General features: G+C 33.1%; 1 protein-coding gene across 1 annotated transcript; it reads right to left on the bottom strand.

Annotated features, from left to right (window-relative positions):
• Window positions 1-2,912: 2,912 nt before the first annotated feature.
• On the bottom strand, window positions 2,913-43,530 carry LOC149545609 (disease resistance protein L6-like). Its single transcript, XM_089793810.1, is given in 6 exon segments — window positions 2,913-3,388; window positions 3,579-3,791; window positions 4,473-6,812; window positions 40,717-40,998; window positions 41,111-42,230; window positions 42,337-43,530. Coding segments are annotated over 6 exon segments (4,956 nt in total). The 5' UTR covers window positions 42,870-43,530; the 3' UTR covers window positions 2,913-2,920.
• Between the last annotated feature and the right edge of the window lie 28,559 nt (window positions 43,531-72,089).

Raw genomic sequence — 72,089 nt, forward strand, 5'->3', positions numbered from 1 at the left:
CTTGAAATATATTTTGAAAGTTTTAAATATTATGACATGTATGTTGAGAGGCTCCCTTCACACACTAACTTGAGACCAAATTTGATTTGTAGTTTTGTATTATTATTTTGAGGGGGATTCCAAATCCTAAGTTATGCTACTTCACCTCTTGAGAATTGAATAGAGTTGGAAATGTACAAATAAATAGAAACCTCACTTATTCTAGTCACGAATAAATTGAGCCAAGGAAATGGAATCAATCCCATAATAATCTAGGTAATCAAACATAAAGATCCAAGAAATCAACCATCTAAGGAGTAATCAAGTAAAATCCAACATCAAAATGGAAGATAAAGTAAGGTCTAGATCTTCGCATATGTAAAGGCATTCATGGTCTTCCTAGATCTTATATCAAATATCAAAAAAATATTTAAAGATAAATTGCATGCATCTTCATGGGTGATTCATCTATTGTGATGATATAAATTTATCAAGCTTCTAATACTTATATCATGCTTCTTTCATATATGCATTTTCATTTCAATTTCAAGGTTGATTTTTATGTAGGATTTTGACCAAGATAAACTGCTTTCTTCCAACATTTTCCTATTTTTACATGTGAAGGTTACAAGTAAAAAAGCTTCATTCACAAATTCATGAAGGCATGATAGTATATTCTAGATCTAGGCTTCTATGTCAACTTTTGATAGAGGAAGGTTGACTCCCACAAGCATAGGTCACTTCATTCACTCATTATTAACTATGTTGCCTTTAACAAGAATAATTGGTTGAAAGATTTTCTATAGGTTCGCGACCTTTTCTAGTTCTCAAATCTATATTTTAAAAAATTGTGTCAACCTATTTGTTGTCTATATGTATAGATTATGCCCATTGCATCCTATTTAATCCTACTCATTATCATTTACTTTATTTTGATTTCAAACTATCTATCTATCTATTATTTAGAAAATGGTTAAAACCTTACACTCATTCAACCCTTGAGTTTCATTTGAGTCTAGTGGGTACTTTACCTTTCCTAATGAGATGGAAGAAAAATAGAAATTGGTATATGATATTTCCTACCTTGTTTGATCATTCTAGTGAACAATTACTTTATTGAAATATAAACCTTATGAATCCTTTTCAAGGTTGATACCCCAAAGTATCAGAGTTCCTATTAATTCCAATGCCCCAATAAGGTATTGGAGGTCCTTTATCTTGATGATCCAATCTGTTTAGTCTCTTTTACCTCTGTTACCTTGACAAGTTATTATAGGTAATCCTATTTTTATACCTTTTGAAACCTTCATAGAGCCTTCCAACTACTCAGAAATATGCATTGATGCCTCTCAAATATAAAAGAAGGCACAGTTCATTTTTCTCCTCTTAATGTGTCATTCTTACACATGTAAGAAGACTTGGTTCCTCCCAATGGATCTATAAATCTATAGATGACACTTAAATGTTTTACTTCAAACCATATTTTTTGATCTATTTATATCCCTCAATCTTGAATCTAATCTCAACTATTTAATTTTCTTCTAAAAGAACTATAAATTAAAGTCCATGTATAGTCCAATTATTATATTTGAAAAGGTATTATAGGTAGTTCTATTTTTCTACCTTGTAAAATATTCATAGAGCCTTCCAACTACTCAAAACATGCATTGATATCTCTCAAATAAATTAGAAGTTACATTTCATTTTTCTCCTCCTAATGTGTCATTCTTACACATGTAAGAAGACTTCGTTTCTCCTATTGGATTTATAAATCTATAGATGACACTTGAATTTTTACCTCAAACCATATCTTTTCATCTATTTATATCCTTTAATCTTTGAATCTAATTTCAAATATTTAATTTTCTTCTAAAAAAACTATAAATCAAAGTCCATGTCTACCAATTTAGACAGTCATGAAATTTTATCAAGCAATCATTTTTTAACTAACCTAAATACTCACATTCATTTGAATTCATCCATAAATTATCTTCTATATTGAAATATCATATCATGAAGATTGAAAGAAGCAACTCTCAATACATCAAAGGTACAATTACTCTTTCACTCAATTAGAACTTGAGCATTCAGAAAGAAAAGATTAAATATTATAGATCTCTATTTAATCATTATTTCACTAGCTTTAATTTTTTAGTTTTTTTGGAAATACCAAGAGAAAGTAAAGGAAAATAATTTGAAAGGATGAAAAGGAGAGCACAATTCAATTTTGTTTAGAGACATACATTATATATAATAAAAGAAAATGAATGAGTGAAACATAAAAGAAAATGATTGCTTGTAAAGTGTAGGCTTGTTTGAAAAGAAATGAGTAATGTTAATATTTTTTATTAGAGAAAAATGAGTAATATTAAAAGATTTTTAAAATATTTGTTGTTATTGACATAACAAGAACTACCAAATGATTATTATTATAACCATCATTTGAAATTGTCATTTGTCTATTTGTCTATTAATTAAAAAGAATTATAAATTAATTAAAAAGTTAAAAAAACTTCTCCTTAGATAAAAGAATTTCAAAGCCTAGACTACAAAATAAAAATGAATATGATAAAAGAAAATATTAAACTTTTATATCTTTTATTATTATAAAATAAAATTTATTTTAAAAATAAATAAACTATACTCAAAAATATTAGAAGACAACTCAAACTCTATAAAGAAAAAAGGATAGGCTAATTTCTACCAGAAATGCACTAAAGACAAAACAAAAAGAGTGATTTTTTTTCAAATTTTTTGTTGTTTTCTACTAGAAACAACACAAATCATAAAGATCAAATGCTGAAATTTTCAGAAAAATCCATGCTGTTTTCGAAGATAGCCACCTCCAAAGAAAATGACCACCTAAAATAAAACAAGATAAAGAAGAGTCAATTTATAAATGATATAACTTACCCGCTTTTCTACCCTTCGTCTTTTATGCTTATATCTCAATCCCCTTATGTAATTTATCAGCAATTGTCTGATACACACCCATAACTTTCCGTTCTTTACCGTTCACCTTTATGTAAACCCTCTTCTTGATTATCCCATACTTCCTTAAAACAGCTTCAAAAGAATTCTCTAAATAAAAGTATGCTGAAGCAAGAGATGAAACCATCGTAATTATCCATTCTCCTTGACGCACCTTAATGCTATAAAAGTTAGGAGACGGTGGAAGTAAGTTTTTGTTTATATCCTCCGCTAAAGTAGAGCTGTCAACAATAACCAAGTAGCATACAACTACTGCGTTAGTATTAGGAAAAAATATGGCAGAAGTTCCATAATCACCAATTTCAATGACTTCATCGACACCAATATAATTAGCTTCACAAAACAGATCTTTGTTTAAACATGACTCCGCTCCATCCGCTGCTCTTCCAATCATCATCATTCCCCATGACGGCACACTCTGAAATGGAGAAGAAAACGTTCTCAGTTCATGCCGGGTATTTCTTCCCAATTACAGATTGATAATTAAAAAATCGAAAATATGATTATATTATAAAAACAAATTCAGAAATAAAGGTGAAGATCAGAAACCAAGTAAAAGAACGCTTATCGTACATATATGATTGTCTTAAAAGTATTGATATCATTACCTTCAAATTATGAATGCAATTACGTATTAATGCATTGCTGCAATGGCCAAGTCGCATCCATCGTAATGCAGACAGCTCTTCAATTCCTGATATTTTCTTCAGCTTTTCACTAAAATCAATCCCAATGCTGCACTGTCTCAATAGACATGGTAATTCCACAAGCTTTTCACAATATTCTATCTCAATTTTGTAAGGAAACTTGGCAATAAAGAGTATAACCGTTTCCACATAACCCATAATAGATCTGAAATAAACACGGAATTAAAATCCACATGCAAGAGAATAGACAACATACCCACAAAATTGTGACATAAGATATACCCTGGGAAACCCTCATTGAGAGAAAAACCCAGCCTCCAAAAGCATCCATCACCATGTATTATTCAGCAAAAATACCATTGCCATACAACCATGGAAACCTTCATGGCCATAGCCACAACCGAGCAAACTATGTGAATAAGCATGAATCCACACATCCCATGCCATGCTTTCAACCTTCACAAATGCTCCCTTGGCTAACCTGTCAAGCCTTGTCCCGCTCGACTCTTGCCTTTCTCTTCTCTTTGTCACTCTCACTCTCTCTACAACAACTACCCTTGTGGCTGCTTATATAGTAGCAAGTCCCACAAAACCACCAAGTGGTATTACATAAATCATGTGCTAAAACCATGTGTTACCTAACCCACTGACTCCACATTTAATATTGGGCACTTAATTCTTTTCCCCAATATTAAATAATTACATAAAATATTTTCACAATGTTACAATACAAATCATCAAGAATATTCCATAAGAATCTTTACATGTTGCACGTCCATCTAGGTACAACATTACATTATAAAAATAATAATAAAATAACAATATTATGCAATGTGTGCAACACCCATTATCTCAACAAATTTTCTCCATGCAGCTTAGTCTGGAGAGACTTGGCAGCTCCTCAAGCTTAGGACACTCACTGATAATTAGCTCTCTAAGTTCAACAAGATCACCATTTGCAGATACTTTTTGCAAATCCATGCACCATGTTATAGACAGACTGATGAGTGTTGCTGGCAGATGTATGGTCTTTAGCTTATCACAACATCCAATCTCAATTTTTTCCATGCAGCATAGTCTGGAGAGACTTGGCAGCTCCTCAAGCTTAGGACACTCACTGATAATTAGCTCTCTAAGTTTAACAAGATCACCAATTCCAGATACTAATTGCAAATCCATGCACCATGTTATAGACAGACTGATGAGTGTTGCTGGCAGATGTATGGTCTTTAGCTTATCACAACATTCAATCTCAATTTTTTCCATGCAGCTTAATCTGGGGAGACTTGACAGCTCCTCAAGCTTAGGACACTCACTGATAATTAGCTCTCTAAGTTTAACAAGATGACCAATTCCAGATACTACTGGAAAATCCGTGCACCATGTTATAGACAGACTGATGAGTGTTGCTGGCAGATGTATGTTCTTTAGCTTATCACAACATCCAATCTCAATTTTCTCCATGCAGCTTAGTCTGGAGAGACTTGGCAGCTCCTCAAGCTTAGGACACTCACTGATAATTAGCTCTCTAAGTTTAACAAGATCACCATTTCCAGATACTTTTTGCAAATCCATGCACCATGTTATAGACAGACTGATGAGTGTTGCTGGCAGATGTATGGTCTTTAGCTTATCACAACATCCAATCTTAATTTTTTCCATGCAGCTTAGTCTGGAGAGACTTGGCAGCTCCTCAAGCTTAGGACACTCACTGATAATTAGCTCTCTAAATTTAACAAGATCACCATTTCCAGATACTCTTTGCAAATCTCTACAACTTGTTATAGACAGACTGGTGAGTGCTGTTGGCAAAGTTATGGTCTTTAGATTTTCACAATATTCAATCTCAATTTCCTCCATGCAATTTACTCTGGAGAGACTTGGCAGCTCCTCAAGCTCAGAACACCCCCTGATAATTAGCTCTGTAAGTTTAACAAGATGACCAATTCCAGATACTCTTTGCAAATCCATGCACCATGTTATAGACAGACTGATGAGTGTTGCTGGCAGATGTATGGTCTTTAGCTTATCACAACATCCAATCTTAATTTTTTCCATGCAGCTTAGTCTGGAGAGACTTGGCAGCTCCTCAAGGTTAGGACACTCACTGATAATTAGCTCTCTAAATTTAACAAGATCACCATTTCCAGATACTCTTTGCAAATCTCTGCAACTTGTTATAGACAGACTGGTCAGTGCTGTTGGCAAAGTTATGGTCTTTAGATTTTCACAATATTCAATCTCAATTTCCTCCATGCAATTTACTCTGGAGAGACTTGGCAGCTCCTCAAGCTCAGAACACCCCCTGATAATTAGCTCTGTAAGTTTAACAAGATGACCAATTCCAGATACTCTTTGCAAATCCATGCACCATGTTATAGACAGACTGATGAGTGTTGCTGGCAGATGTATGGTCTTTAGCTTATCACAATATCCAATCTTAATTTTTTCCATGCAGCTTAGTCTGGAGAGACTTGGCAGCTCCTCAAGCTTAGGACACTCACTGATAATTAGCTCTCTAAATTTAACAAGATCACCATTTCCAGATACTCTTTGCAAATCTCTGCAACTTGTTATAGACAGACTGGTGAGTGCTGTTAGCAAAGTTATGGTCTTTAGATTTTCACAATATTCAATCTCAATTTCCTCCATGCAATTTACTCTGGAGAGACTTGGCAGCTCCTCAAGCTTAGAACACCCCCTGATAATTAGCTCTGTAAGTTTAACAAGATGACCAATTCCAGATACTTTTTGCAAATCCATGCACCATGTTATAGACAGACTGATGAGTGTTGCTGGCAGATGTATGGTCTTTAGCTTATTACAACATCCAATCTTAATTTTTTCCATGCAGCATAGTCTGGAGAGACTTGGCAGCTCCTCAAGCTTAGGACACTCACTGATAATTAGCTCTCTAAGTTTAACAAGATCGCCATTTCCAGATACTAATTGCAAATCCTTGCAACATGTTATAGACAGACTGATGAGTGTTGCTGGCAGATGTATGGTCTTTAGCTTATCACAACATTCAATCTCAATTTTTTCCATGCAGCTTAATCTGGAGAGACTTGGCAGCTCCTCAAGCTGAAGACAGTCACTGATAATTAACTCTCTAAGTTGAATAGGATCGCCACTAACTGATATTTTCTGTAAACCTCTGCAACTTGTAGATAATTGATGCTGATGAGGAAAGATCTGCATGGAAAGATTTAAAACTTCATTTCTAGGATTACTTTCAGTTCTATTCTTTTTTAAGATCCATGAATGATATCTTTTGACAACGTTTAGATTGTGTTATTCCACAAATAAAGCTGCATGTAAAGCGAAACTTTTCTAGATTTCTCTTACGTTTTCAAAGGCTCGGGAACACATTACAAAGGCATTCCCTGCTGTTTTGTATGAACAAAAAAGACACAGAATACTTAGTGTATCTTTATGCAGTATGCTGTCAAGAGTTTTAGAGAATGTATTGTGATTAGTTTACGACAGTCGGTCAATGTGGGATTGAGTCTTGACGATGATATATGTTATTAGTAATTAATTTTTTCTTCTTATCTTAAAATCTATGCTTATATTCTTGTTAAGTTCGCACCCATAAGATTTTTTTTGGCGTCGATTTCGATAGCTTTAAAGGCTGGAATAGCGAATTACAATAGTGAAAATCTTTGACAGAAAACTTTTATGATTAATTTCCAACTTCTCGAGGCCACTCAATACCACCTTAATACTACTAGATATTACTCCAATATTCCAATTTACTTTCCCATTCAGAGCCCTCTATTTAAGTTGAAGCTCAGAAACAAGCTACAAAGATTCATTTTGAGAATGGAGATATATCAAAGATAAAACTTGGATTAGCAATCTTGGTCACTTATGTTTTCAGTTGCTCTGCAACCTATTAATTTAAAGAATAAAAAAACTAAAATTATATTGTTAAAATGTTTTATTTTTTAAATATTTATTTACTCTAAATTTCTAATTTTTCATCGGCTGTTATGTTTTATTTTTTAATATATATTTATTTCTACCCTGCCCTGATGTGCGCGCGCTGCAGAGAGTACACTGTTCTTTTTGGACTTCAACTATAGTTTTTTTACTTCTATTTTAATTTTAAATGCATAAAATAATTCACCCACTTACTAATACTTTTTGGTTTTTAATATTTAAAAGTTAAAAATAATTTTAAAAGTAAATTCTAGTATGTATTTATAATTCATCCACTTACTAATACTTTTTCATTTTTAACATTTAAAAGTTAAAAATAATTTTAAAAGTAAATTCTAGTATGTATTAAGTTTTTAAAAGTAAATTCAAGATTTTATAAAATGTTTCTTAATGTTATTTTTTAATATTAATTTAAGTGGCAACATTATTTTTCAATATTTAAATTGATCAATGAATAAGTTTTTAAATTTTATGAAAAAATATTATAATTCCTTTGAATAATAAATGGATAAAATTTGACATAATTTTAAATGTTATTTTTTTTTGCTAATATAATAGTTATTTTAAATATTTTATAATATAAATATTACAAGATTCTTTTATAAAAACCTATTGAACTTTTTTTTTTAAATTCCTTCTATGTTCTTCATTTTTTACTCAAAAAATATATGCAAATATAGAAAAAATGAGGTGAAATTATTTTTACTATTTAAATCTAGATAAATTGGAATAAAATAAAATAAAAATTCAATTTAGTAATATTTAATTTTTTTTAAAACTTTATTTCAAAAAGTTTGAAGTTAGTCTGTATAAATAATTTTCAAATAGATTAATTTTTTATCATTTAAATATTTTAATATTAATAATAATGTGATAATAAATTATCGTAATCTTCAACTCTAGAATATGTTTAAACTCTTTTAAGAATATTTTTGTAATATTTTTTTTTCACTTTAAATTCGTAAAATAATATAAGTTATTATGTACCTTCTTAACTTATCCAATTATTTTTAGAGTTTCAACCACTCAAATTAGATTAAAGAATATCATTGATTTTCACTTATTTGGATTGAATATTAATTTTAATTAAATTGATTCTTTTATAATTATTAATTCTTTCATAATTATTAACCATTAAATTTAATATATTGTTCTAAACTATTATAGCTTATGACAAATACAAGTCATGATGTTTTACATCATATTTTTGTTACTTTCTTAAAAAAGTGTTTATAAAATTTGTTCAATTTTTTCTATTAATATGTTGTCTCTATTTGCAAATATTTTTGGAGGAAAAAAAGAAAGAACATGAGAAGAAATGAGCTTAAATAATAGTTCAATAGATTTTTATAAAAGAATCTTGTAATATTTATATTATAAAATATTTTAAATAACTATTATATTAGAAAAAAAAATTAACATTTAAAATAAAGTCAAATTTTATCTACTTATTATACAATTGTAATTTCTAAAAAAGAATTATATTATTTTTTAATAAAATACAAACTTATTCAATCACCAGTTTAAATATTGAAAAATAATGTTGCCTCTTAGATTAATATTAAAAGACAACATTAAGAAACATTTTTAAAATATAATTTTTTTTAGTTCAATCTAATATAAAATCTTGAATTTACTAAAAAGAAAATCTTAATACTTACTAGAATTTACTTTTAAAATTATATTTAAGTTTTAAATGTTAAAAATGAAATATCATTAGTAGCTTGGAAAATTATTTTTAAAACTAATATTTACGGTCCAAAAAGGTCGAAAAAGGACAATGTACTCTCTGCAGCTCACACATATCCTGGCAGGGTAGAAATGGGCATGACTTTCCATGGTGAAAGTAAGTTGCACCATAGCCGATGTCGTTATTAATTTAGTCAAAGATAAAAATATATTTTAAACAAGAAAAAATGGTTAGACTATTGGCCGGTTAGCCTTGAGTTGAGTGCAAGCCTTATGTGTGCGTGCAGAACAAGTTCAACACTATCGATGGCTCTTAGTTTGGGTCCCACTTATGTTGTGCTTCAATAAACATAAATAAATATTTGGAATGTTGATTTTCACCTTTTAAAAATAGTTATTAGAAAAAATATTTCTTTTACCAACTTAATTCATTATGGTGATTATTCTATTTTGGTGTATATAATAAACTTTGTGATATTTTTTTTATATTTATATTTTTTTTATAAATTAAGAAATATAAGTAGAAAAAATTATTTTATCTCTTCTAAAGATTGTAATAATTATTTTAAAAAATAAACAATTTTATTAATTTGAAGAAAATAAATTTAAGATATTGCTTACAACATGACGTAGGAGTATTCTAGGTTTCCTTGCTATCTTACTCTTTTGGTTCATTATGCCAGTAACTACCGAGTTTCAGTGTTGATTGAGTTGTCCACTATTGGTTGAAATATCCAGTATTGGTCAGGTTGTCCAATGTTCACCGAGTGAGCCTGATATTTGTTGATGCTAGATTCCTTCTTTGACCAAGTCTGTTTGTGATTGGTTCTTAGTATGAGTCGACTTATGTATTTAATTTGGATCATGAATTTAATGATAGGATCTTCTCTTAGGATGTGTGCAGATCATTTTAAGGTTAGTCTTTCTATTATCTATGATCTAGAATCTTCTGTAAGCCATTTTTGGCAAGTACAAATAAGGGTGTTTAGGTTTAGGTTGGGTATCACTTAGAGAGTTTAGAGTAGCTATTTTTGGAATAGTGAATTTGAAGCTGGATCACGGATTTGAAGTAGTAATTTTTATATTTGGTCGTAACCCAAAAGGCCTTATAGTTGCGCATGTATGTTGATGATTGGATGAATCAATAAAGTTTTTCCTTTCTCCCTCTCCTTGGTGTTGTTCTCTATGTTGTTTGCTTCTATTGTGTTACTCAGCAAGGTGATTGGATAGTTAGGTGTACCTCTGGCCATAGCTATTCAAATCTCTCCTTGTGTCACAATATATGCAATTTTAAAATACACCAGTGGTAAAGCGAAGAGCAGAGACATGTAAGAGTGAGTAGAGAAAAGAGGTGCATAAAACAACACTGTATGAGGTAGAAAATGGACAGAATGAAGGAAGACGGGAAGTCAAAGACTCTAGCACTGGCTCTTGGACTCGTGAAGTCAAGGAAACATTCCCACATGAGACAATCCACACTTAGGTAGTGAAGAAAAGTGCAATTCATGCAACTAAGATTGTTTCAGACCCTACTTCTCATCCTTGATGAGATCATGTGGCTCAATGGGTGTTCAAAGGTAGAAATGGGTGGATAAATGCCTGGCATCTCCCTTGGATAGAGCATCTTCTAGGCATCCCCTTGGTTCATCAAAATCTTATGGGCCATAGTTGATCTCTAATCATCATTTTTTGGGAAGGAAACCTAAGAGGTAGAGTCATCATTCACATAATCCCAAGATCCCTCTATGGTCAAATGTAGAACATATTGATATTGATGTCACCAAGGAGGTTGAAGAGGAGATTGAAATCCTTAGCAATCTCAATTTCATTTGTTGCTTCACTAATATAAGGCCTTCCAAATTAGTGGTAAATGAGTGGTGGATCACTCAAAATTGGAAGACTGAAGTCATTATGAAATTCATGTCAAACCAATTATTTATGGTGGTCTTCGCCAATGATGAGATCGAGAAACAAATCACCTCCAAAGATATTTGGTTCTTTGAAAATAAACCTCTATGCATGATGCCCTAGAAACACAACTTTGATCCCATGAAGTTTCATCCTAATGAGACTCCTATTTGGTGAGGTTCCTAAATTTACCATTGAAGTATTGGTCTGAACTGTGTTTGGAGAAGACTTTGGGCACACTAATTGACATTGATCTTTGAACAATCTATTACATTCTAATTTTTTGCGAACTTAAAAATATTCATATGAAGTCAGTTGATAGTTAAAATTAGTTGAGTCATTACTATGTGAAATGGTAAGGTGATTAATCATTATAATTTCATATGAAGATGAACATTTTAGTTAATCACTATGATGTTATTATAAGATTATCTTAAAATCTTGGAAAGTTGGTTATTCATCATAAATTTATAGGAAGTGAAATTGTGGTTAGTCATTATGATAATTACTTGTTATAGTAATTTTGATTATATGGAGGAATATGATACTATCATGGAGAACTCATTCTTGTACTAATGTGGTGAAGGGGTGAAGCATTTTTGGAGAAGGATTTGGGCATGGGGGACAACCTATCATTAGTCATGAAATAGGTATGAGTCCTAAACCACCATGGCTAAGAGTAAACAGCTAGGAAAGCAAGAGTATACCTTGGATGACCACGAGCTAACCAGTTAAATTAAAACATTTTAATTCACTTTAAAAAAAAGTTATCTTCATAATGTGTATGATCTTGGGATTTCATGATGGCCTCTAGGGAAGTTATTACTTCATTCACATCCTGGGAAGTGCATAATGGGGAAAGTCTCAACTTTTGGTTTGATTCTTGGAATGGATCCCCCTCCCCCCCCCCCTTCATTTGTTGACTCTTTCAAGGACTTTTCAAATATAGTGATGCAAGCTTAGGGAACATCTTTCTCTAATTTTGTCTTAGCTATACATAGATTTATAGGATTGGTTATTTGGAAAGATCCATCAACTCTCCCTATATCTCATAATTAGGTTGCTTCTTTGAAACAAATATTAGTTAAAATGAAACTATTTATGTCTAATCAAATAGATTGCCTCTTTTGGGATCCAACCAAAGATGGTAAATACTCTATTAACAAAGGATACTTAGCCCTTCAACAAAATCAGCATAACTAAACCACATATTGAACTTTTAAATTATGTTGCAACAATTCAGTTATGCCAAAAGAAGGATGTTTTGCATTGCTTGAATTAAAGCATCAGATCATAACAAGTGATCATCTTCATGGACTGAACATCTCTTATCCCTTTAATTGTGTACTTTTTCTGCAAGATGTAGAAACAACAAATCACCTCCACTTAAATTGCCATTTTTCCTAGGATTGCTGGCATTTTGTTCTTAGTAAGCTTAATTTTTATATGCCACTACCTAATTCCCTATGGGATCTCTTTTAGGCATGACCAATTCTACACACTGAATAAATATTTTCACATCTTTGGAAGTGTATCCCGCCTCTGTAGTCTAGGCCATTTGGTGGGAGAGAAATAAGAGAATGTTTAGACACATTTCATCTTCAATCTCCCAAGTTCTGAAAGGATTAGAAAGATCAATTATTAAGCTTGTTAATGCTTCAGTACCTAAGTACAAGGGTAATCATGATTTTTATTCCTAAGACAACAATGGTATTCATCTACCAATGCCATTATGCCCATCGAAGGTACCTTTGGTCCAAGCACAAACTAAGTGGATCACCCCAAGTAAGGATTATTTTAAACTCAATTTTGATGGGGCTTCTAGGGGGAATCCAAGTAAATCTAGCTATGGTATATTCATTAGAGATTTTAAAGGTCAAGTGATTGCAGCTAAATCTCCTCCTTTCCCTCTAGGTACTGATAACATAGCTAAAGCCTTAGCCTTTCTCTTTGGTTTGGAACTGATGCAAAAGCATCGAGCTTGGATTTTGGTGGAGTTATGCTTTTCATGGTTATGAATGTGTTGGAGACACATTGGAGAACCTTTCCTCATGATTGCATAGAGATTGGATGGATTGAGTTGAAGTTTGAGTCGTTTTACCTTACTTCTAGAGATATGTTTTCTAGTTCCTATTGCAGGTCATGTGTGCAATTTTCCACAATGAGTTAGAGGATGCAAATTGCAAGAATTGAAGAGGGACTAGATTAATATCTACAATTTAAAGCACAAGTTCTAATTCAATTCAAGCTAGGAGATATCATGATTTTTCTCGACTATCAATTTTTGGGTATTTAATTGTTGTTCAAAGCTGACATTTGGCATTTAATTTATGTATGGGTATTTAATTTGTGTTTTAGGCTGACTTTTGGCTTAGATCGGTATAACTAGGGGTTGTGGTGGAGTCTTTTAGTCATTCATTCATGGAGTGATTCACTCAAAGGAGGAGGAGTGAGTGTGGAGAGTAGTTGAAGAGAGGGTTTTCTTGAGTTTGTGGACAGAGTGCCACATGTAAGGTAGTTTATAGTAGGATTGTGATGGAATTGTGAATGTGTGGACATAGTGCCAAATGTGAGGTAGTTTACACTTGAATCTTGGATCGAGTTTGAGAAGAGATAGTAGTTGGGGCTTGCAAAACAAGGAGATTGTTTTGTGGGCTTGCGAGCATAAGTTGAGATCTTCCTTGGAGGTTTCTACTAGTGTGGATCTAGACTAGCTAGGGTTTGGACTAGATCTTGAGGAATCTTGTAAAACTCTTACATGCTTTGTATTTGGCTATAATCGGGAAGGCCTTATAGCCCGCCACATTGCATGTAATTAGTTATATCTATGAATAAACTATTGTTACTTAGCTTCAATTCTTGCATTGTTATTTATGTTTCCACTGTGTGGTTATTGTTGGGTGCTAGGACATCTCCTTTGGGGATTCTCCTACCTTGTACTGCATTAGATGGTATCAGACCCTAGTTTGCTCCTGAGTGTGTAGATCGAGTGCCGAAGTTGAGGCAGTTTGCACCAAGACCTTGGGAGGACATGCAAATGGATCGATGGTTGTGAAGATGGAAGGTTGATCTTGTTCAGGAAGATTGATCACTTGGTGACTTGTTGAAAAGGGTTTACGAAGATGTTTGGAGATGGCTCCAAGAGGATTGGACCCTGAGATGATTGCAATCTTTGTGATGTGCTAGAAAGGAGGTTTTTTGAGATGTTTGCTTGGTTTGAAGCTAGTTTGGATGATCAAGCTAAGGAGGCGGTTGCTTGGTTTGAAACTAATTTGACTGATCAAGATAAGGACAAGATGAGGAAGGAATTCTATAGATGTTTGTGGAGTTGGAGTTTACTAATTTGAAAGAGAGTTGTTTGGCCAATTAAGAGATTTTTTTGTGAGAGAAGATGGCATCACAAGGTCAAGGTGGAAGAGTTTGTTTTTTTTTATCAGTTTGAGAAGTCTGATGCAGAAATTGTAGAGCAACTGGAGGTTGTTGGTAAGGATATTCCTAACCTTGTTGATGCTAGGATGGACATTAGTTTTCATGATCAATCAGTTGGGTTTGACATGGAAATTGTAGAGTACTTGGTCGTGGATGATTTAGCTGACGTTGGTGGTGACTTGTATTTTGTAGAGCATCTTGTTTGAGCAATGAGTGTTGGTGTTGAGAGTTTGGCATTTGTTGATGGAGATTTTACATATTTTTGTTGATGTGGAGTTTGTTGCTGCTTATATGGAGTTTATTGTTGTTGATGTGGATACCGATTTGTTGATGAAGCATTATGTTCAGTTTATTCGTGGGAGTGAGCATGTTGATTGGATGGTTGAGATTTTGGTGTTTGATAGAGTGATGCAGATGTGGATGATGAGAAAATTGGTTTCCTTGTCCCTATTGGAGTGGAAGCCTTTGGTGAAGATGAAGATGGTTGTTACTCTTTCTTTGGGCATCAAAGTGTGGGACACACTTTTCTATTTACCTGGGGAGTCTGATGCAAGAGCATCGAGCTTGGATTTTGGTGGAGTTATGTTTTTCATGGTTAGGGATGTGTTGGAGACACATTGGAGAACCTTTCCTCATGATTGCATAGAGATTGGGTGGATTGAGTTGAATTTTGAGTTGTTTTACCTTGCTTCTGGAGATATGTTTTATGGTGCCTGTTGTAGGTTGTGTAAATAATTTTCCACAATGAGTTAGAGGATAAAAATTTCAAGGATTGAAGAGGCTCTAGAGTACTACCTATGGTTCAAAGAATGAGTTCTAATTCAATTGGATCTAGGAGATATTACATTTTTTGTTGGGTATTGATTTTGGGGTATTTAATTGTTATTGGAGGCCAATTTTTGGCATTTAATTTATGTATGGGTATTTAATTTGTGTTCTAGGCTAACTTGTGGCTTAGATGGGTATAAGTAGGGGTTGTGGTGGAGTCTTTTAGTTATTCATTCATGGAGTGATTCATTTAGAGGAGGAGTGAGTGTGGCAAGTAGCTGAAGAGTGATTTTTCCTGAGTCTATGGGTAGAGCGCCGAATGTGAGGCAGTTTATAGAAGGATTGTGATGGAGTTTTGAATGTGTGGACAGAACGCCAAATGTGAGGTAGTTTACACTTGGATCTTGGATTGAGTTTGAGAAGGGCTAGTAGCTATGGCTTGGAAAACAAGGAGATTGCTTGGTGGGCTTGCGAGCACAAGTTGAGATCTTCCTTGGAGGTTTCTACTAATGTGGATCTAGACTAGCTAGGTTGTGGATTGGATTTTGAGGGATCTTTCAAAACTCTTACTTGCTTTGTATTTAGCCATAATTGAGAAGGCCTTACAACCCGCTACATTGCATGTAATTAGTTATATCTATGAATAAACTATTGTGACTTGGCTTCAATTCTTGCATTGTTGTTTGTATTTTCATTATGTGGTTATTGTTGGGGGCTAGGACATCTCCTTTGGTGATTCTCCTACCTTGTACTACATCAAGAACTTGCAAAATCATTGCCTATATCTAGGTTATATGTGGAAGGGGACTCAGCTATTATTGTTAATGCATGTATTGAATGTAATGCATATAATTGGTACATTCAGTATATAATGCCTCAAGTCTAGTGAATTCTTGATTCAATCTTTGACTGTTACATTATACACACTTATAGAGAATGCAATCATTTAGTTGATTGTCTACTAGCCAATCTGGGCACTAATGGGGTTATTATTAATTCCTTACTTTCTTCGCTTAATCCTCTTTTCTTCCCTAATCTAATTAATACTATAACAAAAGAAAATCTTTAGAACCTTTCTAGCTTGTGTCTTCATTTTTGCTCCTTGTTATGCTTATTATGGTGACTGATAGCATCAAAGAATTTCACAGCAAAATTATTTGGATTTCTCTTTGGTTACATATGTTTATTATTTTATGGATCTCATCTATTCTTTTGAGATTCCATATAAAATTCAAGGATGTAGTGGGCTTGTATCTACATTGGATGACCTTCTTTCTATCATCATAATCTCATTGTTTTATTGTAGATGAAGAACACTAATAGTAATTTTTGGGCTCTACTTTGTGGCATTTACTCTTGCACTAGTTAATGTTTGGTTTTAATTTTGTCTTCATATGAGCTATGGGCTTTTGAGAAATCATAATGTAATTAACATGTACTCTTTTTAATGTTGTCATTGTTCTATGAGTTAGGTTTTAGGCATGGTTTTGGGATCCTTTTTATCAGCTCTCTCCTCTTGGTGAATTGATGTAAGGGTTTTTGGGATTTAGATTTAGGGCTCATAGTGTCTAATGCTCTCTCAGTATAGTATTTTTTCTTCTGCATTCCTTTTTTGTATCAAGCAACGACTAGAGTATTTCTTCACTAGTTATTTTCTCTGGGAGCCCTTTTGAACTAGTTTCTATTATTAATATATAATGTTTTCCTGGAAAAAAGAATTTATGTCTATTATATATATATATATATATATATATATATATATATATATATATATATATATATATATATATATCTTCACTAGTTCTTTTCTCTAGGAACCCTTTTTGAACTAGTTTCTATTATTAATATATAATGTTTTCTAGGGAAAAAAAATTATGTCATATATATATATATATATATATATATATATATATATATATATATATATATATATATATATATATATATATATATATATAGAGAGAGAGAGAGAGAGAGAGAGAGAGAGATTTCCATACCCAAATTTAATCTAAGTTATATGCCATTAATCATAACAAAATGACAATTCAACAGTTAACAACTAGTTCATATGAAAGAGAAAAGAAAACTAATTGAATTACTTCATTTCACATTCAAGAGTATAATACCAAATTAATGATCTACTTATGAAATAATTTAGTTACAACTTCCATAATTACTATTCTCATTTTAATTACAATCTTTATTGAACAACTTAAGGAAATATAAAAACTAAGTACCAAGATCATATAATCATAATGTTGATGATAAAATAGGGTAATAGAATTATTGTACAGAATGCAAAAGATGATCACTATATTGAGAAAGCCTCGACATTGATGGAGAGGAGAAGCATTGACATGGGCATAACCTCTCAACCACGGACCTTAACTTATCCCACACAATCTCAATTGAGAAAGATCGTCCCTACCTTAGGATAGCATGGGACACCATGGTTCAACCACCCAAGTAGTCTAATGTTAGAGGGTCAATTGAGTAGAAAACAAGGTTATGGACATCCTCCATCAACCTCCCCTCTATCAGCTAGCACTCTAACCACCAATTATTGTTGTGAAAAGCATGCTACTAACCTACCTTGGCCAAGGATTTTCAGTGGACTAATATTGTGCCCAATCACTCACGGCTCAACTTGACAACAAGAAATATAATTTGGACAACCATGAGCTGACTTAGTATATATAGCTTTATCATTTAGTTACTTTCTATTCTGACATCTATGTGTTCCTGGAAGGATACTTCTCCTCCTTATCCATTAATGCTTGACCTTTCCAATCTTGGGTGTATCCTAGGAGATTTTGAGTCATGTACAATGCAAGTATCAAATTTAGTAGTTCAATTTTATTTTCATTCGAGTTAATCTTATCACAGTGATATATTGATCAACACCTCTATATAAGTCAGATTGATGCTTCATGTAATGCAATATATCAGTGCTTGCTTTAGATATTCATGCACAAGGTATGCAATTAAAAAATGTGATCGTTGAGCCATGTGTAGTGATGACAAATTATTTCATTATAATTGGTTAAAAGATATTCACTTGTGTCATAGGTGCTAGATTTTTTGGTTAGCAACTATTGGGGAGTGAACATAATAGATTTTAGGCAAGTGTTTTAAAATGGCACTTTTTCATCACTTTGCACCCCACAACCTCTACAAAGAGATCCAATGCCCAAATACTAAAACCTTAGCTTTAAGCTCTTGAATCACCTACTAAGGTACACCAAAAAAATTGGCATGATTTGACCTATGGTTTAGTAGACCTAAGTCTTAATTCTATCATTTTTTAATGTTTCATTTCATTCAAATGTAATTATATTATTATCTATAGATTAAAAAAATCAATTCTATGATTTTATCGTTACTTATTTTCAAATATAATGTTATTGTAACAAAATTATTAAGCTAGTAATAAATGGATACTAATTATGAGTGACATTGTATACTTCCCTATGTCAAGCTTGTATATGTATATGTAGGCCATTATCCACAAATAAAAATATAACAATTATTATTTTCATAGATTTGAGTAATGGTGGACGTCTCTTTGATTCGGTGGAACAAAACATTCAAATTTGAATCTAGGTAGTTTGGATGGTGGTGGAACTGGTGTAGACTCTACATGTAGCAAAGGCACTAGTCAAATAGTTGAATATTTGCACCCCTATAGTAGTGCCACAAACATGTCCATGGATCTATACACTATCCTTTCACCTATGCTTTTTCGACATGACATAAACTGTTAGAGAGGAACTCTTCTATAGTGGAATGATCTTATCAAAAAAATTTGTTTTTCAATGAAAATAATTTGATTATATTTTCATTTTTCATTTTTAGGTTTGGGAGTTTAACATCAAAAAAATATGACGTGTCTATTTAAAGATTAAACTTTGAAATGTGAATTTTTTATTTTAAATTTATTTGCTTAGTTTATAAATTTATTATATAAATTAATCTTAATATTTATGTAACCTAGAATATTAGGTGAGTACTTTTTAAAAAAATTATTAATATCACTTGGTTCAATTGTATGGCATTTAAGACTTCATTCAATTAAGTCTATCTAATTGAAATAAACATCTTTGTTAGGATATGTTTGTTAATTTAAAAATATATAATGTATGCACTTCACAGAATTTTTTATATCAAATTTTGTGATTAATTTTTGCATAATTTATAATTTTTCTTTATAGTCTATATAATGTAAAATATAAAATATATTTAAATGGAAGAAAATGTTTCTTAGAGGAATAAAAAAAATGTTAGAGAAATTGTTTAATTTTTCATTAAACATGAATTATGATTAATGTTAGAAAAAATACAAATTTAAATTACTTTATAGTGTTTTTTTAAAATTTGAATAAACTATATATATATATATATATATATATAGCATCTACATCTTAACTAGATGTTGACTTAAATTTAATATTTATTTACAAAAAATATAATATAAGTCTAAAATTATAAAAAGTAATAACAACTTTAATGATATTATTTATTTTATAATAATATAATAAACTTTTCAATTAAATAACTTACTTGGATAAAGTTGAAATGCCATACAATTGATCCAAAAAATATTAATATTTTTTTGAAAAAAAATACTAGCCTAATATTCTATGTTACATAAATATTAAAATTAATTTATAATCAATTTATAAAATAAAAATAAAAAATTCAAGAAACACATCATATTCTTTTATCATTAAAACTCCCAAACCTAAAAATGAGATAATCAATTTATTTTATTAGAAAAACCAAATTCGTTGATAAAATTATTTCACTGTGGAGTAGTATGTCTTTAATGTTCATGTTTAGCAAGTTTAGTTGAAGGGACGATCATATAGATCTATGGACATGTTCACGACATTAGCATAAAGATGCAAATATTTGACTATTTAGCTAGTGTCGATAGTAAAAGCCTTGTTGTCAGCAAAGGGCAAGGTGGTGTTATTCTTGTTGGCATCTTTTAAGGGGACCGACACCTCTATTCTCAAGGTTTGTACTGCATGTGATGAGACTAAATTGTAGTCCTAAAGGCTTTTCTCATACCTGTACACTAAGAAAGTGGCACACTCTAAACCCTTCTATCCAAGTGATTCCATGAGTTCAGAATGCTTGGATACCAGCTTAGAGCTCCCTATCCACAGAGTGCAAAAGAGTATGTTTCAAACATAAGAAGGCTCTTAGCTGAACCTTAGAGATACTATTCTTTCTAGTAAACCATGCAACGAGAGTTTCTTTGAGAAAAGATGCAATAGTGCAAGTGTCCACAAAGGGATTCCTCAAATATGCAATGCAAGCACGAATCTACACTAGAATGGAATGAACAAGTGCAACTAGATTAAACAAATGAGATGTGCTACAAAACCAACCTAGTTATGCTATGTGATATTAGGTTATTGCAAAAGAGAAGCTAATCTACATGCAACTACACTAAAATGCCATGGATGATAGAAAGTAGACAAGAAGTAGAAGTTCTCCACAAAGCTCTTCAAATATTTGAACGGTAAACCTATAGCATAACAATAAAGATGTATGGATCCTTTGAGGGTGAAAGCTCTCTCTCTTTTAAAGATGTATGGATGGTGGAGATCAAGATCAAATGATGGATGATCAAGGGTGGAGTTTGAAAATGAGATTGATCCATGTGCACACACAAGTCAAGCAATAACCAAAGAGTTGACATTGCATATGAGACAAAAAGAGTCTTTTCCTTTAATTTACAAAATAGAAATAATGCTTTATGTGTGCACATTGAGTGAGTTAGGAGAATGGGATCTTCTATTTAATTAAAAGGGGACATGTTCTTTTAATCAAATAATGAACTTAGGATAGTCTAGTCAAACTATAGATTATAATCAAATTAATTGATTTTTAGCAATTTGTTCTAGGTAAATGATTAATTAATTTAGCCAAAATATTGAGAAGGGGGCTAATAGTCTAGATGACCATTTTTAGTGATTACATTTTCCCCTCTTTGACTAATGTGTGATCGATCTAGGAAAACATTACATCAAAGAAAATAGAAACCAAGCAGGCAACAATAGAGATATCTAATTCCAAAGAACAAAATGCAAAAAGAGAGAAAATCCTAAATGTACAGCCTAATAGTGGTAATACTAAACACTTAGGAAAGAGACGATGTCATAACTTGAGAAGAATTCTAACACCAAGAAAAGCAAATGGACCAAGAGAAAATGAAAAGCTCAAACATATGCTCCTAAGAAATAGATAGCTATAGCAAGTGATGATAGAGTATTTATGCCCCCTCAGGATTGAAATCAAAATAAGGTAAGGAGGATGCAAAAATGAGCTAGATATGAGAAAATTGAGATATAAAAAAGTCCAAGATGGCAGATAGATGATTAGAACCAAAGAGTGACCATAAAAAAATGATAGAATGCCCCAATTTGACCAAGGTTTACCATGAAGGATAAAGCATGAAAAATAGGTCAAATCGAGTAGAAAAGTGATTTAGACATGATAATGTGAATTGGAGTAGATATGAAGTGTAAAAATGATGAAGACATGGAGAAATGAAGATGCCCCAACAAAGATTCAAAGATTAGACCTCAAAAGGTCAGCTAACTGCATAGAAGAAGGTAGAATTTTTAAATGCAATTTTGACTATCAAGATGAACTCAGATTTCAATTTCAATCCAAAAAATGGATCCAAGACACCGAAATTAGCTAGGGGTGCAATTTTTGAGGAATTTCGAGGAGTTTTAAAAATTGCTCAAAATTAGGTCGGAAGGCTATATAATGGGTCCAAGTATCATTTTCAAACCATTTCATTTTTTGTGATTTTTGAGAGATTGTGAGTGGTTGAGAGAAAGCATCATGGCTTTAGTGAACATCCCAACTCACCGACAACATTTCGAGTGCAACCAATTGAAGAACCAGCCAACCCACTACGAGGCACTGGTAAGTTTTTGACTTTTTGCCACTTTTTTGAGCATTTATGCCCTTTTTCATACATTTTAGGGTTTAAATACAGAATAATATATGATATTTTAAAATTTAATCATAGGTACTTTAGACAATTACATGCAATACTTCGCATTCAAAATCGCATCACACCACTTGTTTATAGTTTATTGAATGAGCCATACTAAAATATTGCCCCACCTTTGGCGAATTGTTGCCCAAGAGAAAAGTGTCACCCTACTATTAAAAACTTTGTCATATGATATAATTTGTTGTTTCGTTGTCACTTAGATTTTGGAGAAATATTTCTTGGTTCTTTGTACTTCCAAAACTGAGTTTGTAGTACATTTTAACTATTCTAGGGTCTTTTTTCCTCATTCCTTCCTGCATCTGGTCTCAAATCTATATGTTAGGTGTTGTCCCAAGTTGAAAAGATAAGTCTAGTCTATCAGATGTAAGTCTCAAAATTTTATTGATGATCACTTGTCAAAATTTGTTTATTGTTCTATGCTAGCTATTCACTATTGAGCTTCTTGCTCGCTCGTTCGGCTTAAGTCACTAGTGTTGTAAAATCATTAGCACTTTTGACAACCCATCTATTCTAGTTTGACAAGTAATTATTATTGATTGTAAGAGGTTCAAATCTAAAGCACTTTTCTTGTCCTATTAAGCAAAAATGTATCCTTACATGTTAGTTGCAACTAGATTTCAAGTTGGTAACAGTAGTCATCACTATTTCATTTTTGAATAATTGGAGACACCACCTAGGCATCCTAGTTGACAACCTTGTGTAGAAAATCCTGATTCTACTCAAACACAAACAACCAAAATTAAACACAATCTACTTTATAGCTTTGAGTACCCATTTGGAACACCCTTTGACACACCCACAGGTGAAAATATTTTAACCAAAATGCATCTTGAAGAAATCAAATGCCACTTAGAAGAGGAAGCATGTGAAAATGAGAGACTTATGGAAGCCATTTGTACTAGAGAAAGAGTTGATCAACAAGCTGAGTCTAACACTCATACACACAATGAGGAAACTAGAAGAAGGTGTTATAGCAATCCATTTGAACACATTCCCCTTGATGGCAATGATGGAAATCACACACCTCCAAGGACTCTTAGAGTCAATGCAGGAGCATGCCCATCCCCACTCAGGCAATCACAATAACATCAGGAAAGTGATGACGAGATCACTAGTGAAGATGTCATAAAATTTTAAGAAGATGAGATCGCTCAAAAACTAATGCTCAAAGATTTGGAGCACAATGAGGACCAATACTTCTAGTATATGGCAGCAAAGGGATGGAAACTCCCTCAAGATTTTGATGTACAATGAATAATCAAAAAATAAGAGCCCATCGAGGCTGAAATCTTGAGAGAAGCAATGCAAGAATTAAGGAAATAACTTGTACAATTGCAAACTTCAAAAAAGCCACCTAAAACTTCATTTGTTGAATCAATATGCACTCTTCCATTTTATAGGAGTTTATACATGCTACCATTTCCTAAGGATATAAAGGTTCCTAAGTATGACAAATACAATGGAAATGGTGACCCTCGTGATCATGTCAGGCATTTTATGCTATTAGCATGGATTTCATGCATGAAGACACCTATCTTATGCATTTGTTTCCTAGGAGCCTAAGAGGGCAAGCTATGGAGTGGTTCACAAAATTGGCTCCCGCTCTTAGAACATTCAATGAACTCACACAATGCTTTATCCAATAATACTCCTACAACATCCAACATTCTGTAACTGTGATGGACCTATGCAATATCAAACAAAATTTGGGAGAACTTTTTGCAACATACCCTCAACAATGGAGATCCCTATACTCTAGGTACCCTTTGTTGGTTCCCAAAACTACAGATTGGAAATCCAAAAGCTCGCCACTTCTCTAATAGGACTTCTCAATTAGTTCTGACCAATGAATGATAATACTTCTCAATTCCCCTACACTTCAAGCTCCACTGCACCTAGGTGGGTAGACTTTCTCCTTGAACCAAATTACTTGGTTGAGAGCTTTTCTAAAGTGAATTTAAACTTTGGGAGTTCTTCAGCTAGCAAGATCCACAAACTTGATCGAAATGAAAACTAGATGCTAGATAATGGTTGAATGTTTTGTATAATTGAATGATAATTAATTTGATGCTTATAGAAGGAATATATAGATTTTCTGACTTCAATAGTAAAAGACCAATGCCTCTGCTCATCTAGGTAATAGAGTCAACTTTAGTGAATTTTCACATACAACTTGATAATATTTTACGCACTTTTCTGCCAACAATGAAATAATTAAGATGTAATAGATCAAATATAAACACAATCTTAAATTAGTCCAGATTGAACTTTAACTCCTCTGGTAGGGAGACAAACTAGATACAAATATAGAAATGATTTAATATTTCACAATATCTGTAATGATCAAATTTAAAATGCTAAGTGACCATGTCCACTTATTCCATATTTAAATTGTATATAGAATTCTAGAAAATAATTACAAAGGATGATTTGCCTACAGTTTAAATCTCTACAACTTTAATAATAAACAAAGAACATTTTATTTTATTATAAAAATAAAATAATTGAGTTTACATTACAAATTCATAATATACTCCTTATCCTTCTGTACAAATAATATAAAAATACTTCTTCTAAGAATATGGATGTCAATGTTCGGATATGTCTCTTGTGTCTTTCAAATAATATGTTTACATATTTATATCTTAAAAACCAAGAGTAGCATCCATTTACCAAAAGGTGTGACTTTTCTTAAAACATTATTTATTTTAATTATCCTCATGTTTTACTGGTTTAATCATGTAATATATTAAACCTTATCGAGCTTATTTAGCGTAATGATCCATATTGTTTACATGATTGTTGGAGACGAAGTATTTGTCATATGGAATTAATCCTTTTGCCATATCGATATTATATATATGCATAGGTTTCCGTATTCGCTAAAGTCATTATTAACAGCAAGGACTCTTAATATTCAATTTCCATTTCTTATTATTTAACAATGTTGTGTTGTTTCATGATTCATCCTCGATCACGTCTTCGATAGGTATGTTTGATAGATATTATCTCCTCTTTTTTATTTTTCGTAACCTTTAAGGCTTCACCTTGTAATGATTTAATATGTCTGGGAACGATATTTTATTGTATACTTTCCATGATGATAGCACCTTAGACGGTATTATATAATTTGAATTCATTTTTTCTTGGATCGTGAATATTCCCAATACTTCCTTACTATATTAGGCTTTTTCAATATATAAATAAATTGATTTTTGCACCCACAAAATATGAATTGAATCATTCTTTCATGTTACGTCAAACCAATCAAGGAACTAGCTATTTCCATCATATGTTCTGATGTTGTCATTTAGTCCTATCGAGCTTATTGACATGGTCTATGCACTGAGAGTTTGATATCCTTATCGGGCTTCTTTGACTGCCGGCATTAATTCCCTTCCAATGTCTTCGATATTTCCATCGTTACTTTCATCTCATATTGGTTTAGACTATCAGAAGGATCTTGACTCGGAATACGTTTATGACTATCCATGTGAGTCACTAATGAAATCATTATGCTTCATGTAGGTGTTTGCTTCTATACGAGCTTCAATCAAGTAAAAAATTCTTCACTATCATCATTACTTTGGATATTAATTATTCTTCTATGTATCGTTGTTCATTCTATCACTACTTCTTGTCCTTAAGTCGATTGTCTTTGATATTAATAAAACTAAAGCAATCATTGAGTGTGGTCTTGTAGTCAATTTCAGAATGTTTTGTTTGCTTCTCTTGAAACAACCCATTTCCATATTTACCAGCACTCAAAGTTATCATCGGGCAGTTATAACACTCACAAATACCCAGGGACAAGTAGCTCATTTATGCTTTTCTATGGATGATTTGTTTAGTCCTGAATGTGCTTTGGGAATTTGCTTTCAGAAATTTGGTTGGAAGTGCATTGCTATAGCTGGGAGTTGATTTAAGAGGTAAATAGTGTAATGGACATTATACTATGTGCTCTGCTTTAATTTTGTGAAACCTAATTAATGGACAAGCTGAAAAGTATGCTTAACTCATCATTCAAATGATCTACCAAGTTTTAGTTTAGTCAGCATGTTAACAATAAAAAGATGAAATATGATATAAAGATGGGTAAAAAAGGGATATAAATGGAGCCCTTAATTCTAGAAAATTGGGCTCCATCACCCTCGACAAGTCCCTGAAGCTGAGAAAATTGACATTTTTGTCAACACACTTATACCAGAGCTATACTTTGACTTAAGAAAATAGTTGTACACATCCTTTAAAGCAATGGTTGAGAGTGCATATCACGTTGAGGATATTGCTATCAAAAAGGGTGACATTGTTGTGAACAAAGACAAAATAGTAGACAAGGGCAAACCTTGGAATAAAAACAAATATGTTGTAAATGATAAAGTAGTGGACACTCCTAAGACCAAGGAACCTATGTTTAACCATTATAATGTCATCTATGCTACAAAACAATAAGAAGGTTTGAAACCACAAACATCTGACAAGAGCTCTAAATTTACCAAAAAATGATACGTTTATACAGCAATGGTTAAGCCTTATGAAGTGGTCTTAAAAACCTTAATTGTAAAAAAGTTGGTTACACTATCAAATAATTCCCACCCCTATGACCTACCCGTCAAATCCTCGTGGTGGTGAGAGGATCATATTTGTAATTATCACAAGAGAAAAGGTCAACATTGAACATTGTTTTAAACTCAATTACGTTATTCAAGATCTCATAGAGGCTAGTAAATTTATCAGAAATGGCCTCATTAAAAATTTTGATCACAAAGCTTTTAAACTACCCTTGCCAGAATATGAGAAAGGTGAAACCTCCAGAGGCTGCTAAAAAGAATCATGATGCCAAGATCAGTTATGCCTATGCTAACATGAACAACGTTATAGGCATGTTTGAGCCCGTTGAGTATCTATGCATGACAAGTTCCAATCATGACAATCGGCCCAGTTATAATGCTAAGGATGAAAGACCTAAGGTTGTCCTCAAAATGAGAAATTCTCCTGAACAACATAGGAATACCCAACCTAAGGTGGTCCTTCGAGTGGCAGAACCTTCCTCTTTATCGAGTGAATGACTTAACGTCATTACTAGGGGGTAATCTAAAGTTTTTCTAGAAGTTTCTCATGATCCTAAGAACACTTCATCTTCTAAACAAGAAACTACCTCTATGATCTCCAATTATGACCTTGTCAGCCAATTGCAACGTACCCTAGCTCAAATCTCCATTTTTGATTTAGTAGAATTGTCCCCTTTACACAAGGACATCCTTGAAAAGGCCTTGCATTTTGCCAATGTCACCATGGATATTGACACTGAATGATTTCAAGCTAATGTGAACCATATCTCTTCACCCCACTATCTCACATTTCTAAAGAAGATGATCAAGCTCTTAGTTATCCCCATAATCTTTCCCTCCATGTTGAAGTCCTAATATTCTATACTCGCATTCACTAAGTCTTGATAGAAAATGGTGTGGGGTTGAACATCATCTCATTCAATGTGATCCAACAATTAGACATGTTTGAATTTTCTATTGGCACCAGGCGCAAGATTACTATCAAAGCCTATGATGAGGTTGAAAGACCTTCTAAAGGTCTCATTATACTTCCAATTTAAGTTGGTCCCATTGAGAAAGATGTTGTTGTCCAAGTCCTAGACATACCACTTGCCTTTAATTTGTTATTGGAATGACCCTGGATTCATGACATGCAAGCAGTACCTTCTACATACCATTAGTGCATCAAGTTACCTTTTAATGGTACTAAGATAGTTGTCCCTTATGACAACTCAATGTCTATCAACACATTATTTTCTACAGAAACATTGGTTCCACATAATCGCTCTTCTCATGAGTTGATACTGTGCTTTAATAGAGTGTGAATAGAAATTGAAAATGATGAGCCTAGGCATCGACAAATACACTGTAGACTCTATTTTTGCTTTACCTATTTCTCCTCGGTCTTATGGGAAACCTTATGCCAAACAGAAGCACTCTACTTCTGTAATGACTATTTTTGGCACCTTTATTTAATCCTTTGTTCCCCTAGAAGCAAAAAAAGAGGAACAAGAAATCAAAGATTGGATCTATAGGGAAGAGGAAGATGAGGATGAAGTCACGGTTACTACTCCCATCTCTCCTAAATGTTATGACAAAGGGTACAAAATTTTGGCAAACATGGGCTATCAGGGCCACAAGTCCTTAATTGGTAACAAAAAGGCTCTTACAAAACCCTTAAGTCATATTGAAGGTCACAACACTTGAGACACTACTAGCCTAGGCTTTGGGGTAGAAGATGAAATACCAACATTTGATAGAAGAGCTCCTATATCCAATAAATTAGAGGATGATGATCCTCCTTTTGTCACTACCACTTTGCAAGATGGCGATTTCATGCCTATCACCTCTCTCCTTTGGGGAGAAGAATCACTAACTACATAAAATGATGCTGAAGCTTCTACTTCTCAACAACATGAACAAGCTGAATCTAATCATAAGGACTTAAATAGAGGAAGAATTAGACAAAATATTGTTCACCTATTTGTTAGGAATCTAAGCACAAATTTTGGAGAATATGGGTGGGAAAGCACATCAGATGCATCTTGCAAAGTAGGGGTGCATGTAATTCACACCTATACTACCCAATCGAATCTAGTTGATGAGTCTAGTGTAGGGTTAGATGAGTTTGGTTTGCAAACTGCTTTAGTGGATCATGTTGGTCCCTCTAGGTCTATTCCTAATCTGGATTCTTTTGCAACATTCACTACATGCTCAACTTTGCATGTCACTAGAGATGACTCCTTTCGTGTCAACAACCTTGAAGCTTCCACATCACTCTCCTTGATTCACCCTAAATTCATAGATTGGTCCATTCAACATCAAAGACCTAAAATATCATCTTTTTAGAACGACTATGAGATTGCTTTCTACCTAAATGCCATTGAACCCATCACTTCTTCCACCAATGAACTTGTGGTTAATATGAAAAAATCAAATATCAAGTACCTTAGTCATAAAATTAAAAGAAAAAACAAATGGTCAAATGGAAAAAACCACTTTACAACAGTATCTAAACCTAAAAAAAAAGTAAAAACAAAGATGTATCCAATGGTGAAAATCTCCTCAAGGTGCCAGCAAATGAGGTACTTGGTAGTCTGCCAAGCTATTTTCAAGATAGATCTTTAGTTCTCATTGAACCTACATAGCCTATCAACTTGGGGACAGAGGAATCTCCTAAAATTATCCATGTGGCTCAATCATTGTTTGCTGAAGAAAAGGAGAGTTTTGTCAGGTTCTTTCAAGACAAGAAGATCAATTTTGCATGGACATTCTCAAATATTCCAAGACTTGATATAGATTTAATCATACATCATTTATCTATCTCTCCTAGTGTAAAACCTGTTAAACAAAAATTGAGAAAGATGCATCCACATGTAGCCCTCATGGAAAAAGAAATGTTGGAAAAACTCTTGAGTGCAAACTTTATCAGAGCTATTCATTACGTAGAGTGTATTTCTAACATTGTAAGGTCTATGTCTAAACATGACAAAACCATTTGCCTCTATACTGATTTTAGAGATCTAAACAAAGCATGCCCTAAGAATGACTTTCCACTACCCAACATAGACATGATAGTGGATATGACAGTAGGTTCTAAAATGTACTCCATAATGGATGATTTTTCTAGGTATAACCAAATTAAGATTGCTCCAACTGATCAAGAAAAGACTGCCTTTACATGTGCCTAGGGCACCTTCTACTAGAATGCCATGTCGTTCAGACTCAAAAATATCGATGCTACCTATCAAAGAGAAATGACCACCATCTTCCATGATATGATGAATAAAAATATGGAAGACTATGTTGATGAAAAACTAGCTAAATCTAGAAAATGAGACACACATCTTGAAGACCTTATTCTGATATTGGATCGTATGGAACAATTTTAACTTAGGTTGAACCTAAAAAAGTTTGCCTTTGGTATTACATCTAGAAAACTAATAGGCTACATTATATCAAAAAAAGGCATTAAGGTTGATCCTAAAAAAGTCCAAGCTATCATGGAAATACATCCTCCAAGAAATATTAATCAACATAGAAGTCTGCAAGGATGTCTGCTATCCATTGGAAGATTCATTTCTCAGTTGGCTAATAAAGCTCAATCTTTTAACAAGAATTTTCATAAAGGCTCTACTCATATCTGGAATGAAGATTGTCAAAAAAGTTTAGACCAAATCAAAGGGTACTTGGCTAAACCTCTAGTTTTTATGCCACCCATTCCAGGAAAACCTTTGATTTTGTATATTTTAGTTACAATTTCTTCTCTAGGAGCATTATTAGCACAAAGTGATGAGACTGGTAAAGAATGTGCTATATATTACATCAACTAAACTTTGGTGGCTTACAAAGTGAACTATAATAATATTGAGAAAGCATGCCTTGCAAGGGTATTTTCTTTTCAAAAAATCCAACATTACATGTTTGCACATACAGTTCACTTGATTGCCAAAATTGGTCCTCTAAAATATTTGTTAAGCAAAGATGTGCTTACCGGTCATCTAGCTAAATGGATGATGGTTCTTTCAGAATTTGACATTCAGTATGTTGAACACAAAGATATTAAGGGACAAGTCATAACTAACCAATTGGCTGATTTTCCAATAGAGGATAAACACCTATGCAAATTGAGTTTCCAGATGCCTCAATTATATACATCATTGAGAGAACTTGGAAAATGTACTTTGACAATTCTCACACACAGAATGGGGTAGGAGTAGGCATCTTTTTTATTTTTCGTCATGGTTACACAATCCCTAAATCATACAAACTCTTATTCCCTTGCATGAACAATATTGTAGAATATGAGGCATTAACAAAGGGGGTCAAAATGGCTCTTGAATGGAGAATTACTGAACTACACATCTATGGGGATTCCCAACTTGTCATTAATCAAGTGAACAATGAATACCAAACTAAAGATGACAAGTTGATACCTTATAAGAAGTTGATCGACACTCTAAGGAACTATTTACTTTTGTGACATTCCAGCAAATTCCTAGAGTAGAAAACAAGGTTGTCAATGTTATGGCTACACTAGCATCTATCCTCCAACTACAAGAACATGAATCATGATTTGAGTTCCTAATGGAAGAACTACGTCAAACATCTTACAATTCCTCAGATAACCATGTGATATGCACTATTGTAGGTCACAATTCCTCCTACTATGTGGCTATCTTCTCTTACCTACATGATCGGGTTATTCCTGAAACCCTCACATGCAACCAAAAGTGCCAACTCCTTTGCAATGCTTCACATTACACTTTGGTCTCCAGTGACTTGTATAGGAAGGGTCTAGATAGAACATTGCTTAGGTGTTTAGAGCTAGAAGAGTTTGATAAGGCACTCATATAAGTCCACGATGACATTTTTAGGGCACATTCCAATGGCCTTGCACTTGCTGAGAAATTATTTAGGGCGGGTTATTACTGGCCAACCATGCAAGCCAATGTTGTTCATCATGCTGAGTCCTACAAGAAATTTCAACTTCATTTTAACTTAATTCATGCTCTTGGACATGATCTTATTCCCTCTATGACATATTGGCCATTTGAACAATGGGCCTTTGATTTGGTAGGGAAAATTCATCCAAGTGTATCTAGTGGGCACAAGTTCATCATTACAGCAACTGGGTATTTCACCAAATGGGTTGAGGTTGTACCACTATCTATTGCTACAAGAAAACATGTTGCCCTATTTATACCGAATCACATCATTTGTCACTATGACATTCCTTCCTCCATTATTACTGATAATGGAGGACAATTCAAGAACAAGGACCTCAAATAATTGTGCAAGAAATTTTGAATCAAACAACATTGGTCTTCAATTTACTATCCTCAAGGGAATGACCAAGCTGAGGCCTCCAACAGAACATTGTTGAAAATCTTACACCAAATAGTTCACAAGTCAGGGAAAGATTGGCACTAACAAATTAATCTGACATTATGGGCCTATAGAAATATGATATGTACTCCTACAAGCGCCACACCATTTTCTTTAGTCTATGGCTCTGAGGTTTTCCTCCCATTAGAAGTTGAGATCCCCTCCTTGCGAGTCTCCTTACATGGATTGATAACTGATGAAAACCATAAAGCTATGCAAGTATAGGAACATGGCAATTCTTGATGAATGTCGTAAGGCTACTTTTGATCACATGAGGTCTTATCAGAAGTGCATGTCTACTCAGTATAACAAGAAAGTTCATTCCTATGAATTTCAAGTAGGGGAACTTGTGCTTAGAGAGAACCCAAAAAATTAGTAGCATAGAGAGCAGAAGAGAAAGTTTGAACCTAATTGGTTAGGCTCATACATTTTCATAGTAGTATTTGGGTCTGGTGCTTATCAACTATCTACTCCTGAAGGGGAAGAACTTGCAAAGCCTATCAATGTCCTACATTTGAAGAAGTTTTATGCTTAGAGGCCTATAGTTCAATTATCTTCTACATATCTATTGATGTTGAAAAAATCCTAAAATTCAAAAAATATCCTTAAAAAAATGATCATCTTAGTGAAAATCTAGCAATAGGTGTTTTGATGTATCACCAGAAAAAAATTTAAAAAATTAAAATATACAATTTTTTTGAAAAAGTCCTAAAAAAACTGTCAAATGATCAAAACCTAGAAATAGGTGCTACTTGAGACCCTCGCACCTATGTCTATCAGTCTTAATCACCCACTCTATAACACATTTCCTAGCTCAGAATTGTTTATTGTCCTTGTCTCAAGGGCACAACTACTTAGCCTGTTAAGGTTTCCTTGTCCATCAGAGTTTCTTTGGCAACTCACAAAACAATATTTCGCAACACTAGCCCCCAACATGACATCAAATGTTTTTTAACACTTTTTAGATAGTTCACCTATAGTCTTTGATGTCACGATATTTCTCACTATTAGAGTCAAGTCTTGAAGAAATGGCCAAGTGACTATTTTCCATCTCATGCTATTGTTATGTTGTAGATTTTCTTGATGATTTTGGAGACTTGTAGCATTCTCACATTTTTGCATTTATCTTAGCTCTCATTATACTTACATTATGGCATACTTTTCATCTTAGTTTCCTTTATTCTTTAGCTTAGTTCTATTTGCTAGCTTGCATTTCATTTAGAATAGCTTGCATTTGCATTGCATTTTATTCTAGATTCTTGGATATTGGCACTCTTGCCTCTACTCTTTGAATCTCTCATTTTATTGTACACCTTGCAAGGGTTGCATAACTTGGTTCATTTGAGAGCCACCACATTATTATTTTGCACCTTTGCACATCATAGAGAGAGAGAGCTATAAGATGCCTCTTGAGATGCCCTCTTTCATGGGTATTCTTAAGAACAATGGTTTATAAAAGTGTGACACTTTTTGTAAACACATTTTTGGGCACCAAAAATGTACATTAAGAAAGTGTCATACTCTAAACCCTTCTATCCAAATGATTCCATGAGTTTGAAATGCTTGGATGTCTGCTTAGAGCTCCCTATCCATAGAGTGCAAGAGAGTATGTTTCAAGCATAAGAAGGCTCTAAACTAAGCCTTAGAGATACTCTTCTTGTTAGTAAACCATGCAACAGGAGGTTTTTTGAGACAAGATGCAAGAGTGCAAGTGTCCACAAAGAGATTCCTCAAATAAGCAATGCAAGCATGAATCTACACTAGAATGGAATGAAAAATGTAGCTAGATTAAACAAATGAGATGTGTTACAAAACTAGCCTAGTTATGCTATATGATCTTAGGTTATTGCAAAAGAGAACCTAATCTACATGCAACTACACTAAAATTCCATGGATGATAGAAAGTAGACAAAAGGTAGTTCTCCACAATGCTTGTTGAATATTCAAATGATAAACCTACAGCATAACAATACTCAAGTGTGGATCCTTTGAGGGGGAAAGCTCTCTCTCTTTTAAGGATGTATGGACGATGGATGATCAAGGGTGGAGTTTGAAAATGAGATTGATCCATGTGCACACACAAGTCAACCAATAAACATTGAGTGGGTTAGGAGAATGAGGTATTTTATTAAATTAAAAGGGGACATGTTATTTTTATCAAATAATGAACTTGGGATGGTGTAGTCAAATTATAGATTATAATCAAATTAATTGATTTGTAGCAATTTGGTCTAGGTAAATGATTAATTAATTCAGCCAAAATGTTGAGAAGGGGGCTAATAGTCTAAATGACCACTTTTAGGTGATTACAATACCCATTGGTGTACTTCAAGATATTCCCACTTAGAAATTCTCTTCTCAACACGCTGCTACTAGATATTTCTCTATTATTAATGTCTGCTTCCCCGTTAAATTTGAAATTTGTGGTAATAAAATATTTACGAAGTCCTCTCTTTTAGCTTAAGCATGTTCTTTCCTCAGATTTGGAAGACCAAGGACATAAACTACAAAGATTGTAACCAGGGGTGCAAATGCCAAAGTTCATGCCTATAGTGTGGTGGGTTTTGGGGTAAGAATTGAATCAAATTGTACAACTAATTATGAACTTAAATGGAGTACCAAATGTCATTGAAATCTTTTAATTAGACATAATGCATGAGCTTAGTTGTTTCAAATATGGTTAATGTAATGTGTCCAAAAAAGGTAATGAGATTCTCATGTTAGTTAGTACCACATATTAGCCCACAATTTGACCTTCCTGAAATGTCAAAATAGAATATTAAGATTAAGATTTAATTAAGGACAAGTATGGAGATGTAATAGAGATATTATATGCCTTGAAAATATATTTTAAATAGAGGATAAGAGATAATAGGAGATTACTTGGAATATCATTATAGTCATGTTGAATGTTGAGGTTAATAACAATTAGAACTAGATGTTTATTTTTATTGTAATTTTGAATGCATTAGTTAAAATAGAAGTAAGTTAGAAAATTGAAAATAGTTTCTTAATAATAAGAATGGAAAAAATATCACTAATTTTAATAACAAACTATTGTTGACATCTATAATTTCTAAGATAAATCTTGTGAAAACTAAAATATTCACCTAAAAAAATGCAATGATCTTCATATCAAATTTTTGTAATTATTTAATTTTTCAATCAATCAAATTTATAATACTTTATATGAAGAAAAGTAGTTAAAGAAATTGTACTTAATCATAGAATGTTAAATGTCAATAAAAATATAATGTACATTCTATAAATCCATATAGACTTACACCAAAGTCATAGGGATATTAAACAAGAGATGCAATGTGTCAAAATTCCTGCCAATAATTGGAAAAGAAGGAAAATGTAGATTTATAGGTAGGAAGGATATCAAGTGAGAGCTAAAAAAGATAATGATATGTTATTATATGGACAATTAAAGGTAGAATGATAGAGAGAGTTGAAGGCAATTTATTATTTCAAAAAATATATAAATAACAATAGAAATTATATTATATGAATGAACTAGCCATTTCTACCAATTTAGTTATAATTTGAAATATTTGATTTCAAAAAATAAATTATTGATTACTTAATTCAAACTACCAAAATATCTAATTAGTTTGAGGGGTAGTATTAGTTTTACAATTTGTCAAATGGTATAAAAAAAATTAGAGTAAGATTGTAAAATAGTAACTAGTAAAATATAGTATAAACTTAAAGAAATAACATTTTACAAATGACAAAAATAAACATCAATGTAAAACTAATCAATATATTTAAACAAAGAAATATAAAACATTTAACTCTATATTTAGAAAAATAGATAGTGATAATTAATATTGATTAGACATTCATTTGTGAGGTGGAAGATAAAAATGATTTTTTTTTGAAAAGTTAATCCGCTTGTCACAAATGTGGAAAATGTAAAGTTGTAAAATGCATTCATTAATGCATGATAGACTTGTTAGAAAAAAAATTTATTTTTTTATAAATGACAAAAATAAACATCAACGTAAAACTTGAAAAGTTAATACACTTGTCATAATTGTGGAAAAGATAAAGTTGTAATTAATGAATTCATTAATGCATGATAGACTTATCAGAAAATATTTGTATTTTTGTTGAAGAAAATTCAATTTTCTCCCTACCAAAAATACTATGACCCAATAGAATGAATGAAAAATGTGATTTATAAAATAATGAAAAATTAGAAAAAGATATAAACATTTGAAGTTTCTTTTAATCTTTTAAATTTTATGAGTTGATTAGTCAATTAAATTGAAAAATTGAATTGAATAACTCCAATACTTCATAGGAACTAATATCTAAATATGAAAGTGTATGATGTCATGTAATGTCAATATTAGAAATGTACAATATTATTTGTCAATCAGAATACAAAAATAGTAATTTTACCCACTGATCAGTATGCTTTTAAATATAATTGAATCATTATGAATGAGAATGTGAAAATTTTGATAGGGGAGAGGAACCAGTACTTGAACATGTTCCAATAGTTGTGATAGGAGTTGTTCACTTAATACCTACACTTACTGACATAATGTCCAAATTTTTTGACAACATTGTACAATCACTTGTGACTTTAAAGTTGTTAGTACAATGCTAACTACCCAAAATTGAATAAAATGTACCCTTAGTTAAAAAAAATTAACCAATGATGTGATGCTACATCAGCTATTCAACTATGGGTACCCTTTATGCATGACCAATGGTCTCACTTTTTTTTTGGGCTATTTTGGACAACTTGGCAAAAAGCATGTTGATGTAGCATCATAACAAGTGATGTGGACTTGAAACCTTAGTTATAAGTAGATGACTTGCCAAGTAAGCTACTATAAAAACTGGGAGTGATTTGAAATTTTTGTAGGATTTTGATAAGCATGAAGTTAGGGTGTTCAAGTACTAGGTCCTCTCCCCTAGGGGCATGGACTTTTCACTAAATTGGTCTCCTATAGTTGTGCTTCCTCCCTTTCTTTTGCCCCTTTCATAAGTATTCATCTAATGAACAAATAGTAGGGGAATTCGACACATATTACAATTTTCTTGATGGATGATAGTTATTTGAATTTGACATGTATGACTTGATTAAGAACTACGTGCTTCATAACTAGAATGAAAATGTAGTTCTTTATATATTGTGCATGACATTTGTGGCAATGGTAGTATTATGCAATTTAAATAAAATTATATTAAATTCATATAACCTATCCTATCGAAAAAAATATAGGGAAATTAAATAGTGTTTTTTTTTGTTGCACTAAAAGAACATTTTCAAAATAGTCATGGAAGCCAACCACATTCACTATTTTACCATAATAACACATTGATTAGATGTTGAATTGGGAGGAAGATGCAACAGAGGAGAGGTGCTAGAAAACAATATCAATTACATAGATGATGTAGGGTTACATTGATGCCCTTCAAATTATAGGGGTCAAATATCTATATTTAGTAGCTATATGTATTGTAGAAATAGCTCTTCATCACTCCAAGATTATTAGGTATATTTTTTCTTGAAGTTTCATTTCTTGATTCTTCAACTCTGGGTTCTACGTGTATACACGCACACACACAAACGCACACACACACACACACACACACACACACACACACACACACACACACACACACACACACACACACACACACACACACACACACACACACACACACAATGCTAAATGATTTGGAGTGTGTTCTTCCGGATGCTAGGTGAAAGATGGACTCAGAATTGGTGTAAGCATAAAAAAGGTCATGTTGAAGGATCCAAAATTCTGTCTATAATATAATTTGTTCCCTTCAAAATATACATAGTACTAGATAAGCATAAGTCAATTGTAGTGCACAAAGAGAATGTCTCATGATTCTAGTGACCATCTCATATCCTATTTAGTAAAAAAAATCCCAAAGCCGCTCTTACATTGATAGCCATGGAAACCATGAATTTGTGGGGTTAGGGACATTCTCTATTACAAATTCTAATAGTCTCTAAAATTCCATTGAGCTTTTCCTCTAAGCTTGCTCCCTGATCATATTTTCTAGCAATCAAAGTCACTTTGCCCAAATTTGTGCTTCACCTTAAACTTGTGATAATATGAAAAAAATAACTTTAAAAATAGTCTAATCTCAAAATCTAAAATGCAATACACATTCTGATCTCCAAATCAAGATGTATATTAAAGTATAGGTTGTGGCCATAACCAAATTCCAAACTATAGAACCATTGGATCACTACTGCAATGTTCCCAATTGGTCTTTAAATATGAAAGACTTATATATGCCAACCAAAAATTTTGCATGTCAATGCATATAGTTTCTATTGAAACTAATTTCTAGCCTTGGAACATAACATGGGCCAAAATCACTCAGTTAAATAAATCCCTACTAGTCTTCGAATCAAGTTCTATCAATACCTGAATCTAGAAAGAAAAACTCCAGATTCTGGAATTTAGAGGATACTATCTCATGTTCATACAATCTTGCTATTTTAGTTTTCTAGCATCCACTGAAACATACACCTCTGTTATATGGCTAAGAAAAATAGTTGTTTGTTAAATTGATATAAAAAGGAATAGCATTTGACAATCATATTAATTAATTAATTTGTTGTTGGAGTCGCATGCTAGCAATAGGGGATTCAAAATCTATGCAACTCATAGTTTTGCTAATGGCTTGTGACATTATATAAATTGTAAGAACAAATAAATTATTTTGTAGTGGTAATGAAGTTTTAAAAAATGAGTAGCCCCTACAACAACTAATAGGATGAGAAATGTAAAAACTTTCCCTATTATATTTGTTGAGAGGAGCGAGAGAGTTGAACTCAAAGATTCTAGGAAAATATGGATTTGTTGGGAAATGACAACCATAAACTACATGATTAGCTACATTTACAAGTTGAAACCTAGATTTTTTGATCAACTATTTCTACAAATTGAAACCTAAATGTAATATTTTCTTATTTCTACACCTATAATTCAAGGGTTACATGACAAAAGAAAGGTGCATGTTTTCTTATTTCTTTTACATGCTTCCAAATATAGGGTTACATGACAAAAGAAAGGTACATGTTTTCTTATTTCTTGTATAAGCTTCCAAATACAGATCGATGAAGCAACCATTTGGCATACCCAAAATCTTACAAAGGCACACTGAACCTTTAAATCCTCAAATCTACCACTATCACCCAGAGTACATTTTTACTCAACTTGGAAGAGAATATATTCTCTTATTTTATAGTGATAGTCATTTGAGTTTTTTCTACAATAAATCCCTAATAATACAACTTTCTCCGAGATCTTACAACATTGATTGATAATTAAGAAACCAGCTCTTCCCATTTGATATAGAATGTGCTTCCAATCCAAATTTGGAGTGGAAACAAATTCCTATTAATTTAATTGAGAAGGAAAGTTGTAATAGCGCAGCTCCAGTCATAGTAAAAATAGTGGTCACTTTAGGCCTCATATTGTAAGTAATCTACATGATACTTTGGCAAGATAGTGCAATGGAGAACTAGATAGAAATCATAAAGAAACTTTGAGATAAAAAGTTTAATAAAAATTTGGAAAATTCACAAAGAAAGTTCCAAATTAGAAGCTCAAGAAAAATCTAGAGAATCTTCCCTATAAAAAATTTTTGTTTTATTTTACTTGACTTTTATAGTTATGTATAATTATGATGTAATAAGATTTGTATTTAGTTTGAAGTTGCTCAAATGCAGGAGAAATGAGATAAATCATATTTTTCAATTATTAAAAATATAGTATATAGTTTCGTTACAATAAATTTAATACTGTATTGTGATTGGAATAAATTTAATATTGTATTGTGATTGGTCATTTGACTAGTCAAATGAAACGAAAAATTTGGGACTAAATGGTTACATGTAGAAGGAACTAATAAGATAAACCTTGTGTTAGATTGGCAATCTTTGAGCATCTAAAAACATATTTTCAAAAAATTAAAAAACCTAGAATCTTTGAACATCTATAAACACATTTTCTATATATCTCATATTTTTTAATTCATCAGCTCTTTCAATGAGGGATGCCTCCAAATTCTAATTTTTTTAATTATATAATGCTCTCAATAATTTAAATTTGAAACAAAAATAATAATAATAAACCTTGGATTGGAAATATATAGGCATCTATGAACATTTAACCAGCCGATACCCTATTAACTCTGGAAACTCTTGCAAATAAGTTCGGAATATAACATGTTTCAAGTGAAAGGGTGCCTAAAATTGAAACCATTTTTTAATAAAACTCTCAATCCTGAAAGAGAAAATCCCAGATACAACCATAAGATAATGCATTCCACTATATAACCTTACTAAATACTGACAAGATTAAAATACCTGTGTGTGATTCTCCCACAATGTTTTGAATGATGCACCAGAAATTTCCAATCCCCGCAAATGTTGAAGAGGAATCCATGCGGGCAATGAGGGCAAGCTTGGCCGTTGTGTCATATACTCGTTCCCCTTAAGCTCGAGCCAGAGTAAGGAAGCTGACGACTCAAAGAAACTATCTGATTGGCCTAAAAAGAATCTAACTCGATTGTCCATGGAATTATCGACAAAGGAATGGAAACACCTGATATTGGTTTTGGCGAGGATATTTTGCAAACCCATTAATTCCTGCATACACAGAAAAAAGCAGTGCAGTTGTCAGTTTATGTAGTAACAACTTAAATTTGGAATATTATAGTACTAACTACAACTGCAAATCCGAAAGGGTAACGAGTATAACCATGGATTGCAGATCTTGAGGACGCCACAGACGATGAGGAGGACTGAGCTCAAGTGCCATTTCTCTTCCCAAGTCTCTCAGGTGGTCATGCATTCTGTAACCATCACCGAACTCCTCTCCTTCTATAAGGCATTTATCTTTTAGTGTTTGCAGTGCAGTTTGAGCGCCCCATCCTGATCCGTCGAATATTCTTTCGGCTATATACTTTGATTCCCATAAAAAGAAACAGGCAATATCCATGAAAACTTGTTTTTCTTCATCTTCTAATGCATCGAAACTTATTTTCAATCTCTGTTTTACATCTCGAGGCAGTGTCTTTTTAGCTTTTACCAAATTCGACTCCCAAAACTTGAGATCTCTACCATGAACAAGCCGGCCCAGAACCAAAAGAGAAAGAGGTAACCCGCCACACATGTCTACAAATTGCTCAACCAACGCCTCGTACCCTGCACTTGGAATAGAGTGGTCAAACGCATGCCAGCAGAACAGTTGCCTCCCGTTGTTTCTGTCCATTCCTTTTAAAGGATAACCAATATTAATCCCTGTAGAGATCATCACTCCAACGTCACGAGTTGTTACAATAATAAGACTATTACCTGATTTATTTAAGGTATACATGATCAATAGAGCCTCTAACTGCTCCACATGATCGATGTCATCTACAACTATTAGGAAGTTCAAAGGGATTGTTGTTGTTAGAAGGCTATTGAGATAGCTTTTCCCTTCCTCTATGCTTGTAAAACTTTTTTCTCTGTCAAAAAGATCTTTAACAAGCTTACTTTGCAGATGACGTAGTTCACCTCTCGCAGAAGCTTCTCGCACATCAAACAGAAAGCTTGCTCTAGAGTATTCTGAAAGTTTTCTATTAAACAACTCTTTAGCCAGAGTTGTCTTCCCAACTCCACCCATACCAAAAATGCCAACAACATTAGGCCTATTTTTCTTTTCTGCCAGGCCGCACTGGGTCTCAAAATCTTGTACAAGTTCATCAAGACACCGTCTTTCAAAATCTTCCACAAGATTGTTAAGCCCTACTGGATACTTTGCAACATGCAAACATCGTCTGCTTTGTAGTACTCCTTTTTCCACTGCCGCTACTATGGTTTTGTAGTCGCTGAAACTTTATAAAATGAAAGTGGAATTCAATGCAAAAATAGTAAGCAGAAATTGAAAGGAAAACAGAATCATATAGAGTAGTACAAGTACCAAAACCACAGAAAGGTTACCTGTGAAATTCTACTCCAGCTATATATGAAAGAGTTTGAAGAGCTTCCTTCCACTCGTTGAGTTTCTGGAGGTACCTGCCCTTTTTTTCATACTCAATGAACGCACCAGCATATCTTCCCTTTTCAATGTGGCGGAGTTCCCATGGCTTTACTTCATAAAACACGGGAATAATTTTGGCCTTACTTTCTATCATGAGAAGCAGCTCATTCAGGCACCAGGAGGACTCTGCATATCCTGGGGAAAAGATGGCAATGTGTACCTTAGCAGAGCGGATGGCAGTCTCAATAGTAGAAGGAAATGATTTCCCAAGTTCCTTCTCTTGAGAATCAAGAAACGCCTATATTCCCAATTGGCTAAGAGAGTTGTAAAGCTCCATTGCCAAAGTCTCTTTGACATCGGGGCCTCTGTGATTGATGAATACATCAAACAATCTCGAGGATTCAAAAACCTTCGCTGTTTTGCTACCAGGTTCCATTTCACTGAAAGCATTTGATTCCCGATTTCGCTTGTGAGATGATGAAGAAGACGCCATTACTTGCAGTTCAAACACTAACAGCACTTGATAAAATAGCGATAGGGAGAGAGAGAGAAGGGCATATGGATTTGATCGCGGTACGCGTAATGTAATATGAACTTTTTGGGATGAAGAGGCGTAGAGTGAATCAAATAGATCATACTGCAGGTAAGCTTAAATCTTTTCCTTGAAATTACTATGACCTGTACAATGAAGAAGGGAGGTTGAGTGCTTTCCTCGAAACACGCAAACGGAAAAAACGGGGAAGGAATTTTCCAAGAACTTCTTAAGTCCCCGGTGTGAGAGGGGGAAAAGGGTAGGAAACTGCCTAGAACTTGTTCAAACCCTAGTCTGTGTAGTCAAAAAAGCAGGGGAGGAAAATGCCTGGAACTTATTCAATCGTCGGTGCCTGCAGGGAAAAAAGAATGGTGGGAAAATGCCTCCAACAACTTGTGAAGGCCCTGATCTGTACAAAGGCGGAAAAAGGGAAGAAAAATGGCTATAAAGGGCCCCGTGTATAAAGGGCCAAAAAAAAGGTCGGCAAATGCCTAAAACTTGTTCAGTTCATGGTCCGTATTGTTAATAATGAGGGAGGAAATATGGCTATAACTCATTCAGTCCCCGAACTGTACAGGAAAAGCAGGTGACGAAAATGCCTAGAACTATACACGAAAAACAGGGGAGGAAACATCGAAGGGAAAGAAAAATACTTTGAAAAAAAGATGAGTTGTTACATCCCCGATTGTACGGCTGTCGGCCACTACGGAAAAAGTTGGAGCCTCCTCAAGAAAGTCAAGGCAGTTCAGTTTCCGCGAAACATCCGATGGAATAAAGGAAAATTCTACGGAAGGGGAACCAAGGTGAGCAGCCTAACTTTAGCGGTTCACTAAAATTGTCAAGTGGGTTCTCAAATTTTTATTTTTCGTTTTTTTAAAAATTTAATTAGTTTAGCATATGGAAATCTATTTGGCACAATCTAATCTTACAAAAAAATACCAAAGACAAAATAAAGTAAATATTTTTTTTTTGAGATTCATGAAAATATGGTGAAATTTTTGCAATGTTTTTGCAGTTTTTGACTACAAACTATGTAGATCATGAAGATCAAACACTGGAATTTTAAAAAAAAATCATGATGTTTTCGATCTTTTGAAAATTGGTCAACTGTAGATGGAATATTTTTATTGCACTAATATAAGGTTTTTTAGTTCATGTGCTCACATATTGACTCCTCTCCCCTACCAAGACAATGAAGAGGTTTGGTCCATATTTGAGTTCTTACATCATGTTATCAAGCCTACAAAACAAATATATTGTAAACACAAAAATATTAAAATATAATGTTTTATATTTCAAATATTATTAAAAAATACAAATTGAATGGTGCTCTCTAGCAAATTAGATTGTACATAAACAAAAATTAATATACATTTTTAAAAATTTCTTCAATACAATTATTGTACCTTTAGTAATTTTAAAATATGGTATTAATGTAATTTCTAATTTTATATCCATATTTTTTTCTTTATGTAGAGATCTTTTAAACTTCAATATAAATTTTCAATGCATTTGATGAATTTAATCATTTTTTAATCTTGTTTTTCTCATTTATAAATAATTTTAATCTCAACTTTACCTACAAAATTATTAAACTAGCACTAAATGGATACCAACTGTGAGTAACAATGTAGACTTCCTTATGTCAAACTCGTGTATGTATGCATAGGTTGCGGCTAAGAACATAACTCACAAAATACAATATAACAATTGTCATTCTCATGTATTTAAGTAATGATGGAGATCTCTTCAAGTGTGGTAAATTTTTTGAATCAAGAAGTAAGTAGTGTCAAACTTGAATTTGAATCTAGGTGATATGGATGGTGATGGAACTAGTGTAGATTATGGGGGTGGTAAAGGCTTTGTTGTCATCAATGGGCAAGGTGGTATTACTCGTGTTGGCATGAGCCTTTTGGGATGAAGAGGCATAATGAAATAGACCATACTGCAGCTAAGCTCAATCTTTTCCTTGAAATTACTATGACCTGTACGATGAAGAACAGAAGTTGAATCCTTTCCTCGAAACATGCAAATGGGAAAATTAGGGAGGAATTTTCCAAGAACTTCTAGGGGTAGGAAAATGCCAAGAACTTGTTCAAACCCTAGTCTATATAGTTAAAAAATAGGGGAGGAAAATGCCTGGAACTTATTCAATCCTCGGTGCCTATAGGGGAAAAAATGGTGGGAAAATGCCTCAAGCAACTTGTCAAGGCCCTGGTCTATAAAATGCAAAAAAAGGGAAGAAAATTTGGCTAGAACTTATTTAGTTACTGGTGTATAAAGGGCCAATAAAGGTAAGTAGATACAAGGAAAAAAATGTTAGAAAATGCCTAAAACTGTACAGGAAAAATGGTTGTAACTTATTTAGTCCCTGAATTGTACAGGAAAGATAGGGGATGAAAATGCCTAGAATTGTATAGGAATAACAACGGATAGAACATTGGGGGGAAGGGAAAGAAAGATACTTTGAAAAATATGAATTGCTATGTTTGTCAGCCACTACAAAAAAAGTTGGGGCCTCCTTAAGAAAGTTAAGGCGAGTTCAGTTTCTGGGAAACATCCAACAGAATAAAGGAAAATTCTAGTTGAGGGGAGCCAAGGTGGGTACCCTAACTTCAGGGACCACTAAGATTCTCATGTGGGTTCTCAATTTTTTATCTTTTATTTAATTAGTCTAGTATGGAAATGTATGGAATCATGTTTAATGGTGTGTTGAGGTGGCATCACATCACAGGTGGGTTTTTTTTTTTAAATTCTCTCTTTCAAAATATGCATTGATGGAATATTTTGTACCACTATAAGTCTCTTTTGTTCATATACTAGTCTAAAATGATCACCTAACATATCAGCTTTTGGACCTACTCACATATTGACTCCTCTCTCCTACCAAGACAATGAAGAGGTTTGGTCTATATTTGAGTTCACACATGTGGTTACAAAACAAATATATTGTAAACACAAAAATATTAAAATCTAATGTTTTACATTTCAAATATTATTAAAAAATACAAATTGAATGGTGCTCTCTAGCATATTAGATTATACATTGAAAAAATTAATATACATTTTTAAAAAATTCTTCAATACAATTATTCTACCTCTTCTAATTTGTAAGTATCAGTTTTGTTAAAGCGTTTAGCTTTGGTCTAACAATAACTATGAATCGATGGTCATATATATTTTTTCTAAGATCATTTAAGGCATGATTGAAACTTACTATGATTCCTTTGATATTTAGATCACTATCGATCTATACTTTATAGTGGATCATAGATCATAATGTTTGGTAATACATTGTTAGACTTGTGTTAAGTCTATAACAAATTAGGAATGATTAGTTAACACTAAACAACTGTGAGGATGAATGTTCATGTCTCCATTCGATGACATGACCATTCACCCCCACACCCTTCCACATGATATGTATACTTGAACCTCCTAAATAAACAAGGTATCAAAATCTATTAATGTAAGCATATCAAAGTATCAAAGGACATTCTAAGTTCAAGAATATTATTTTATCTCTATTATTTCTACACTAACTTCTACAGATTATGGAGTGATCTATCCTTCGTCGACAATGTTCATACTTGCATTAAAATTGTGCATAAGTCTGCCTTTGAATTTGAAATTTGGTAAGGAACTTTACATGGTATCAAAGCAGGCAAACCCTAGGCCTATTCAAACTGAAACATCTATAATGGATTAGAATGCCTCTACAATGTCATATTAGAAATATGGTTCAAGATGGTCCTGATGGAATATCAATGTCTTCTTAAATGATTGTAATATCCCTAGTGTTCAATGTTTGATGTGTTTGGGCCTGGTGCGAAGAGTATAAGATCGAGCATATATTTTGAAAAGGTTATTGATTTATTTTTCAAATGCAAAGATCCAATGCATGTGGACTATTGGTCTTGGTTTACAGAACTTGTCATGACATCTACGTGTCCTCCAAAACAAATATGTAAGATGGAGGAGGTTGTGTGAAGGTTGGATAGGGATGGGCCACTAGATGTGGAGAAATTGAGAAAATTTTCTTTTCAGACTATGTCTCAATAGTGTGCCCAAATATAGAAGTGAGACCAGGAGACCAAATTGCACTACAAACTGATAATGATGCCACAACTTATGCCATCAATGGTCTATGGAAATTGATTGGCCTAATATTTTATTCTGTATTAAGGTGAGAGAATAAACATATTGGTTATATGGATTTAATCCCTATTTGTCTTTGGCTTCTTGCACAAAAAGGATCAGTCTTACAAAGGATATATGCATGCATTACCAAACTGAATAGGTGGTCAAATATCAAGCAGGCATAATGAACATCTTATTAAATCACCTAGATTAGGCTAGTACCAGCATAAGCTTTGACAGTAAAATTTTGAACATATGAAATGAAACCCATAATGGAAAATTCATTGGAAGCACTAAAAATTGGAGATGCTCTCAGCAACAAAGATGAGAATTGAGATAACAGATTATGTATTAATGGTGTTTGGCATTTTAGCTTGGTTAAAACCTAAATCCAAGTTCATGGGCTTCAAGATTGTTGGTCTGATGACTCGTCGATCTATTCAAGCTATCAATTTGCTATAGTGAGAATATTACTTTGCAGACCTGTACACAGACACTAATAACACTTATGACTACCTAATGGATATGCAGAATTGGTCAGAAAGTTCATTCTCTCACATTCACATCTGACTCATGAAAACTCCATGAAATGTGCTAATGTGTACACAAGAATTGATTGCAAATAATTTCTCTTGCAGAGTAAGTTATAGATGGATGTTGTGGTCAATATAAACTTTGGAGAAGAATCCTTGTGGTGTAATGCATAGATCATATGTAGAATGATCTAAGTACTAGAAAGCAAAATTTAGTTGACCTCCTATCAGTCAATGTGGTAGACACACAAAATACACTAGTCAATGTGGCGTCATGACTCTAAAGAACCATAAGTCATTCATTATAAAGGAAACCATAGCATATGATGGGTTAATATTATAATGATGGAAAGTGTGTATATATAGAATATAATCTATCAGTAGATGGTAGAGTCATAAAGATAAATATTCTATGAAGGATGAAAATTGATTCATACATTATATTTCCTATATGGGCTCACCTTATGGAAAGGAAATATTTGAAACAAAAAGATGAAAGCATATGGAATTCAAATTTAGAGGGAGTCTGGCATCTTCGAAGAGGTCAAAATTTAGATGAACTTGAGCTTCAAAGGGAGCAGATGGGTTCAGTCAACTTATGACAATCCCAACCATAGTGGTTGAGAGGGAGTTTCATTATTGAAGGCAAAATACTTATGAGGTAAACTTTATTTAATTGATTGTTATACTAATGAAATCATTTAATTCCTTATGGGCCTTGTGGTAATCATGAGGAAGTGATGACTTCCATATGATTATCACTTGTATTTGTTAATGTTATTGGAAGATGACGATCTTACAATCATGACAGATACCGTGTGATGGCTATAACAGATCATGATAGATGATTTCTAGCATGGTTGATTCATTTCCCTAAACTAGACCATAACCTTCTATATTGTGATAGAAATCGTGCGATGGTTGAAACATATCACAATAGATTATGAATGTTCCTATGGTAAGTGCACATTACCTTTGAACATTTTGAGTTATGGTGAATATTATGAGACTTGATATTCTTGGTCATACCATATCTCTGATATCATATTGAGGGGTATGTGCAGGATCATGGTGTGCCAAACAATGGCAATCTGAAAAATCTGTAGTTCTGAAATATCTCAAACCATTTCAAAATCCATTCCAACTTTTTTCCCATCCACCCTGATACTAAATGAAAACAATTATTATATTTATAAGGTCTACTATATCTTTTGATACCAAAGCTATATGGTCAACTTTAAAAACATCCTTAAAATGTGCTTTTGGCTTATTTTTATGTGATTTTTACTTCAAACATGTAGCTGACGACTTTTTTTCACCAATATTTGATGAAATGAAAAGGGTTTCTTAAGAATGTTCTCATATTTCCTTAAATGTAAGGTTTGTCAAATTATGAGTTTAGTAAGTAATTATTACTTATTTTCTAATGGAGTTACATATAAAGTGCTAATTGACACACTACTTGAAAAACAACTATAACTTTCAAATGGTACAACATTTTTTAAATCTAAAAGATGCATCATATTCTATGTTTCTTCTACTATAAGGAAAAAAATGAAAAATTGAATTTTGCAGAGCTTTGAATTAGTTAAGGTGGTCAGACACGAGAGTTTTTTTATTTCAAAAATACTAAATTCAAAAATTAATTATTCATTATTTATTTAAAATAAAAATACCCAAAAATGTGTGTCACATTTAAGCATGAGTCTACTACTTATATTTAGAATATTATTAAAAAATATTATCATTTGATTTTTATTAAGGTGGTCAAACATACGTTTACTTCTTATTTTTGTTTTGAATTTTTTTTAATATTGCATTAAAATTCAAATTTTTGTCCAATCAATTTTTATTTTTTTGGCCTAAGTCCTAGTAGTTTAGAAACTAGATTCAATTTGCTAGAGATTCTTTTCTCTCAACCTTTTGATATAAAGTTAATAACAAGTAGAAAATTGTACGCCAAGTTGACATAATCCTGGTTTTCTAATTTTTTATTGCCACTTAAGAGCACAGTTTGGCTGACCATGATCATGCACATACCTTGAGGTGATATCTTAAAATGGGTATCACATGTTAGGTGATTCCTCATATTATGTGTTAGGTGATATGTAAAACTAGGTATCACACGTTAGGTGATTCCTCATATCACATGTTAGGTGATATGTAAAACTAGGTATCACATGTTGGGTGAATCCTCATATCACATGTTAGGTGATATGTAAAACTAGGTATCACATGTTGGTTGATTCCTCATATCATGTGTTAGGTGATATGTAAAACTAGGTATCACATGTTAGGTGATTCATCATATCACATGTTAGGTGATATGTAAAACAAGACCATCACATGTTAGGTGATTCCTCATATCATGTGTTAGGTGATATATAAAACAAGATATCACATGTTCAGTGATTCTACATATCACGTGTTAGGTGATATGTAAAAATAGGTTAGATGATACTTCATATCATGTGTTATGTGATCACAAGATATATAATATGGATATACCATGATCCCTTATGGTGGATATCATGAGACTTGAGATCTATGTACACACCATAACTGGAAATAATATCATGAGACTTGATTTTCTTAAATATATCTAGATGATATCACTTTTAGATAAGGTGAGCTTATATATATGTACTTTTTCTTCCCTAGCTAAGAGGGAGTGTTAAAGGATGTAGCTTCAGTCTGACAATAAATGTGATATTCACAATTAAAACCGATGGTCATATATATATTTTTTGAGAACATTTAAGGCACGATCAAAACTTACTCTAATTCCTTTGATATTTAGATCACTATCGATCTATACTTTATATAGGGCCACCAATCATAAAGTTTGGTAATATATTGTTAGACTTGTGTTAAGTTTGTAAAAAATTAGGAATGATTAGTTAACACCGAACAAGTGCAAGGATGAATGTTCATGTCTCCATTCAAAGACATGACCATTCACCCCGACACCCTTCCACATGATATGTATACTTGATCTGCATGAATAAACAAGGTATCAAAATCTATTAATGCAAGCATATCAAAGGATTGAAGGACATTCTAAGTTCAAGAATATTATTTTATCTCTATTTTTTCTACACTAACTTCTAAATATTCTAGAGTGAATCTATCCTTTGTCAATAGTGTTCATACTTGCATTAAAGTTGTGCATCAATCTGCCTCCGAATTCGAAATCTAGTAAAAAACTTAACGAGTTTAATAATTTTTATAAGTAGAAGTATATCTATTGATAATCAATATATTTAGCAATGTTTATTTGAAAAGATGTTTCATATTATAAAAGACAACTTTTGAGACGTTCCTTTCTTCATATCTAAGAAAAAACACTAACTTGCAAGTAATATTTTCATTAAATGAAGTCTTGCAAAAATATAATTCTATAACCCCAATATTTTTATATCTACCTTTCATTTTTTCTTTCGTTTCGAAAATGAATTCCTTTTGAGGGATGCTCATGTAGTTGGCAAACATACCAAAGTTATTGGAATAAACATGTTATAGAATAATTAGTTGGTGATGTAATGTTTTTGTACTTCCAATTACTTTTGGGTAGTTTCCAACACTATGCCCTCTTAACCATCTATGCCCTATATTATTAACCCCTTCACATTAGAAGGTAGCAACCCTTGGATTGTATATATTGCATTTGGTAATATAATATACATCTTTATGTCATGTTTTTGCGAGTAGTATTTGTTTACGATATTACTATATGGTAGGTTATGGTATTTTGTTTACGCTACATGATCAAGTAGTCCCTTTTGGGGGTAAACAATGGTCTTCTTGCAAGACACTACCCCCATATATTTAATTCATGTACAATTAATATGAAATCTAGATCATAGTATTATAGTTGAGTTTTTGTCTCTTCAAGTAATATGATTAAAATATAATTAGTACAACAAATTCCTTCTAAGAATCAATTATGTATAAAATAAGTGTAGTTGTAAGGGATTTTTAAATAGGTGGAAGACAAATTCACACTTTTGTACCTACTTGAATTGTTTTTATTCTTGTTATGGAGGTTCTATGGTTGGATGCCTTGGAAAATAGTATTCACAAGCTTTTAATAATATCCATCTATTCCCATAAAACTTCTTTCTTTTGATAGATTCTATGGATAAGCTAGTCAATAATAGTTGAGATCTTAGTTGGATTCACTAAAATTCAATCATCTAATATGATTTCTTCTGGGTGAATTTCCCTAAAGTTTATTCTTTTATAGTACAATTCCTACAAACTCTTCATGCTCTTATAGATTCCTTGAATCGATTGTAATATTATCGAAGAACATTATAAACACAAACATACCTATGAAATTTTTTAGAGTAATAAGGTATTCTCTTGTTAATTAAATCATTTTGAATTATTAAGTCACTTATTATCTCTAGTTTACTTAAGCTACATTTTAGGCATATAATAATTCACTATTTTATTGATTATTATCATACAACCTAGGTTAGTTAACTTTTAGGGTTTTGATATCCTTTTGCAAGGATTCATCTCTCTCTCTCTCTCTCTCTCTCTCTCTCTCTCTCTCTCTCTCTCTCTCTCTCTCTCTCTCTCTCTCTCTCTCTCTCTCTCTCTCTCTCTCTCTCTCTCTCGTTATCTATATATTGAATTTGATTCAACATACATTCTATTGGTTCCTGATTTGACAAAATTTTAATAACCTTTTGAGAATATAGTAAATACCTAGGAATTAGCTAAATACCATAACAAATATTCTCATGCAAGCCAATAGGATCAACTGACAAGACTTTACAGTCTTCTTCCCTTTGAATTCTACAGGAGTCATGTGGATATACCTCAGAATTTATTATTATTTTCCTTTATAACAATATTCACCATAAATTCCTCTATAGAAGACATTTTCCTTTGATTCTTCTAATTTAGAGACAAGGTGAGAGATGCACAATAGCTAATTCTCCATACCCTACACCTTTCTAAACTAAGCACATGCTAACTTTATAGATCTACATAGAATACATGAAACTATAAGCATTTGATTTATGAATTTTAACACCATGTAGATTAACATAATTGTCCAATATCAATCTATGACCAATGCCTTATCCATTTGGGCTAGTTACTCACAAGGTTGGACCCATCAATATCATATGCATTCTATCACTTTATGAAAAGAAAATCAATGCTCATTTTCAAACCTCATACTCATTAGAATATCATTAAATACCTTCAATTTTCTTAGAATCATACCAAGAATTTACATAATCAATTTGATTAATAGTAAGACATGAATCAAGATATTATTCAAAATGAATTATAGCTAAGACTTAAAATACTTGTCATTAAATCTCATAAAATTGAAAAGTAACACAAGAAGAGACAAGATTTGAAATAATCAACTAAATATTTTTGTATTTGTATTGATTTGGTTGGAAAAATACAATTAGCCTAGTATCAACCCTCGTACAGTTAAATGGCTCAAATAGATTGAGAACACTATGATTCTATATTTGCATTATATGGACTAGATCAGAAATTTTCACTACACAATCATGGACCAACCCAAGGACATGGATATAACATGTTCCTTTTATAATTTGGATCCTCAATCCAGTCTTGCAAATCCTTTGATAAACAAGGATTGCAACAAGCTTTAGACATGGGAGAGTGATAGACACATGTCTTCTAATTTAACAAGATAAAAAATATAGTTACAGAAGAGACAAAATGTCATTATCAGTAGCTTTACAAAATAGTTACTAGACATACAACTGGCAATTTGTGTGTTTCAAAAGAAGCTTCCTAATCTTTCAAGTAGGCAAATCCATAGTGGGTCAACCATGAAAGTAAGATACCCTATTTAGATAGTTGTTTCTTTCCTTGTTTTTTCTTACTTGTCTCTTTTAGTTGTTGGTTCACTATCCTTTTCAACTTCAGGGGCAACCTCCTCAATAGGTTGTGTAACCCTTTCTATTTCATCTTGGCCATGTGCTAAGTCTTTAATTTCCACCTTTGGATCTTCTATTTTGGAAGCATGTCTTGTTATCCACTCCTTGTAAATAGTATCATTGGGCCAATTAAACTCCATGATTTTTTTTCTATGTGAGTGATGTCTTTCCATTTTGCCTTCAATTTTTTAACCTCAAATATGTACAATTTGTAAAAATTCCTTGCTTCTACCATCTTCTCTACGTTTTGTGCAAATAAATCATTATCATTATTGTTTATTATATCATTCATTTTGTTGCACAACAAGGTATAAAAATCTTATCTCATTCCTTAAAAGTTTTGAGACTATGATCCTTATTGAAAACTAAGGGAAAAAGGTCGAAACTCTTATTCTCATATTTGGAGAGATAGAATCTCATCTTTCTCTATACAAATGCCATGTTTACATCAAACTCTACTAAACCTATTACCTGATCACATGTCTTTTTAATTGAATCATCAATGTGGGCTTTGTCTATGATAGTCATGCATATGTTAATCATCTCTTCATCTTGATTAACCTACTTGTGCAAAATTTTCCTTAGCACATCCTCATTGTCATTAAGAGATTTCCCAATAACCATTTTGATATTTTGTGGTGAACCAATCTAGAATAGATTTTAGATGCAAGGTGTAAAATGGTATTCCTCACCTTTTCTTCATATCTCTGCACCACTTCTATCTAAGAATTCTTAAGATTATTTATTTCTTCCTCAATTTCTTCATTCAATGATTCTCTAGTGTGTAATGGAGTCTAGAAAAACACAAAGATTGGGCCATTGGGGGGTGGTGGCACTGGTGATGATGCAGTCATCATCTGAGATGATTTACCCAATATTGTTTGTATCCCTTATTGCTTTTAAAATATTACAATGATCCTTTCTATTTCACTAATTCTCCTTCATGTTTCATCGTATGCTTCCAACACCTTCTCATACATGTTATTCAAGTCAATAAACTTCTGCTTGTCTTTCCTAGCAACATCCAAGTTAAAATTGGTCATTTCTTTATTCGTAAGGGTTGATTCTACATTGTCAATTTCTTCCACCTTGAAAACCATCAAACTTCCCATCTGGTTTGCATCAAAGGCTTTTTTATGCCTTGACTTATCTCTTTTTTGTAAAGACCATAACATTAGAGATGCTTGGTTTTTGCTAAACTTTACTCCTCTATGAGCCTTCTTAACTTCTTCTTTTGGTTTGTATTTAGTATTTATCTCTTCCCTTGTGGTATCAAATATCTTAGTACTAGCAATATCTTATTTAGGGAGAATTAGCACACTAGAATCATTTAGCATCTATCTTCCCGCTTCTAGAGTAATTTTGCTGAAAATTTCCATCATTTCTTCTTTTATTTCATCTTTTATAACAAAGTCCTCTTTATAAGGTTTCTCTTCTTTCATCTTTCTACATTTGGTTTCAAAATTTGTCATGCTTGACCTCCATAAAAATTGAATAAAATCTCTTGACTTAACAAAATTATCATTTGATATGAATTGTTTGCAGGCTTGCTCTACTAGTAGATCTAACTCCTTACCTCTAAAATTTTCTATTGTAAGATCCATAATTGGCATTAGAGTTGTATGCAAATTTATGTGTCAATGCTTGAATATCAAATCTAAGCTAATAAACACACACACAATGAAGGATTGAAATCAAATGAAATCTTTACCTTTCCTTACCATATGAAACGTGCCTCCATTTTCCTCCTAGTCTTGAGTCTTTTTTATTTGTGAGCCCTCAGATTTTGATTAGCTCCCCTCTACAAGATTGCTTCAAGATGTTGGATATTTATGAGCTTCAATACTAGATCAAATGGAATGATCCTAAAATGAATAAATGATGAAGATGGATGATGATGCAAATGAATTATGACAATAGATGATAGATTGCTTGAGAATGCTTCTAATGCTAAAATTGAGTATGAATATAGATGTTGAAATGAGGAGATAAAGGCTCCTTTTATAGACTTTGGATAGACCCTAGCCTAGGTGGCAACATTTGATGGTGGAGAGATGATTAAGGACACATCGACAGATGAGATTGAGTTGATTGAAGAGATGGAGGAAATCAAGGATTTGGTTGAGTTATGAGAGGAAATTTAGGCAAAGGAAAGACACTTGGCAGTCATCTCATCAAGACCTTATTAGAGGACTCCAACTCTTGAGAAAATTCCAAGGACAAGTGTCTCACAAGCCCTTGTTGACTACATGAAGTGGATTGACTGACTCCAAGTTAGTAGAGGAGGAGGAAAAGAACTTAGTCTCCTAGAGACATGTGTCTTAGAGATTGAGTTATTCAAGGCCACATCTCCTCTTTTAATCCCATAAAATAGTACACATGGTTAAGGATAAATAGGATTTTTATTAATTAATTAAAATTAATTATTGGTGCAACTATGAGGTGGAACATGACTTAGACTACTTAAGTGGACTGAAAGACTTAGTCATTTAGGTGAGTAGATAATTAAGTAATTTAAATAAATTACATAATAAAATTAGTTGAGAGACTTAGGATAGTGTAATTGACCTAGGTGAATTAGTTTAATAAATTACATAATTTATTAATACTAATAGAAGAATAATTTTAATTAAATATAAAAATATTTAATTAATTATTACCAAGTGAATTAACTTAATAAATTGAATAATTTATTAAAGCTAATAGAGGAAAATTTATAAATTAAATATTATAATATTTAATTAATCAAAGAAAAAGTGAATTAATTTAATAAATTAAATAATGTATTAAAGTTAATAAAAGAGGTTATATTTAATTAATTGACTTGATTATTTTTAAGTGTATATAGGAGACTCTTATAGCATCCCTTCTTCTAATTCTGTAGTAGTAACCACAATATCATCACGACTTCCCATATGCTTCAAATGTTCAGTTACTGCTTGCTCATTGTTAAAATGCATAAGGGTCTAAGAAGGTGAATATTCCTCAGTCCTTGACAATGTTCCTTCTTCTAATTTATGCCTTTTCAAAGAAGGCTCGGCAGGGTGACTTTCAAAATAATGTCTTGTATAAACTGGGGTAGGATAAGTATTTATTTTCCTCACAATGGCATATCCAATTTTCCTCTAGAGAGTATATCATCCTGGATTTATTTTAGAGCTATTAGAGAGTCTTTTCATCAACTCATTTTCCTTATCAAGATATCCATTTAGCAAGGCATTCTTCTTTTCTTTTAAATCTTGGATAATTTTGGCAAAATTTATCATTAATTTATTCAATTTGTCATCCCACAACTTTGCATCTTTCAAAGGGTCATCATTTTTATCAAGAGCATTACTAAAATCTATGACTTTCCCATGTACCCTCCACTTCTCTTTCTTTATTTCATGGAGACTATAAAGATAATTGATTCTTGATAATATCCTCGAGGTAGTAGAAGTTATGAGTATGATTTTTTGCCTTGGTTCTTATTTTAAACATTTCATAGAAACCCTCAGGATCTATGAACCTAGCATGAGATTTTTCCATATTATACTTTTCCATAACTTTTGTCAAATGTTTCCATCCCCTTTAGTTATTACAAATTGACATACAATAGTGAAACTAGGAAAAATCATTCCCCTTGATCTATTTGTCAACTCCTCCTCTTCCAATCCTCCAACCTACCATAAGAATTTTACAACACAAACCTTGAGAGGGACTTGGAAGGGAAACACACAAGGATTTCCTTGAAAACCATAAACTTTGAATACTGTAGAAACTGGGTATGGGATAATATCTCCCTAATTGTGCTTACCTTCAAACTTGTAGCATTCTCCTTTGGTCTAATTAGTTCAAAAAGTGTCTTGGGAATCTGGGGGTTGTCGGGAGTTAACAATGCTCTCATTTTAGAGGCAAAATATCTATCAATACTCACAAAACTAGCATTTAGGACATATCAGCACTCCATAATTGTACTGGCAACTTTTCTCCTTCACACTCTCTTTCTATTTTCATTTCCTTCTCAAATATAGAAACTCCTTTAAAGAGGCACATGTTCTTAAGTAAGGAGTACCATCCAAATGGCTTATCTGTTAGAGTAATTAGATATTTTCTAATTAACTCTAGTCTACTTAAGCTAAACTTTAGGCATATAATAATTAATTCTTTTATTAATTATTATTATGCAACCTAGGTTAGACCTTTTTAGGGTTTTGATCTCCTTTATAAGGATGGCCTCTCTTTGTAATTATTGATTGATTTACTTTTGATAATTGAAATCTCTCTTTTTGCTCATCAAGAATGTCTCATCTAAGGATTTGGAAATTCTAGTCTCCATAGCTTTTTCTCCTATCTTTCTGTGATAGGTGTTTGCATGCAAGTGATACTTGGGAGTTCTAGGGTTGAGGTTTCATCAACTTCAACATGGTATCAAAGCTCTAGATCTTCATGCCCCTATTCTATTTATGAGAGGTTTGGCTTGTCTTTCATATCTGTTCTTTTTCTTTCAGAGGGTTTCATTTTTAAAAGATTTGGTTGTGTTTGGGTACCTCATTGGGCCTTGTTGTCAAGACCCAAATTTACTTTCAGTAGTAGTTTCTAGATTTTTAGCTACTCCCTAAGTTTATCTGAAGGGGGGGGGGGGGGGGTGTTAGAATAATTAGATATTTTTTAATTAACTCTAGTCTACTTAAGCTAAACTTTAGGCATATAATAATTAATTCTTTTATTAATTATTATTATACAACCTAGGTTAGACTTTTTTAGGGTTTTGATCTCCTTTATAAGGATGATAGCTCTTTGTAATTATTGATTGATTCACTTTTGATAATAGAAATCTCTCTTTTTTCTCATCAAGAATGTCTCAACTCTAGATCTGGGATTTCTAGGCTTCATAGCTTTTGCTTCTCTATTTCTATGATAGGTGTTTGCATCCAAGTGATTCTTGGGAGCTATGGAGTTGATCTTTCATCAACTTCAACATTATCAATATTTCCCTTATCTACTCCAATCAATCCGTTGTGAATATCTTTAGCAATATAAGTGGCAAAATCAAAAATTACATCCACCCCATACTATAGTATTTGAACCACCATATGCATTAGTAGAATACGTATATAATCTTTCTCATCAATACCAAAAACTTTACACAAACACATATATACAGCTTGAGTTAGAGGGTTGAGATATTTCTTCAATGATGGTTCAGGTATGGATGATGAAACTAGGGTTAGGTTTCCAATTTTTACGAAGTGCTCCTGTAAAAGCCCACTTCTAAGATAAACCCTTTGAGCTTCATATATCGACTGCAATTTCTCAAGATCAATTACTTCATGGAGGGTGAAAGGAGGGTGCCACATAAAAACTTCATGAATTACTTTTGTTGTGATCTTGAACAACCCACCTTCAAAGTGATTTCTTACCAAACAAAGAACTAGATCGTATCTTTTGGAAAGTAAAATTAAAAGGTTGACATCCATAAAAACCCCTAGGACAACCAACTTTCCCAAATTAAAGTTCCATATATTTTTGTGAGGGGTATCTAGGTTTCTTTGAGAAAACCACTTCTTGAAAAGCTCAAAACCACTTGTGGTTGTATGTGCATCGCTGAGAAAATTCCCCTTATCATAGAAACCCTTATCAATTTTAACCTAAGGGATTTAGGGATCAATGGTTTTCCTTTAGAGGAATCATTAGTTAGCATGTCTAACTATTCTAAAAATTCATCATGTACACTTCTCTCTCAATAGTTTTTTTTTCCATTGAATTCCTTTCAAGGAGGCATTTTGGAATATAAGATATCACACAAAGGATTTTCTTCAATTTTCTCTATCAAAATGAAAAATTTCAAAAAAGAAAAGGTACCCCCTTTAGCTTGCAATCTTGATAACATCTACATGAATGAATCCTAGCTTGCTTGCAAATTCCTATGACATTGAATATCTCTTCCCTTTCACATTTGAACAAGAAGTCAAACACTTTTTTACAAAAATTATGGTGCAAGCACCAATTTTACCCTCATTTGCAATCACGTGAATTTGAAATAAATTCACTATTAATTCATTATAGATAATGAGGATGGAGCTTCATGGACAACTTCAAATATGATTCGTTGATTGAGATATGATCCAATGCCCCTATTTTCATCCAGATGTTGAATCATCCTTTGTGTAATAACAAGGTAGTCAAATGAACCAAATGATGTCAACTATAAATGACCTATACTCTATGGGCTCTTATCTAACCCTTTAAAAAGTTTAGGAACATGTCACATTGTCACATTCTTGTAATACTTAAAGACCTCACAAGTTTTTATAGCGAGAATATGACCACCATTGATCTCCTCCAGATCGAACGGTTGAATACCAAGCAAGAAAATTACAACTTTGGGACACATGGCACACCATCACTTTGTCACATCTGTTAAAAATCTTGCATCTTAGTATAATAACCAAGAGACAACCATTAATCCTTTCACATCTAATGACTCCAAAACAAGATGAGGTAAGTCCACTTCTATCACTTTGGTTGGCCTCATAGGACACATATCATGTTTCACATTTTCACATGAGGTAAAAAGCCTATATGTTTATGAAGCGAGAAAATAACCATTGTAGATCTATCTAGAACTAACATTCTTTGATAAGTAGCCATTTTGGGTCCTTTCACTTTGTGGGGTACGTCTTCAGCCAATAACAATATGCTAAGTGGAGAAAAGCCAACACATTGAAGGACAAAATTACTGGGCCCAAATATACTTCATCATAGTTTAAAATATGCATAAAAAATCCCATCTTTTGAGAGAAACATATTTAAAATAAAATGGTGTCTGCATAGGTAAAACACATAAGGCTAAAGGAGAAATAATTCATCGAAAAAAAAAGGTCCCAAATTGATTCACTAGGTAACAAACAAAAAACCCCCCTTCACAATAAGACAATCCCTTGCATGAATTTTTAAAAGGAATTCAAAGTAACAATAAAGGGAAAGATCTTAGACTTTTTCTAAGGTTTCCTTTTTAAAATCTTTGAAGAAACACAAAGTAGGGCCACAAAATTATAAAATTCATCCCACCCATGATAAAAAATTTAGGAAAATTTTATCCTTGAAACAAATGGCTAGCACATTCAATTCATTCAATACTATTGCAATTTATCTTTTGTACATCAAGTATGTCTCATCTTCTATGGATCTGTGAATTCAAGCCTCCTAAATTTTACTTCTCTCTTTTTGTGATAAATGTTTGCATACAAGTGGTTCATAGGAGTTGTGGGTTGAGTATTCTTCAACTTCAACATCATATCAAAGGTTCAAACCTGCATGCCCTCATTCTCTTCATGAGAGGTTTGGCCATATTTTCTCGATCTTTCTTTAAAGGATTTTTTCATGAGATTAGGGGGGACTTTTTTCTAGTCACTTTGAGCCCAAGTAACATCACCATTTAGATAAGAGCACCCAAAAATCTCCCATTTCCATATAAGGCACACAATTTGAACATAGTTGCAATTTGAGGAAAAAGAAATTTCTTGTAGATTGGGCACGCTTCCTAATGCAATGATTAAATTTAATCCAAAAAATTTCTTTATTATAATAAAAACAAACACATGTTTTCAAGAAAAAAGGTGAAAAAAAAAATCAATTACAAAGCACTTTTTTAAGAAAGGTGTGTGCACGGTTTTCTCTTTAAAAGTGTTGACATCACCAACATACTGACGTAGGAAGGTATTCCTACATGTATAGAGCATGATGTCATCCGCCTATGGGCTAAATTTGATGGTCGCCAAACCATCATCTATTTGAGTTTTTTAATCATAAAAAGTAGCTAATGGTATTTTGGTCATATCATTGTCATAAAGATGTGTTTCTTTATAAAATGTATATCATCAAATAGCTCTTTCTGAGTTTTTCATGATGATGCAAGTTATTTTGGGATTTTATGTTGTTTGGTTTCTTGTTTATGCAGTCAAAGTTAGGGCTTCCATCTTGTATTCCAGGAGTCATATCTTGAGCATCTAACCTCCATTTTTTGAAAACTTTATATCAATGAAAAGTTGGTTCTTTGATCTTTCCATTCATGCTAGTTATTTTTCCAAATTTTTCTTTTGGTAAGATCTATTCATTTTTTTTCATTTTTGCACTTTGGTGGATATCTTGGTTGTTAAAGGTCTAGTGGTCATTTTTTTTACTTGCGATGACTCGTCTTGGGCTATAATTTATATTGTACTAGGCTTATGTCTCTTCTTGTTTTTCTAGACATCTATTGTACCTTATTTTGCAAACGCATTGAGATAAAGTGTCACTCTATTGCATTTTTGGATCTTCCACATCTTTGTATCTTGTTGTACTTCTAGTACATTATAAGGTTTCATGGGGGTTTCATGTTGGAAAATTTTGTCATCTGTCTTTGTCAAGTGAGTATTCCTTCCAAGATATTAGCCTCTTGATGTGTTGATGAGACATGCCTTTATAGGTGTTTGTACTTCTTTTGCACTCTCGGTGTTCTTAGTTCTTCTCTTTGTAAGAGTTTGTGCATTCAGATTCAGTGTACCTATCTTTATCTCTTAGCATTACAAGGGGTTTTGTTGGTTTTAATGTTTTCTTGGTTTAATAGATTGAGTTATGTATTTAGTATTTGTTCCTATGTACTAGGCAGATGTAATGACTAGGTACATATGCATTTCGATGAGATGGACCATTTATCATATGGACACTCTTTCATTTTAATTTTTGGAGGCCATGAAGATATCTTTTGTCTTCGATTGATCAACTCTTCAAACTTAGTCTTCTGTACCTAGTCATGTTATATTCAGTGAAGGTTCTTCAGATAAATAGTTTGACAATGTTTGTAGCTTCTTCATGCTTCAGTGGTGTTCTTCATGATCATCATTTTTGTTCCTATTTTATGGGGCATTCTCTAGTTTGAAAGCTTCTACATTCCTTCACCAGTCTTTCATCATTATTTTCATCTCTTCTTGGAGTAGGGTTTTTCCCATGTATTTTTCTTTGTTTCTCTACTTTAAAAAGATTTGGTTGTGATTAAATACCTCATCATCCCTTATTGTCATGACCCAAAATTTACTTTCAGTAGTAGATTCTAGGTTTTCAGCTACTCCCTAAGTTTATCTTAAGGGGGAGTGATATAGTAATAAGGTGCTTTCTTATCAATTAAATCACTTTGATTTAATTATTAAGTCACTTGTTATCTCTAGTTTACTTAAGCTAAAATTTAGGCGTGTAATAATTAATTATTTTATTAATTATTATCATGTAGCCTAGGTTAGTTATCTTTTATGATTTTGATCTCCTTTTACAAGGATTAATCTCTCTCTTTGTAATATTTATTCAAGTTGATTCAATATACATTCAATACTAATTCAATTTATCTTTTGCACATCAAGAATGTCTCATCTTTTGTAGATCTATGAATTCAAGCCTCCATAGCTTTCCTTCTCTCTTTCTATGATAGGTGTTTACATGCAAGTGATTATTGGGAGCTACGGGTTAAAATTTCTTCAACTTCAACAAAATTATGGAAAATATGATTCATATAGCTCATAAACAAAAAAGGTGAATTTGGTAAACTAAATAGTAGCACTAAATTCATAATGATCATATCTAGCTTCAAATATTGTCTTTAGAATATACTCCTCTTTTATCCTTAGCTAATGATAAAAAAATATCAAATCTATTCTATAAAAATATGGGAAACCATATTTGACAAATACATTATCAACTCTAGATGAATATCATATGTGTTTCTAATGGTCACTTTAGTCAACACTCAATGATCAATCACATCCCTTTTCTTGTCAAAAATCATTGGAGGTCCTAGTTCTTTACACTCTACATCAATTTAGACCTTTCTAAATCAAATCCTATAAATATATTTTCAACTCCTACAATTTGGCAATGTCCATTTTTAGAGTCTTTGAAATAGCTTCAACCCATAGAACTAATCAAATGACAAGTAAAATTAGTTTCTAAGGGTTAAGCCTAGTAAATCTAAAGGAAGGCATGTTGAATTTTGTAACTCCCCACCAAGGAACACAAAAGAAATTAACCTAAAGTTTCATTAAGTTTAACAAAAAAATAAATTTAAAGATAATAACATCAAATAACATAGCAGAAGAAATAACATACATGCATGCATAAGCATTAAATAAACAGATTACATCTCTTAAGGGTTCCATGACATTGAATCACATTCAAGTTTTATTAATACTAAAAATGATACATAAAAATTCCACATCATACATAAACCACAAGTACAAATCCATTTAAATAATATACAATTACTGATGCAGGAGCATCCAGAGGTATAAGGGCAATCCTGTGTCACCCAAAAAAATGTACTTAGACTTAGTTTCTATTTCATGTCTTTACATTTTTGGATACCCATTTGGCTCAAATAAAGGTTCCAACTCTCATAGTTCAACTATCAGTGCATTTGAAAATCCCAAAAAAATAGGAGCATGTATTTGTGCCATCATTTCGATAAACTAGAAGGTGTGAATTGGCCAGATGAATGTAATCATGATTTAGAGCATTCCAAAAAAGAATCAGGTCAATAGGCCCCACATTTTGAAAGTTATTGCAGTTTTTTGGGTTTTGGAGACCTCCTAAGAATGCTTCAAAGTCAGGTTTGGGGCATTAAATGACCTTGAAAAGGGTCAAAAAATGGGGGACGAGCAAAGCTCATCCATAGGGCTATAGAGTGCTTCGAGAGCTTTTTGAAAATGTAAATGGTTCATCAATCGGAGCTACGGTTCAAAAGTTATGCCTCCTGAAAGTTCGGTTACCGTTTCTGGATTCTTCTAGATTTGCACCGACTTCTAACGTAGCTTCCGAAACTTTCTATTTCATCGGTGGATGCCTACTAGCACTTTCTAGAATGTACTCCTGGTCCTTAACCCTCCGGGGTCTATTTAAGGAGATTTCTAGCATTGTAAAAGGTAGTTCGGAGTGGAGTTTGAGAGGAGGTACCATAAGGAGAAATTATCTCCAGATTTATGCTATTGTAAGCCCTTAGGGCATGTTTTGAAGTTTATTTTCCTGTACTAGTTGTACTAGCTTATTTTCTCAGTTAATATAATTTTCCCTTTTCTGTTGTTTCCATTCTGTTCTTGGGTTGTGTCCCCATCAATTACATGAGATGCCACTTGGCATAACCAGAACACATAATCATCCGTTGTACAAGTCAAAAGGTATGAAAAGGTCAAAGACTATACATCATGAATAAAATATGTCAATCTCATAATATCTCTAATAAAAATATATAATACAATAGAATATAACCATACATCAGAACACATAATCACAAAGATAGTAATAATTGCATAAGGACATCCAACATCAACATGCAATTGTCAGATCTTAATGGTATAAGCAAAAAAGCACTACCACCCAACCTCATGAAACCTAAACGACCCACTCTGACCATACCAAGAAGATAATATCAAGTCCCATATGGATATCGATCACAAAAGTCAAATCCAACATCTAGGTCAAGGAAAACCTGAAAGCAATCTATCTCAAAGGTACCAAGACACAAATGACATCTAAACCTAGAGGCAACAAAGACATGCAAGAAATCTATTATGAAACTGGGCAAGTGTCATCGCATGAGTCAACTCTAAGGTTACCCTGGCAACCACTCTAGACTTTGACCCCCTAGTGAATCTATGCGGCATCAATATCCTTTCATACAGACAAGGCATACAAACAAGGCAAGGTCGCAACCAAGCATCCTCTCTACTCCCATCCTAGCTTGTACTAGCACTCAAGGCATGGGCGAGGAAAAACACTAACTCTTTTAAATTCATTTTAAACCCATTTAATGAAATGTTATCACTTATTAAAATAACCTACAATGGGTTACCCAAGTAGCCTCTTTAGAGCTCCGGTCTCCATTGTAAGCCACTTCCCAAAAAATTGTTGAGTTGTCATTTTGCACGATGCTTAATGGCAAGAATCCTTTCAAACTCCTCATTTGAAAAGCTAATCCAAGCATCAACTCCAAGGTTTTGGGTGATCTTGTGACCTGGTAGAATTTTCTCAGTTGAAGATAAATGTGAATGTTCATGAGGAGGCCTTTGCTAGTTCGAAAACTTCGGATGAGATGTAGAATTCGCTTACTGTCAAAAGAATAAAACACACACAAAAATAACTATGTTTTTGTATTTTTTTTTTTTAATGAATACAACCTAATTATGTAACTATATGAATTCCTAATTTTAACAAAAGGGTTAATAAATAAAATAATGAAGATAGAGTAACAAAAGGTTTAAGCAAATAACATGAAAAGTAAATCCTAACAAACATAAATTGCAGGAACAACATGTCTGCAACTTAAGCTTTTTAAAGGATTAGTGGGTAACCAATGAAAATAAGAGCAACACTTCCTTAACTCCACTGATGCAATCATCTATGAGGAATTCAATAACCGTATGATGTTTCACTTTTCATCAAATCGCAAGGCCACAAAAAGTGCGCTAATGCGAGACAAAAAGCTATGAAGTAACAATATGGTGATCTCTTCTTGAACTAGATACATCAACAGAATTTGTAGACCCATAGAAAACACCAAAATTAAAAGATTGCACAACTAGAAAAAAAGAAATAAACTTTTGGCTCAATCACATTCCATGAACATACATTCACAAAAATATGACACACTTAGGCAAGAATCACTACACTCCAAATGTAAGCACCAAAAGAATATATTATTTCAAAATAACGATGGCCTTAATTACACATTCCAATCCCAAATTAATAAGAAATCATCTCCTTGATTTGTGTTGAGAGTGAGAGATATCTTTATGCAATCATATGCTTCTAAATTAATAAAACAAATAAATTATATACAAATTAACTATCTAACTGGTGCTTAGTAGGACTCCATCCATTTTTATATCATTAATTGGATGCATGAGCCTTTACATGTCATAAAACAAAGAAATTATGAGAAAATAAGAAGAGAGCCTTCAATTGATATAAGAGTGTTTGGAAGTGCCAAAAATAGAAGCTTCAACCTTTACTGGCCATTTGGTAGAGTTAAACTGCAGTCAGAATGTGTTTTTGATGCATGGAAAACTCTAATTTTGGAACTAGCAATTAATTGTCGGTGCACCTAAAAATAAGCACACCTCAGAAAGAAGTGCACCAACACAGTTGCGCAGATCTAATTTCTACAAAATTCTTTCAAAACTTTTTTTCCAAAAAGCCCACCAGCACACCAGTGCAACTCAATGGTCAAAAATGCAAAATTTTACCAAGTGTCAAAAATGAAATTTTGGCTTTTATGTTTTGTCCCCTTTCATACCAGAGCTATGTCCAAATGTTTTCCCTTGAATTTCTCTATTATTTCAGTGACCTTTTGCTACATCCGATAAATCCAAGGCATTATATTTATCTTTCATCTTATGCATGTAGTTATCTACCTCTAAATAGGTCTCAACAAAATCCTCAAGTTTATTATCCAGCTCTAGCAAAACTTCTTCTATCCTAAACACTTGTCGAATATCTTCATCAGTAGAAAATTATCAAAAATCTTCCTAAAACTCTATACAACCACATCTACTAGTATTAGTTTCTCCCGAGCATCATCTTCAAAAATATCGAGGCATGCATCAACTATAATGTTTCTTTGCTTCCAAAATTTGCTCTCGAGCTTGGTCCTTTAGCTGGTAGATCTCTGCATGTAATGATTCCATTACTTTATTGTTATCTACTATTTTCTCTATCCAATCATAAATTAAATCTAACTCTTGCACCGTATATACATCAATGAGCATACTATATCTCTAGCCTTTTATTACCTACAACACCTATAAATCCTTTCGCTAGGTATGTACCTCATCGATAAGACTGAAATATTGATTCAAAATTGCTACCATTTTATCCACATTCTCCTGCATGACATGTAGTAGCTTCAAATTTCATTGAATGATGAGTATGCCTTTTTCCTCAAAACTTTCCTGCCATTGCTAATAAGCACTCAAATATGGATCCAACCTCATCGTCCCCCTATCACTTCTCTCTAAAATTGTATTTAGAGTTTCCTCTAGATGTTTAGGGTCCAAAGGACCAACAACTTTGCTCAAATATCTCTTTAGGATCTCGTTCTCTCACCGAAGTGTTATTAACTCTGCCCCTTCCTATTCCAAACTCCTAAATAATTCCTTCATTCCCATTGTAACCATTAGCTTTGCAGTATCCAATGTGGGCTTCCCAAGCATGACCTCCCTGATTTGATAGTCATGTGGAGTCAAATCTTCTACTTCTGTATCTAGAGGAGAGATAGCCACTTGTGTAAACAAATACTGGTTCTCATCATTGTTGATAAAAGTTAATGCTCTTGCATCTTTTGATGGTGACCTAGGTTTCCTAAGAACCTCAATTAACTCTATCATATCCTCCTCATCTACATTGAATTTTTTCTTCTTATCATTTCTTTCTATAGCCATCTAGGGATCTATTCCACCAAAGTTTTGCCTTTCGAGGATGAAGGAGTTTTTTCTACAATGCACCTTCCCTTATCACTCCTCTTCGAAGTCTTTTCCTTCTATGACAGATCTATACTAGGAGTTTCTGTATCTGTCGAACCTATAGTCCTCACCTTGATGTCCTGTGAAGTCTACTGAGGATATTCAACCGTTTGTCCTTCTTCAGACACTTCATCGATTGACACTTGTTGTGTCTCTTCCTCTTGTTCTTCTTGAACTTGTTCCTCTTTAGAGTTTGGTGGCAAAGGAGTATATAATCCCTTATTAACACAAAATATGACTTGAAGCTGGGATTTTGGAAATATTTTGTTGTGATGTGGAGCCTAATCAGACCTAGAGGTTTATTTGGTGTAGTCTCCCTCCATATTATTTCTATGGCGGTTTGGGGGTAGCACCCCCAAGATGAGGTCAAGGGGCAGCACCCCTATGGGATCCTAAGGCACTCCCTATCATAGTACAGGGTGGGGTTGAGGTGCAACGCCCCTACAGGGGTTTTCAGGGGTAGCGCCCCTAAAGTCAAAAATGCCCTTATATTGTAAAAGGCATCGGCTACTATTTTTTATTATTCTAGCCCTAATTTTGTAAGTAGCAAAAGCTTGTATAAAAGTGCTTAGGGTTAGGGATTTCATGGTGAGTGGTGATATTGTAGCTTCTTGCGGCAACATTGAGCTATAAGGGATTACAGATTGTGATAAGGTTGTAATCACTGGATAATAATAATATTTGACTTGTTGGTGGATGTAGTCTATGGATTGGATGAACCACATTAAATATTGGTGTCTTGTATTCTCTTTTATGTGATCTACTATTTTCTAGTATTGGTTACATTTGCATGTAAATGTTATTTATGTCTGAGGTTAATCCTAACAAGTGGTATCAGAGCTACCCATGATCATCGCAGTGATAACGCTGATTTGCCCCCCAGCCCCACTACATCCACCTCCCCCCTGGAGATCCCCATTTTGCCCCTAGAAGAGATGATAGAAATTATGGTTGAAAAGGGAGGGGAGGCCATCAGGAAAAATAAGATAAGAGTCTGGCAAAATTTCAATATGGATAGTGTTAGTATGGACACTGTTAGAGAACCTGCTAAAATCTAGGTGTTGGGGGATCTCAACAGTAGCACCCACTATGACGAGCTCCTTGACCCGACTCTTTTGGTTCTCTCTGACAATGCTCATGAAACAGGTCTCAACTTCTTTAATAATGCAAAGAACAGCCTGATTGACAATTTTCACTCCATCAAGTAGCTTTTTCAGGAAATTGAGACTCTGAAGGATAGGTCCAACTAGACCAACAACAGGAGGGAATTCAAGGATCATGAGGCCAGAGGCAGAAAAGACCAGGTGGGTAGCAAGGAAAAAGATAGAAGTAAGAACCCCAGTGACAATCAGGAGGATAGAATCACTTGGCTTGAGCAGAAGGTCCAAAGGTTGGAATCTATCCACCAGGTTGTGACTAAATAGATTGTGGATACCCTCCACACATTGAATGAAAACATTGTCAATATGGAGGACTATTTGACCAATACCGATCTTGTGGGGAATGTGGAGCAGAGCACAGAGAACGAAATTGGCCAGGAGGATCCCCAGAAAGAGTCTGGAATCCAGGAAAGCCAAGGGGATCAGTTGCATTTCCCCCCTGCAACCCAGGAGGAGGAGGCCATCCAAAAGGAAAGCGACGCTGCAGAAATCCTGCAGGCAATGGAGAAGAAGGGACACTACTCTGCCCACCAGGCTCGTTTCCTGGCTTTTGTTTCCCTGGCTTCGGGCCTTTTTTATTTTGGCCTTCTGAGGCTATTTATGTTTTTTCTGACTTTTTATGCTTTAAGTTGTTTAATGCTATAAAACTTTGGGTTTCAGGATCCCTGTAAAACCTATTTTCCAAATAAAAAACAAGTGGTATCGGAGCCAAACAGTCGTCATTTTTTTTTTAGCTAGACTTTCACCATTTTTTTTTTATAGCGATCATCTGTAGGAAGGTCTCATGGTTGAGTAGGAGTGATGCTAGATGAGGGTAAGCTGAGCATTGACAAGTTTAATGGATAGAACTTTTAGTTATGGAAGATGGAAATGGAAGACTATCTCTATCAGAAAGATTTATGGAAGCCGTTGGAAGGAAAAACCAAGAATCAAGGATATATGTCAAACAACAAATGGGATCTTTTAGATAGAAAGGCACTTGGAAGCATTTGATTATGCCTAACACCATCAGTGAAATTTAATATTACAAAAGTGAAGACAACAAAAGAGGTCATGAAAAGCCCTCCACTTCAAATAAGGTATTTCTCATGAAGTGTTTATTTAATATGAAAATGACAGAAGGTGGATCTATTGTGAATCATTTAAATGAGTTTAATACTATTACTAGTCAGTTATCTTTGGTGGGTATCAATTTTTTATTGAGAAATTAGGGCTCTCTTGATTTTGTGTTCTTTGCCTGAAAGCTGGAATAGCTTGGTAATGGCTATGAGTAATTGTGTTCCTAGATCTAGTACCCTAAAAGATGATGATGTGATCGGTGTTGTTTTGAGTGAGAAAAATCATAGGAAAACCTCAGGTTGATCTACATCAGGAAGTGCTTTGAACACACAAAGAAAAGGTAGAACAATTGAAAGAGGAAATACTTCAAAAAATTGTAGGAAATCAAGAGGAAAGTCAAAGGGGAGGAGGTCTCAATCGAGAGGACTGAATGACTGCTAGTACTATAGGAAACCAGGGCATAAAAAGAAAGATTGTTGGACTCGAAAGCAAAATGAAGGAGATAAACCAAAAGGAGACAAGGAGACAAATGTGGTAAGTAACAAATTCAAAGAGGATGCTTTGCTTCTATCTTTAGAAAGTGTTGATGATTCATGGGTTTTAGATTCTGGTGCTTCATTTCATGCTACACCTCATAGAGGTTATTTCATTGATTATGTTCAAGGGGATTTTGAGCTTGTTTATTTGGGGGATAATGAAAACTATCAGATTGTTTCGAAAGGGAAAAGTTAAGATTAAGTTGTAGAATGGGAATCATTGGCTACTACATATGGTAAGACATGTTCCAAGGCTAAGCAAGAATTTAATTTCAACAGGACAACTCCGTGATGAGGGTTGTGTAGTTACTTTTAATGATAAAAATTGGAAGGTTTTAAGAGGTTCCCTTGCAGTAGAAAGAGGTGTGAAAGTAGCCACCTTATATCTTTGTACAAGTCATATTATTCCTTCTATTTTAATTATTTCTGAGAAAAATGAATGTTTAGGAATAGGTGTTATAGTTGAGTAGGGAGAATAAATAGCTATTGTAGATTCTAATACAACATTTTAGCACTATAGACTTGGGCACATGAGTGAGAAAGGTATGAAAGTACTTCATTCAAAGAAAGTTTTACCAAGTCTAAAATGTGTTAATATGGATTTCTATGAAAGTTGTGCATATGGAAAACAAAAGAGAGTGAGTTTTGTGAAGACTGGGAAGGAAAATATAAGTGAGAAATTAGAGCTTATGCATAAAAATGTATGGGGAGCCACTCAGGTATCTTCCCTTGGTGGCTCTCATTATTATGTTACATTTATTGATGATGCAACTAGAAAAGTATGGGTTTATTTTCTTAGCTATAAATATGATGTATTTCAAACTTTGAAGAAATGGAAATGCTTGGTTGAAAATGAGACTAGTAAGAAATTAAAATGTCTCACATCTGATAATGGTGGTGATTATTGTAGTCATTAATTTGAAGATTATTGCTCCACTAATGGTATTCATAGACAGAAAACTATTCCAAAGACTCCACAGGAAAATAGAGTGGTTGAACGCATGAACAAGACTATAATGGAGCATGCAATTAGCATGAGGTTGCATGTTGGGTTTCCCTTACACATGTGGGAAAAGGTTACCAATACTATAGTATATTTGATTAATAGAGGTCCCTCTACTCCTTTGGGTTGTGGTATTCTAGAGGAAGCATGGACTGGTAAGAAGGTGATTTATTCTTTTCTCAAAACCTTAGCTTGTGAAGCATTTTCTCATATAGATTCTAAAAATATAACCAAGCTGAAAGTTAAGTCAAAGAAACCTGTATTTGTTGGATATGGCATTAATGAA

The sequence above is a fragment of the Cupressus sempervirens genome, chromosome 7, assembly GCF_028749045.1.
Source record: "Cupressus sempervirens isolate cs-2001-9-10 chromosome 7, ASM2874904v1, whole genome shotgun sequence".
In the NCBI taxonomy this organism is placed as follows: Eukaryota; Viridiplantae; Streptophyta; class Pinopsida; order Cupressales; family Cupressaceae; genus Cupressus; species Cupressus sempervirens.